At 39.6% G+C, this 55,039-nt stretch overlaps 2 protein-coding genes across 3 annotated transcripts; one reads left to right on the forward strand and one right to left on the reverse strand.

The window, feature by feature from the left end:
• Positions 1 to 6,410: 6,410 nt before the first annotated feature.
• On the forward strand, positions 6,411 to 18,580 carry mxra5a (matrix-remodelling associated 5a). The gene is made up of 9 exons (XM_062414898.1): positions 6,411 to 6,595; positions 6,784 to 6,913; positions 8,198 to 8,588; positions 8,726 to 10,233; positions 10,267 to 10,378; positions 11,321 to 12,802; positions 13,981 to 14,899; positions 15,014 to 15,340; positions 16,990 to 18,580. The coding sequence occupies exons 1-9, from the start codon at positions 6,411 to 6,413 to the stop codon at positions 18,578 to 18,580; spliced, it is 6,645 nt and encodes a 2,214-aa protein (XP_062270882.1).
• Positions 18,581 to 36,220: 17,640 nt separating this feature from the next.
• gyg2 (glycogenin 2) lies at positions 36,221 to 53,048 on the reverse strand. Of its 2 annotated transcripts, none has more exons than XM_062414659.1 (9): positions 52,787 to 53,048; positions 50,801 to 50,939; positions 50,439 to 50,613; positions 47,192 to 47,354; positions 44,331 to 44,457; positions 42,773 to 42,947; positions 41,193 to 41,294; positions 39,116 to 39,211; positions 36,221 to 37,376 (listed from the first exon to the last, which is right to left on the reverse strand). In XM_062414659.1, the coding sequence occupies exons 1-9, from the start codon at positions 52,791 to 52,793 to the stop codon at positions 37,269 to 37,271; spliced, it is 1,092 nt and encodes a 363-aa protein (XP_062270643.1). In that variant the 5' UTR covers positions 52,794 to 53,048; the 3' UTR covers positions 36,221 to 37,268. The 2 variants fall into 2 exon arrangements, with proteins under 2 accessions (XP_062270643.1, XP_062270642.1); XM_062414658.1 differs by having other exon boundaries at positions 36,221 to 37,379.
• Between the last annotated feature and the right edge of the window lie 1,991 nt (positions 53,049 to 55,039).

Raw genomic sequence — 55,039 nt, forward strand, 5'->3', positions numbered from 1 at the left:
ATAAACCAAGATAGAGCTTAAAGATCGTTAGGTTATTTGTCCTCAAAGAGGAATTCTACATCCAAACACAAACAAGTAAGACATACAGATTTATACGGAGCTCTACAAAATACAGGATTATAGGATTACACAACAGAGACAAAGACATGGATTGACACTATAAACTACAGACTGGATTTCTTGTAACTTAAGAGGAGTTTACTTATTTAAAGCTTGTATGGCTACAGGAACAAAGCTCTTGCTTAAAATGGAGCGTTCTGTACATAGGTACAGAAGGAAGTGGGTTAAAGTACTGGTGGAGTGGGTGGTCTGTGTCATGTGTGATTGTGAGTGCTTTGAGGATCAGGAATGAGGTGAAGCAAGCAGATAAGTTGAGGATGTGAATATCAATGAGTGTGCTTGCTAAATGAGTTTATTCTTATTGATAACTAAACATATGGAAAAAAAACAGATGGCACCATATAGAAGAATTGGCTCAATAACGCTACAGCACGAGAGAAGAAGACGCAGTTGGCAACACTTGTAAATGTCCATGATGTGCTGATTGAAGCTGAGTTTATTGCCCAGTGTGCCATGGTACCTGAAATCTCCACCACCTCTACCTTCTCTCCACTGATGGTGAGAGTAGGGGGATGGCCCAGTGTTTTGGGCAGGCTAAAGAGCAGTAGGTTTTGAGATGTTAAGATGGAAAAAGTTTGTCAAACAATGTGGCAAAATGGGATAGGGAAGCCACTGAAAACATACAACATAACAGAAGAAAAATATGGGTTAACAGTCAGAGGAAAGAGCACCACCTAAAGAAACTCAAGCTTCATCAACAGAGCATCCAGGGGAAGAAGACAAAGTGTCAGGTGTATGTAGAGCTTAACCAATGATTCACAATAAATACCACGGCCACACTGTTACATAAAACCATTAAATGTGTGAAATCAGTCTATCACTGCTGAGGGTCTGGCAACTATGAGACACACTATAGTCCCCAGTCGCTGACATTGAAATTCAATCAGATATCCTGGAAACAGACAGCCTCATCAATCTATCAAGCTGCTTGGTTGCCATTCATTTTCTGATGAATGGCCTCCTTCTTTTCAGGCAATAACTCTGAAGAGTGACGATGAGATCCAAGAACTGAACTGCTGGAAAATAAAGAATAATGTTGTTTGTATAGCCGCTGATGGCTGTAAACTGTTTTACTGTTATTTTATTGGCTCCTAATTTGGAAATTGGCTCTTTTGTGCATTGAGCAGCACGGTTATGCTCAGGATCCACTGAGGATGTCACACCCTCTGAAATGTGTTTCCACACCTATTTGTTCCCTTTGCCTCCACTTAGCAAGCAATGAGGATCAGTCCACTGAAACTCAGCTGTAAAATGCTGAGGTAGACTGAGTCTGCCAATCAGTTTACACTCATGATCGCCCACAGCTGACAAGAAATGGACTTCTTTCCAACAAAGTGATGTAATAAACAAATTAACCTTAAAACATGAGTTTTATTTTGTAGCTTCAGCCATTGGTTACAACAGTTGTTGATTCTATTATACTCAACGAAGTACAGAGATCTGAGAATACAATGAGATCCCTACATCCAACAAGACAAGACCCTCAAGCAGGCACAAAGGTTTACACTCAAATTATTGTGGAAAATATCTGTTGTTAACGTCCATCACAGTTTATAATTCAACTTAACACTTCAACACTGACCTAAATGTTGATTTTTAGAAGGCTTTAGATAATCTGGATGAACTGATTATCTGACTGCTCAAGCCTCTTACCTTGTCTAACTTCTTTTTAGTGATGATGTTCCCAAATCTCATAAATCTCTGAAAGCCCACTGTAGCAGTAGGTAATGTAGAGCAGACAGACCAAGTTAGCAACTAGCAGGTGAACAGTGGAGCATTTAGCACCTAAAGAGCCAGATCTGTAGGAGTTATTGGAGACCAAAACAGAGCTAAAAGAAGAGTGAATATTGGACTTACATTGATCAGGTGGACAGAAACACGACTAAATGCATGCTAGTGTATGCTCTGTAATTGCTGGATGTGTAAATAGGCAACTGTTTCTGATAAAATAACTTTTTATAGGTAATTATATGTCAGTGTTGTGTTTACAACTTGTTCTGCTGCCCCCAAGCGGCCAAAAATTATTATTGCATATAGATGTTTTAACAGCGGACATATGGATGTTAAAAACTCCTTGCCCAAAAGAAAAGAAGTGTAACCATCTAGCCAAGCTAGCACTGGCCTGACTAAACCCCTGCTCTGGCTCTGATTACCCTCAGCCTAGTCAGGTAATCGAAAAATAGTCTTTGGATACATTGCAACCCATATTGGTCCCTCAAGTGTATCCAGCTTCACGTTACTTCTCTTGACAAGTCAACCAGTTCCGTACAACTAGAAGGTGTAAATACCAGGTGTAAATGCAAAGCCTGTGATCAATTTGTTCAGATACTCATCTAAGGTTCCAGGAGGAAATGGGTTCACGACTTCATAAAGAAGCTGCAGCTAAACCCTGAAATGAAAAATCACTTGGGGATAATGTAAAATAGAGGTACACCCAAGGAGAGAAAATCACCTGTATTCGTGAATGAACTATGAACTTAACGTCTACATGTGGATTGTTTTAGGGGCTTTATGAAATATTCATTCTTGACATAAAGTAATCTGCTCTGCTCTGATGATGCATTGAGGCTCGCCTCAGGAGCTCCTGCCGACTACATATCTTCACTGACCTTACTTCCATGTGCTTTTGGTGCAGGTGTGCTACAGGCCCACAGTGACACGGTGATGGATGGAGGCTCTCGGTCCAGTGGCGGGAATGGGAGGCCCCTCCGCTCACCGTCCCTCAGTCACCTTTGACCTCAACTTTGCTTCTACTTAAACACTGTCACAAAGCCGGGACTCAGCAGCAGCGGGGGCCTCTGGTCTGCAGCACTTAGGTGATGGAGAGTTCCAGAGCAGAGGAGGGAAGATCAGGGGCCAAAGCTAATACCGCACATAGTGTTTCACTACACCAAGCAGAAATTCAACATCAACACAAACCAGCCTAAATTTCTAGCACATGATATCATGGAAGGATAGCAAGCAATTAAATCAGCTCTGGAATCAGTTTTGATCTGATATTAGACAGATATTAAGAGTCCAGTTACACAAAATGACACAGTTGTCCTCAATTTACCCTCCAGCTGTCCTATTAACTTATGTGTTTTATGTGTGGCCCATTGTTGTTATGCCCAGTGTGTGTCTGTGCATGCTCTTTTCCAGTGGGTGTGTGTCTAGACTGCACGCTGTGCATGTGTGAGTCAGTGTTAATGAAAGGGTTTGAAGATTACCTTCAACACCCTGCTCTCCTCTCTTCACAGGCTGAGATGTAGAAGGGTATAGCCAGCATCTTTAAAGGTTAAAGAGTAAATTCAGTGTATATCGTAACTAGATGCATCTTCAATTGTTAAGAATCTCATATATACTCAGTTTGACACATATATCAATATAGTCTTCTTTTTTGCTCTCTTGTCTGTGTAAGCTGTGTCTTACAGAAAGACTGGAACCCAACAGAACTCATTTTGATCTAATATCTCACACACTTGTTCATTTAATGTAATTCAACTTTGTTTGGCTATATGTGTAACTAAAGCAAAATATCAAAATGTTGCAACACCAACAATTTCAGGTGGCACAGTGCCAGAAAAGATAAAGATACATTTGATACTGTTAAATCAAGATATGTAATTACTTAAAATTAAAGGCTTGTGCATGAATCAGTTAAGATTGATATTCCTAAACTGTGACTTCCCCTTTGTTGCCTCAAGGCTATGTTGTGCAGTTATGCTACTTGTTGAGAGTACATTATACTCAATGATGGAGATATATTGAAATGTAAAATGATGACCAAGGGCAATGATGTTGCTGAAATACATACTGACAATAATAGATACAAGGAGATCTTATAGTATAATGGGGACAATGGTCAGTTGATAGAGAGGTGGGCTGGTCAATTGTTTGTTTGATACATTACCCCATTCTTTCCTCCTAGAGTGTTAAGGTGGGCTCTGCTTTTTTGAGGCTCTGTCTTGAAGAGACACTATGCCAATTTCAATTTTGTGCCCATATATTGTATATTCCTAAATGTGTCAAATAAAATAACCACAAAACAAACCTGAAGCCAGCACATTCAAACTCCACACACTGAATGGAGCTGGGGGAATAGGAGGTTAATTAGAGACCATGCTGCTCATTTTTGCCTCCGGGCCCCAAAACAGGTTGATCTGGCCATTCTTATTGGTGCATGTGGGCCTGAAACCAGCACAAAGGGGTCCATTCATTTATTCTGGGGCCAAATTGATTCAGGTTAGAGAAGATGTGAACATAAAAGAGACAGGTAAACACATAGCTTCCTAGACATTTCATTGTATTATGTGTTTTGCTGCCTTTCTATGGGTGGTTACTTGCCTGTAATGAATGTACTGTAATAGCACAGAGTCAAATTTGTAGACTATTCATGTAACTGAAGCTCTATACTGTGATTGCATCTTGACAGCTGAGCAAACTCCATCAGTTGATGAAACCTAATAATTTTGTCAAAAATAACCTTTATTGGACCATATAAGATCTGCTATAATCAAGAAGTAGCAGCAGATATCAGTTATAACTGAAATTAACTGCCACAGGAAGTGAGTCAGAGTCAGTCTGTGTTGGATTGGCCACCAAAGAGAACAGAAGCAGGCTATGCTGGAGAGTAAGGACTGCAGATCATTGGTGCTAAACTGCCCACTGTTCAAGACTTGTAAACCATCCATGCAGGAAAATCCCTGCAGACGCCTCACACTCTGAGAGGTGAAACAGCTTGTTTCAGCTACTGTGTTCTGTAGCTCAAAACTACCACATGCACATACTGTACATAAACCACTGCTGCATTTATATTACAATACAAAGGAGTAACCGTACACTAGAATGAGATACACAATCCTAGTCTAAAGCACTTACCTTTTATATAATTTATGACTGACTGATTGGAAGTGTGTCCAAGACTTAATTGAATCTGTTACAATGTATTGGTTTTCGTATCCAGCACCTGTCCCACTGAGGTTTTGTGGATGTAAACATGGCTACTCAGACTAAATTATTGCCCATACAATATTTATTCAAGCATTCTTTGTACTATTTGTACATCTGTGTATTCACTTCATAATAAACATGTGACCTGTATACAGACACAATATTTGTTCCGTTGTTTTTCGGACAAATGTTTTCTGTAAAGTGAAGAGTGATGGTGTTAGTGTAGCTTGAGCTACCATCACTCCTCAGGGTTCTTAGTACAGCTCTGGGCCCCAAACACTTTGGTTCCAGCCCTGTCTGCAGCAGCTCTGATCCCACAGTTTACTATTCAGTTTGTTTGGCTTTAGATTTCCCTGTATCTCCCATCCAGCTGGTCGTGAAACAAACGGCCAGCTTTCGAGGGTTAATTACTTTCTCATAGTTTCAATATGACTCACCACTAACCAAGACTTCTTATACTCAGAAGCTTAAAGCATAAAGTTTGGCTGTATGGCAGCATTGTATTCTTAGTCAGACCCACCACAAAACCTCTCTTGAACCTCTTCTGTCCTCTAGAAAAACTCTGGCTCCTCCTGTTGCGTCTCCGCTGCGCGCCGGAGAAGCTGCTTCACTCATTCCTCACTGGAGGTCCACAGCGCACACTGGCACTTAGGAGTTAGATCAAAACTTGTTCCCCTCGGGATTTAACATCAAAATCTCTTTCAACCGTTTGCTCTATGTATGCTTTACACTTTGTTGCACCAACTTTGTGTCTTTCTTCTCAAAGAAAGCGGGATTTTTTTCTTCTATTTGTACTATTAAAACTTCTACTGTGCGTTTCTTCATTTCATCTATATTAAAATGGAATATGAGGAGTTCCCTGGAAACAGACTACCAAAGTTTTGAGGTAAGCACAATCTTTATTTCATTACAATGATTTGAGCTGACGTTATCAAATATTTAGTAAGCACTTTGCCCGAAACCTCCTCTGCAGCGCAGTGTGCGTAATTTACCGAAGTTCATCCATTCATGCGGTGATGGAGGCGGAGGCAACGATGAAACTCGAGCTCGGATTGTTTTATTGCACCTTAAATGTTAATATAATTTTCACATGGATGTCAAATAGTGGTATGTTTTTGATTGTCTGTCACTTTTTGTTCCGGTATCTTTAACGTATCTATAATAATAAAAATGCTTCTAAAAATAGGCCTAATGATGACTCTATTGGTCGAGGCAGCAACAGTATTAACAGCATCAAAAGTAAAAGTAATAGTTTAGTATAAGTTACACAGTGGTAACATAACACTACCAGTGTTGGTAACATTACTGTTATTGTAGTAAACGAACAGCTGCTGTGACTGTAAACCCTCTGGATGAAGATGGACCTCCCCGCCGTGTGCGTCCTCCAGACCCTGCTGGTGCTGATGATTTTGCCCCATGTTGCTTCTGCTCCTTGCCCCCGACCGTGCTCCTGCCCCCAGCCCACTGAGCTCCACTGCACATTCCGCTCCCTCTTCACCATCCCAGCTGCTGTACCTAAACACATGGAACGGATGAATCTGGGGTCAGTCTTGGCATCCTCAACAGTGACTTGGCATGCCTGTTATTTTGCTCCCGCCACTGGTGGGATTATACTCTTAATTCAGTATAACAAAGGGATTTTATATTCTGACAAGACAATTCCCAGGCTACTGTATTGTCTCTCATGAATGAGTTTAATGTTTATTTACCTCCCACGGTTTGTTGTTTCAGGTTCAACAGCATAAATAAGATCACAGACAAATCACTTGCTGGCTTGAGGAAGCTGGAGCTTCTGATGGTTCATGGGAACGACATCCACAGTCTGCCTGATGGAGTTTTCAGAGACCTCATGGCACTGCAGGTACACTTAATACATTATGGAAATGAATGAATCCCCATATATATTAATGAGAGGCTGCTTACACGTCTTGTGTAAGGCATATTTTATCCATCATGTCATGTGACTAAAGTTTTTCTCTGTGAAAACAAACAAAATGACTGCCATCCCTTTTATTCTCTGTGTGAAATATAATATTTTGAGATATATTTGGCATTATAGACGCTGCTGTCACTGAAACCACATAGTTGCATGTTATTGGAATCATTGTCTTTGTGCAGTGTAGTTATCTGAGCTGTTCTGTTATTTGTGTTATTTTATGTAACTGATGTTTTCAATAAAAAAAAAAACGTAGCTTTTAAAGTACCACAGGGATGACTCCAATTTGCAATCCAGACTTTGAAGCTTTGCGATTGGCTAACAAGAGGACCTGCCAATGTATTTTCCTCACAGTCCCCATGTTAAGGATTTCTTTTACCATATCTAATATATATTTAACAATTCTTAACAAATAAATGTGACAGTGTTCTTGATAACTCAACAATACAATAGGTTAACATTAATGCCATCAGTTTGAATTAATTAATTGGTTTTGTGCCATGGACCAACATAGCTATTACACATTTTGAAACTGGACTGTAAGGGATAGACAACCAACTTCAATCATCACTGCATTTGGAACTGGATGTGTCAAGCCTTATAACAATGACTATATTGTGTTTCTAGCGTGACCAGGTATAACTATGATATATATTTCCAGGAAGAGAAAAAAAAGACTTCTAAAAATGTCTTTGATCCATTCAGAAGAGACTGAATACAAAAGGGTTAAGGAACAGCAAATGTGTTATTTTTTCACTCCTGTCCCTCTCTCTTTTACTTTTATTGTTTAAATTGGCAAATTAAACATGAAAAATGATTTTTAAAAAGTGAGTCTAAAGGAGCATTTTAAAAAAGTATCAGTCACATGACTGACTGTAGCAGAGAAATAGTGCAACACATATCTAAGGTTTTTTTACACACTTTTTTATGTCATGTGAACCCTAATTTTCCTCTTAAATCACATACATATATGTTCTGTAAGTTCTTGTTCCAAATCTTTACTATTGAAATGAAGCTTATATTAACTGATATATCTCTGCATCATTACATTACATAAAGGTGTGCTACATATGCTGTTCAGTATGTGTCTCATTTAGGCTCTAAGATTTGAGATGAATGCCTCTGGGTATTTGTGACAGCGTTCAAGAGAATCATAATTTCGTGATTAGTAATGATGACTTTCTCTCTTTTTGTTGCTTATTGGTGTAGATGTTGAAGATTAGCTACAATAAACTGAGGGAGATCAACAGACACACTCTTCAGGGTCTGTGGTCTTTGGCCAGGTTACACCTGGATCATAACAGACTGGAGTTCATCCACCCAGATGCCTTCCAGGGCCTAACCTCCTTGCGACTGCTGCAGCTGGAAGGCAACCGTCTTCAGCAGCTCCACCCAGCCACCTTCACTACCTTCACCCTGATGGGCCACTTCCATGTCTCCACTCTGAGGCACCTCTACCTTTCTGACAACGGGCTAACATCACTGCCGTCCAGGCTGGTGGTGACCATGCCTCAGCTGGAGAATCTGTTCCTCCATGGAAACCCATGGACCTGTGACTGCAACATGAGATGGCTCCATGACTGGGATAAAAGCTTACCAGGTCAGATTTTGAAATTCAGCACCTAACAGTAAAGAAGGAAACTGAGATGTTATAATTAGCTATAAAACAGAACATTCATAGACAACACTGGGTCACTGACTAATTGACAGTGTTGTTTTTCTTTTTTTTTGCTCCAGGTGTCTTGAAATGTAAAAAGGACAGGGCACTCCCTGGTGGCCAGCTGTGTCCTGTATGCTCCTCTCCCAGGCACTTACAGAGTAAAGAGCTCCAGGCTCTGGAGAACCTGGTCTGTAGCCATCCCATCATCAGCTCTCCTCAAAGGACTACCCCACCTGAGGACATTGAGAGTGAGGTAATGACCACAGAGGATTTCAGAGAACCATTTGGCAACGTCTCCTTGGGCCTGTCAGACGAACATGGGAATGAGGTGGATCTGGAATGTAGCATTGGTGAGCCTAGACAGCTTAACAAGATCAACTGGGAGCACGCGAACCAGCTCCAGCTGGCATCCAACGTCACGTTGTCAGTGGATCTTGAATGTCCTGTTGATAGAGAAAAGTATGAAAGACTGTGGAGGTTAATTGCATACTACAGCAATGTGCCAGCCCACTTACAAAGAGAGATTATGCTCAGTAAAGATCCTCATCCAACCTATGTGTATAGACAAGATTCTGAGAAAGATGCTCAGTACTACACAGGTGTCAAGGTTAACATCATGGCCCAGGCAGCATGGCTGATGCAGACATCTGTGGACCTTCAGCTGAACAGACTTCAGTCATCAGGCAAGATGGTAAAGTTGATCCTGAGCACCCATCTCTCTGAGACACTGGAGGTGGAGCTGGTGCGGAGACAGAGGAGGACATGGGTCATGATCGAGTCAACAAACACGACACGTGAAGTGTATAGTGCTATCCTGGGCAGCCCAAGTCAAATGTACTGTAAAGTGCACAGTTCTGGCCAGCCAGTTATCCACTGGATGCTGCCAGACGGCTCCAAGTTGGAGGCACCGTATAGCAGCCCAGACAACAGGGTGTCTGTGTCTACTGATGGACGACTGGTCATTAAATCTGTCAGCCATGCAGATACAGGAATTTACTACTGCATTGCCAAGGTTCATGGAGATCTTGCTGTCCTGCCATTCCAGCTGACAGTGCAGGAATCCTCTAGCCCTCCTCCAGGGGAAGATGCTTCACTTACACCTACTGAAGGATTTGCAGGGAACCCCATTTCTCTACCTTGCACTGCGTCTGGCTCCCCAGATGCTGAAATTAACTGGATTCTACCAAGCAACAACATAGTTAGTTACCAAACCAACTCCTCCAGAGCATTTGTCTATTCAAATGGCACTTTGCATATCCCACAGACTCAGTTACTGGACAGTGGCTACTATAAATGCATTGCCATGAATCAACATGGTGTGGATACACTGGCTGCAAAAATCACAGTTGTAAGGCGCAAAGGATTGATAAGGCCTTTGAGGAAGTTCCCAGCACGACCTCAGTCAGCTTCAGGGGTCAACACTAAGATTAAAGTCCCAACAGAGGATGCAGAGGAGGCATCAGGGGACATTGAGGTTACTGGGGAGGGTGCGCCAAGGGGCCGCCTGGATGCTTTGAGAAGGAGATTTCCAGGAGGTGTGGCTCCAGGCAGGAGGGGTGTACATCCATCGAGGCAGAGACCACCAGTGCTTCGAAAACCAACATTATCACGTGTTGAGGATAATAAGAATATTGTTGAAAACAGGAGGAGGATTAATGTGTCAAAAAGTAAAATAGACCCAGAGAAGTGGGCAGATATTTTGGCTAAAATTAGGGACAAAAATGCTCAGAGTACTGTGACAGCAATCCCAGAACAGCACACAACAAAAAGGAAAGAGACAGAGCAGACAACACAGTCACAGGAAAATACTGAAGGATCATCAAATGGCGTGACTATGCAAGAGAAAGAGGGCCAAGATTACTCCACAACACAGCACACTCCAATTCAACATACAGAAATGAAAACTAGTAAACACATTACACAAGGTCAAATCACACATGTGACTTCTAAGGACTATACTACACATTATACACATGATATGACATCAAACAGCAGTTACACACGTGGCTTGCATGCTACAGCAAAGCCACACACAACACAGAGTACATACAATATGCAGCACCCAACTGGTGATACAAACTTAGAGCTACAGACTACTTCAAGCAGTGTATCTTTCCTCCCACAGACCACATCTGTTACCCTACATGCTGTCACTTTTTGGCAAGCTAACACAAACACTGCAAGTAGCAGCAGTACATTTTCTCTACAAGAAAACCATAGCACAAATACAGATGTTGATGGAGTCAAAACAGACGATTGGTTCAAGGCATCCGAGAGGAGCAAGAATACCGATAGACCAAATGTTGTTTCCAGCTCTAATAATGACAGAGAACTCATTTTGAGTGGAAGTCAAATTATCCCTTCAGTCAACCCAAATGAACCAGAACCAAGCCAAGGAGAAAATGGAAAATATCAGACTGCAACATCACAGCCGCATACTCAGTCAAAGGCCACAACACTCAATGATTTTCAATCTCAAGCAATGATCACAACAGCATCTCCGACAACTAATATTGCACCCACTAATACTAGAAGGAAGGAGTTTGAAGAACAATCAACCCCACGCCCTCAACAACATGATACCAGAAGAAGGAATGGGAGTCGAAAGAGAAGACCAAACAGAAGGAAACAAAAGCTGAATAAACCCCCCCAGTTTATTACCACCACACCAGCAAATTCTCCCCTAGCAACAGTCAGGACCACTGCCGCTACAAAGCTAAAAATAGACCTATTAGAAATTACAACAGCCAATTTCAATACCGCTGTTCCATTCACCGACAGCCAAGCAGCGTCATCAGGCAGACTGAGTCATAAAGAAAGCACAGTCTCCAGGCATGGCGACGAAGCAGCCACCAAACCCTCCTCACTACCAGCTTCTCCCCCGGAAACAAAGGACAGCCTTCAACCTTCGGCCAAACCACTATTCAAAAGCACATCAGTGGCACCATCATTTCCTACAGCCTCTCCAGAAGCAGGTCACAGAAAGACAAGTTCTCAAACAGCTTTGGGAATCTCAGAGAGCGTGTCTACTTTAGAGCATTTGGATGTGCTCACATCAGCCGGTCAGCAAAAGTTTACAGGCAGACCTCTTCTACCTGTGAAACCCTCAGAGGTGACGCAAAGGGAAGACATGGCAGGAGAGCTTGAACCTGTGCCACGGTCTGATAGTTCCTCTGGGAGTTTTCACACTGCAACTCAAGTACAAACAGACTTAAAGGAAAATCAATCGGGCTATCAGTACACACCCACCAAAAACCCTGAAGAGATCGGAAAGCATTTTTCACCGCTGCCATTTCAATCCACCTCAGCGGATTCCTTGGTCACACATGAAATCATGGCAACTTCTGGCACATATAGTCCAAGTAGCTCGATCACAACACCAAGCATGCTTTTTGAGGGTGTTCTGAAGACTTTACAGGTTACCACAATAACACCTACAGTACCTGAGAGATCTTATCATAGTTCTAGTCAAAATAAGACCACAAGCAGTGAGTCAGGGGAAGATCAGCATCTTAAGGAAAATGGAGAGATGCTGACTAGTAAGATGGATGCTCCTATCATAAGTGCGATCATGACAACACCTCCCTTTGCAACTTCATCAAGTCCTGATCCTTTAATCCTATCTAGTGTAGGGCCACATGTGACACTGCCTAAAACATCTGACAGAGGTGCTGAAACAGGCCATTATCTGCTGACCAACACCCAGGAAGCTCCAGGGATCAACAGCCTCCCAGACAACCACACTCGAGACCAACAAATCCAACCCATCACCACATCAGAGCCTAAGACAACATCAAATTCACATCCTGCAACCCAATCACCTGACCACAAACTGGTTCTATTTATTAGTAGAAATCCAACTTCCCCAGCTCTAAAACTGATCAATGGGAAGACAATTAGGCAGACAACCCCCCCAACCCCAACAATTACTGCAACCCAGCCTGAATTATCCAAAGAGGGATTACTAACAAGCACTCAGGATGTGTCCAGACAGCCCCAGCTACCTGGACGAGGATCTATTCCAAGAAGGAAGCCAAGGATAACCAATAGCAATTTCCAGACTTTTACTGTGAAAGCTGAAACAGATGCTCAGCTTCCATGTGAGGCTGTAGGCGAGCCAATGCCCTTCCTGTCATGGACTAAAGTCGCTAGTGGTATGTATGACTCAACCTCATAACTCAGCTTTACATGCATTTTCAGGGCAGCCTTGGCACTTCCTTCTTTACAATTACAATGGAAAATGGAAATATTTTTTAAATCAGTATATCACATAGTGTGTACAGTAAGAGCCCAGAAAACACTTGCTCATACAACACTATCCATTGACTGTATGAACATATTTTAGCTAAAAAATAAAGCGCAGACCCAAAGATTTATAAATTGACATTTTTACATATCTATCACATTATGGAATGTGTGCCAAACTTGCAAGGAAGGTTTGCATTATTTTTATTGGGGATCCATTGTGGTTAGATTTATTGTCAGTGAGGATATGTTTTCAGAGTACAGAGTATATAATAAGGATAAAAATAAGAAAATATGGATCAGATTAATCACAGGAAACTATGCTATTTTATGTAGATATTGTTATGATTATTATGTTCACAGTTAAATTTATTAAAATATACGTCAACAGCTAAATATATTATTACTTTGGATGTACTGTACAATTAGGAGATGTTGTTCTTGCTTATTACATGGCAACTTGGTAGCAATCGAGATCAACAGCATCACAAGACACAATGTTGGTAGTGATAGTGTTTTTGATACTGCTAATACAAAATAAATAATGAATACAACTACACTACAAGTGACATCACTTGAAGCTCTCTCTGGAGCCACAAAAGGATTTATACAATTTTTTCACATATGAAATAGTGCTCCTCAACACCTGTAAACATAATTTGATGTGTAAAACCAATAGATATCTATTTAAGGTTAGGAAAAGATCATAGTTATGGTGGTGGAAAAGAAAAGAACTGATGATGATACTTGTCATAAATATTACAATATTTGGATTGTTTCATCAAATTAAATTTGTGTTGCCACTGTTTTTACCCTTGAAAAATGTTGTTATACCAGTAAAAGCTGAGTCAAGGGTGAGGTCTCTGGGGAAAAAAATGTCATTAAAACAAAGGAAGTTGATCTATGTGTATTAGTTGAATATTAGGAGAATGACTGTATGTCAAAGTCTTCCAGCCAATCAGAATTGGGTTTTTTCCCTGCATGTTTTACACATTTCTTTGTAAGATCTGGCACCTTTGTTATGTTTGTTCTCATTCTATAATCTTATAGTTGGATATTTTACATGTCTATCTTTCCACTCATACAGGGGCAAGTATTGCTCAGAACACCAAGGTCCAGAGGTTTGAGGTCCATCTGAATGGTACATTAATCATCAGGAGCACACAGCCCATGGACGGGGGCCAGTACCTGTGCATGGTCCAGAACCAGTACGGTACAGACAAAATGGTGGCCAACCTTGTGGTCCTGTCTCAACATCCACGGGTTCTTCATCCTCGGCACAGAGACATTACTGTGCATCTAGGTGGCAACACTGAATTGGAGTGTAAAGTGGAGGGGCACCCTACCCCCCGAGTCACATGGGTACTCCCTAACCATGTCCACATGGCTGCTGCTCCACTAGGTATTGCCTCCCAGCAGCATGTGGCCGTCCTGAGTAATGGAACCCTCTGGATCAGCCAGACAAGTTACACAGACAGAGGAATTTATAAGTGCATTGGTAGCAGTGCAGCAGGAGCAGACACAGTATCAGTCCGCCTTTACGTCTCAGCATTACCACCTGTGATTCAACAGACACAATATGAGAACAAAACACTCACAGAGGGAAGCACTGCCTATATTCACTGTACTGCAACAGGCACTCCCCAACCTGTCATACAGTGGCTCACACCTGATGGCGTTCAGCTCACTGCTTCACAGTTTGTAACTGGACGCAATCTTGTCGTATTCCCCAATGGGACCCTCTACATGCGTGGACTGGGCCCTGGTAATGCTGGAAGATATGAGTGCATAGCCAGTAATGCAGTGGCATCCAGCAGAAGAGCAGTGATCTTGAGTATAAGAAGGAATCCATTCTCTGCCAAGGCCAGCATCTCCTCCTCATCTCCCCAGAGAACAGATGTGATCTATGGGGAGAAGCTGCTGCTCAACTGTGTGGCAACTGGTCAGCCAGAGCCCCGAATCATCTGGAGGACACCCTCGAAGAAGCTAGTAGATGCTCAGTACAGGTATGGTAAGAAATGCAAGCATTAACAAAAGCACACAATTTTTAATCCTTATTGAAATACATAAACACTTCAATTCAAATCCTCGGAATGTCATTATCGCTACTGTTTTTGCAGTTTCGACCCCAGGATCAAGGTGTTTTCCAATGGCACCATAACTGTCCATTCTGTGACTGACAAGGACAGTGGTGACTACCTGTGTGTGGCACGTAGCAAGATGGGTGATGACTACGTTCTATTGCGGGTCAATGTACTGACCAGGCCAGCCAAGATCGAGCAAAAGCAGCAGCGATCCAGTCAGGAGGTGGTGTACGGTGGAGACCTCAAGGTGGACTGTGTGGCATCTGGGCTCCCCAACCCTGAGATCAGCTGGGCACTGCCGGACGGCACCATGGTCAACCCAGTCAAACAGAGAGATATTGTCGGTGTAGTGCGCAGTCGCAGGTATGAGCTGCTTCATATTAGTGAATCTTAGACTAAACTTTCACTTCTAGAAGGCATTTCTATTGGCTTGTATCACATAGAAAGAAACTTAATCTGCCTACTTTCTGTTGTATAGTTATAATTAGTATTCAACGTTATGGTCATTGTGGAGGCTGTAGTGCTTTGGTGCTTTAGTGTTACGGTATACTAAGGAGGGTTTCTAATATCTTATCCAACTCATCCAAACTATTATTCTGCTTCCATTAAACTGACACCTTGTTGTCCTAAACCATAAAAATACTGGTGTAAAACTCATTTTAATGTCTTGTTAAACAACGTTATTCAATTATCTTAAGATAAAAAAGCTAAAAAATGTCAGTAACCAACCTTTTACCTTTGATGCTTTTTGTCACTTTTTAACTACCTAAAGGCATGGGTACTAATTCTTAATTCTTACACACCACTGATACACAAATGAAGAAGATTGGGGTATGTAGCTCATGATTGATGCCCCTAGTTTACCTCAAAGATCTAAAGCACCTTAAGATCCTTATGTGAATCTGAAATGTTGCATTTTATTAAATCCTAGCTCAGCCAGAATTAATGAAAGAACTGAACAGACAATATAGTTGTTTTTGCAGCATGGATCATTTTTATCTGTTTTGGGGGGTAATAATGAATGAATGAACAAGGATGTGTGAGAATTTCTGAATGTGTTGTAAATATGGTTAACTACTTGGATTTTGGAGAGCAGCCAGCCAAAAGTGAAGTCACTGCAAAGGTAGTAACATTTCAAATGTCTTTAGCACTTGCATTGTGTTTAAGAGCACATCTCTTCATTCAGTGTGTTTCTGAGTTACGTCCAGCTGTAAGGCTGCACTGATTTGACATGTACATTAATTTCTGTTGGTGAACCAGTCTGACCTATATTCAACTGAATAATGAATTCTTGAACTGACCTACCAATATTGGCTGGTTGATCCCACAATATCCAAATCTTTTGCTTTGCTAGTTTGTCTTACTTAACAATAAACCTGCCATTAATCAATTAAGGCATTTTAAGATTCATTAGAAACAGCCAAATGCCATTACCTCATCAAATTAGAACTGGGCTCACTTATTGGAAACTACTCCCTGAGTCTGTGCTACAGTGGCAGCTCCCCACCTTAAGATTAATGACTTGTCACTTCCACAGAAAATTACTTCAAGAACCAATCTTGGCATGTGCTGCTACAGTACAAAAACTCCCTCATACTTCAACTGTATTTTTTTTGTCTTCCAGTATGACACAAGGAACATACTGTAAATACATGTCAGCTTATTAGGGTTGGGTAACCAAACGTGTTTCTTTTAGACACAGTATAGCTGATTTCAAACTATAAACACCCTTCCCTGAACATAAATACAGAACCTACATTATTGGTATGAAGAGATGTAAGTTACAGCTATCCGTTATACACAGTACTGTTTTATCAGTTGTTTTGTATGTCTAGTTAAAGACAATACTTCTTCACTAAGGAAAGAACTATGTATTAAGAAAGTAAGGCATAACTGAGGCTATATCTCATCCCAATAATGCACATAATTCTTAACTGATAGCTTTACTACAGTCATCAAAGTGTAATTATCTGTATTCCTCTCTTCCCCCTCTCTGCCCAAACTTTATACAGGTATGTAGTATTTGACAACGGGACGCTGTACTTCAATGATGTTGACATGCGAGAGGAGGGTGACTACACCTGCTATGCTGAGAACCAGTTAGGCAAAGATGAGATGAAGGTCAAAGTCAAGATCAAGGTTTCAACTGCTCTGCCAAAAATCCAGGATAAAGACCAAAACAGCATCAAGGTTTTCTATGGTGAGACAGTGTCACTGAGGTGTAACGCCAAAGGGGAACCAATGCCAGTCATAACATGGATATCCCCAACAAATAGAGTAATCTCCCCTACCTTAGACAAATACCTGGTTCTAAATGATGGAACATTGGTGGTGCAGAAAGTGCAACGTTTCGATGGAGGTAACTACACCTGCACGGCCAGAAACAGTGCAGGACAAGACCATAAAGTCACCATGCTGGAGGTCATGGTAACACCTCCAATGATCAATGGCTTGAGAGGCACTGAAAATGTCATTAGGGTGGCCGCATTCCAGGATCAGCAGAAGTTGGTGGATTGTGTGGCAAAGGGAACTCCTACCCCTCGCATCATGTGGGTCCTACCAGGAAATATAATCCTCCCTGCACCGTACCTCAGCAAAAGAATGTCAGTTCACCAGAATGGTACCTTGGAAATCCGGTCACCTAAGAAGACAGACTCAGGGCAGCTGACTTGTATCGCTCGTAATGAAGGAGGGGAGGTCAGGCTGCTGGTTAACTTGGATGTAAAGGAGCTTTTTGAGAGGCCACAAATTAGAGGCCCCAAAACAGATAGCCTATCACTGACTGTTGGGAATGCCATGACTTTGAACTGCTCCTTTGAGGGAACAATGTTACCATACGTAACTTGGATTCTACCCAATGGTACACCTTTGCTGAGTGGTGCTCAGTCCTCTAAGTTTTTCCACCGGCCAGATGGCTCTTTGATCATCAGTAACCCGTCTGTTGCTGAAGCTGGTATGTACCGCTGCCTTGGACGTAATTCTGTAGGACTTGTGGAGCGTATCATCACTTTGTCCCCAGGGAGAAAGCCGGAGATTAACAACAAATACAACACCCCTGTCAGCATCATGAATGGGGAGAGTCTTTTGCTTCACTGTCTAGCCAGTGGCGAACCCCTCAGACTAACATGGACATTACCCAGTGGGGTCGTCCTCAACAGGCCGCAGAGAGCCGGACGATACACTGTACTGTCCAATGGAACACTTGCTATCCAGCAAGTATCAGTTTATGACCGGGGGTCCTATGTTTGCCGAGCTGCAAATGAGTATGGCAGCTCTATGCTTTCCATGTCAGTAATTGTGATTGCATACCCACCTCGTATTACCACTGGCCCTTCTGCTGTAACTTATGCCAAGCGTGGAGTCGCTGTTCAGTTGAACTGCATAGCAACTGGGATCCCTAGAGCAGAGGTAGCATGGGAAACACCTGATAAAACACGCTTGGCTTTCACGGCACAGCAACGTGTTTTTGGAAACAAGTACCTCCATCCACAAGGCTCCCTCATTATCCAGAACCCTACAAAAAGAGACGCTGGCGTCTACCGATGCACAGCCAGGAATGCAATTGGCATTGACTCTAAAGCTACACTTCTCAATGTCTTCTGAAGAATATCACTGTTCATCATGGTCCATCATCATACTGTATGCCCAAGCAACTGCCCAGTTAAAAGCAGCTAATGTTTTTAATTAATAGATGTATAAACTGCTGTCACACTGATAAAATAATGACTGGATTGAAACCTGCAGTACTATAGAGGTCATAAATTGATGATATTCTGTATGCTGTAGTTGATCATTTCCACTATTTTGTGTGTAATCCAAATCACTTGAGAAATACCAATGAACCTCCCATGTAAGAGCATTGGTTACTTTTAATAGTAATGTTTGTTACCGAAATGTTAACCATGGGGGACAACAGACTAAATTAATAATATGCTTTGACATACATAATTGTTCCTTTTCACCTATTGCAATTTTTCAGTGTAGCATTATTATCAGAATTTTTGCATGTAGTTGCCATGTTCCTGTAAGATTTTAGATACAATGTAATTATTGGTTTTTAAAGCTTATGATCAGCTTTTAGCTAATGACTTAAGCACAGTGGTGACCTATACCAAGTGATAGCGTTACAAACATTAAAATGATTACATGTGATTGCACTACTGAATGGTCAGAGTTGTGTGATTAGCTCTATGCTCTGCAACCACCATAGAGAAGCCAAGATTAGATAAAATGTTTAGGCATGTCTCTCAACTCATCTTTATTTCAAATCACTCAGGAAAGTTGGCAATATAAAAAAAAAAACTTCTCAATACTCCTACCATGCTTGGAGCAACCAGTCAGGTAACAACTATGATCTACTATGCCATCACCTCATGTAATCTAGTGAACACTCTAAAAAGTGTACTTGAAAGGCATGAACTCTCAAAGGTGATGTTGACTTCATTCCAATGAAGTAGAAAACACCCAGAGTGCTCTCCTTTGCCAGCACTGCAGAGCATTCAATTCTTTATTTTAAAAAACAAAGTTCAGGGTCTGCATCTTGGTTCAGATATCATCAAAATACAGATAGTTTTTATGTTGCTGGAGCACCACCTATAGGCATAATGATATCATTCTGAGTTCATGTTGAATGTATCATCTAGATTTGGTTGTGCATTGTGTTCAAAAGTCATGGCAATTTGTCAAATGTTCAAAATGTTTTTCAGTAGTTTTTGACATCCCTTGCTCACTAACAGACATATAGGACCAGAAACATATCTTGGATGAGATTACAAACCATAAATTATAAGTAAAGTGTGGAATCTGGGTAACATGACGTTAAAATGGAATGTTTCTCCTTTATATTGTCCTCAGCTTTTTGGGGACTGCACAGCAAGTGGAAATGTAACAGCCTACAAAATGACATCAGATTTTGCTTCTACAGGCTACACTCAAGGTGTTATACATTAAAGCAATTGATCCTTTGGCTGATTCTGTTTTGATCAGTGAGCAGACTCTTTGTAGCAAACTCCAGCTGTACACGCAGACACCTTTGCTTTGATGACTCAGCACAGTTGATTCTGACAAGGACAGATTATGTCAAGCTGTAAAGAAATGCATAACTTCTCTTTGTTTAACTAGGAAATATTGTTTAACTTAATTACAGATATGTATAATGTTGCTGAGACAGATGTTTTTTAATGCAGGTGATTTCTATTTTGTTATTTTGACCTAACCAAATATTTTACACCCATTTGTCCATATCCTGTGCCTTTCATAAACGTCCGTCTTAAGGGATTTTTCATGTGTTTCCATAACTGGAGTCAGATGTTTCAAATACTGATTGTTTTCTGCTCTCAGCACTGTGCACCATCTTTAAATCTGCTTCTGAAAAGTGCTGACGCAGCTTCTATGTCCTCATTTGTAAATTATTTATCTTTGACAGACTGTGATGCATAGCAATTTCCCCGCATTTTAATAAAAAGATTTTCAGCTGTTTCTACTAAGCTCAGAGTCAAAAAACAAAAAACTTTTTTTATTGCTGAGGCAGGGAAAGCAAAAGATTGGAAAAATGATGAATCAAGATTGTTTGCCACTGCACTATAAATGACATCCATACATGAGAATAATGTTTCTATGAGAACTTATAGGAGCATTTAAGAAAAAAAAGCTTCAGGAAACACACACAGGGACTTACTGACTGGATACTTTTTCTAAGTGAAATGATTCAAAAGTTGAATATAGTTTTTCAGCTGGCCCTAGAGAGCATAGCACAGATAAAAATCTGAGATGATTTTCAACTTAGCATTTTGGATGAAGGAAGTAGGTCACCATTACTCTTGAAGAGTAAAACCTTGCAATCATCACTCTGGGAATACAGTCTCCTCTTCCATAAAGAAGAAACATCTGGAGACATGAGGAAATCCCCCATTAGTTCAGCAGATTCAGCCTGAAAGAGTTACACTTTGTGAAATGTCAGTATCTTTGAGTCTGTTAAACCTGGCACTCATCATGACAGTCAGGGCACTCGGGTTATCCTACGTTGACTCATCCAACTTCCACCCAAATACTCTTTAGCTAAGATGAAATCAACATTTTCCACACTGAAAACTGATTAGGCTGCAGTGATGCATGTTTTTCCCCCATGTGGATAAAGAGGCCTGACAGCTAAACCGGATTGCTCACAGCGCTCCACTTTGCCATGACCTCTTTGTGTTATAAAGCTGTCTGTGTGCGACCCAGGACATGATCGAATACAATTCGGAAAAGCTTACATCTTGTGCCCACCTGTTTTGCCCCACGTGTGGCTGTAGTTTGCTCCCATTACTGACAAAGACACTCAACAGCATTAAGTAATGCCACACTCTCAGATGTTTATGCTGTTCAGATGAACAGTTACTTTCCCCTACTTAACTGCTCTGACTTACGATGGTGCATTAAAGAAACAGGCATCTGACATCATAGGAAATTGAAAAAGAAGTCACGATTTAAGGGATTATTTCTAATCAAGGCACATCCTCTTCCACTCAGATGCAACAAAATGAAGAGAAGCTTTAGTGAGAGATCCTACTATGATCTATGAATGACTTGAAACTTTCATATAGTGCACTAGTTGATTGACGAATCAAAGATAGTACGAGGGAGCTCTAGCTGTGGAGAATTTGTGTCCTACAGCAACACGATCAATACATCTGAACATCAAGGCACTTCATGTCTGAGCAACAGAAACTGAATTTAAAGAACAGTTGAAAGGATCGCTCCATCAGAAGACGTTGGCTTCTTTCTTCGTCACATGAGAACACAGTGCAGATGTGGAGATTCCATGGTAATGAAAGCAGCGTTGAACTAACCCCTTTCTTCCTGTGGCTGCTCTGATGTTGACAACATTTTCATAAGGCTCTGATTTAGCGCTCTGAGCTAAGTCTAAGTGTGCATGTGTGATATATTGCTTGTTTTTGACAGCGCTTTCACATGAGTGGCGCGCTATCCTCATGAATGCTTGTGAATCATATGATGAGCGGTCTTATTAAATACACAGCTAAATTGAAAAGAGGTGACACGAAACTTTGTGGCTTGATGGTATTTTGGCTCCGTAAACTTGCCTTTTAGCCTTCAAGGCTGACTGGATGCTAAGAGTGTAATGTGCCAATATTCTGTCATTCTTATATTGAACATGTAACAAATGAGTAAAAAACAAAGTAAGATGAACAGCAAACATATACTGCAAACTCAATAAACAAATTCTCATAAACAACACAAATACATTTCTGAAAAGGAGTAGGAATAATGAAATATTCATATGGCACCTCTTCATAACTCATTTAACTCTATATTTATCATGTATATATATACATATATATAACTACTCTAATACTGTTATGTAAAAACCCAAATATCCACCCAATGTCAGTCAGATTTAGATAATAACCTCAATGGTCATCCAAGTACTTCCTCATCACTATATATCTATATAGTTATTTTTTGTACATATTCTAGAATTTATTTATATTTGGTATTTGCTTGAGTTCTGTTTCCAGAGATGCACACACTCTTCAGAGTGGTATGGACATGTTTTTTTAAATTAAACTTTCTTTTTATATTATAACCCTCCTCAGTGTCTAAGCACATTTTTTTGTATGTTACCCAGAAGTAAATTGTTTCTTCCTTCATACATTATTTGTGCAGTTTTATATTCTACCAGATCCATGAACCTCCAAACATGTGACTTTAAAAACAGCATGACTGTTCATGATGTCCTACATTATTAACTATCTTCATGGATGGCTCTTATTTTGTAGTCTGCATAATGAGTTTAAGTTGTTTTGAATGTCTAACGCCACATTTCCACACAGTAATTCAGATACAGTAATACAAGTTAATACAATACAGAATGTACAATGCTTCGTGATCCAGAATGCACCTTGTGTTTCGCAGAACTGCAACGCTCTTCACCAGCTTTGCTCAAACATAGCAGATTTTGTGGTCTAATGTAACACTCATCACTTGTGTATAAGTGTAATAATCTGTTTATGTCAATCCACCGTTTTAATGTACTCTTATTTGTTGTGATCGTCACCAAAAGTTGCTGTAAATTCTCCCCAGAACAAAAAATATTAGTGTCATCCACAAATAATACCAATTTAGATCATTTATATACACAATGGAAATGTTTGGGCCTAAAACTGACCCCTGAGGAACTCCACAAGTAATATTCATGCATCTTCTCAACCAATTCATCCCATCCACTCTGATACCATACTTTTTCAAGTTATCCATTATTTTTGGTCTTTACAATTAGTAATTTCTTCTGTTAATTCAATCAGCGCCAAAGATGTTAACCTGTTTCTTCTCAATCCAAACTGGCTGTCAGTCAGCAAATTGTGCTTTTTCCATTATCTTAGAGAACTGGGACTTTTTTTCATTTCAACTGGAAATTTACCAGTTTGGAAGGACAAGTTACAGATGTGAGTAAGTGGTTTTCCAATACCATCAATTACCTTCTTGACTATTGTTGTATTAGTTACATTCCAGTATGTAGACACTTATTCTTACACTTGCTGTCAACATCGATGATTTCTGCTTTAAGAAAAATTGAACTTGGATGTCTATCCTCATAATCACCAACCATCATAGTCATACTTTCTACAACTTTAAATTTAAGCTTTTATCCACATGCAGAGCAACAGCTTCACCCTTTTTTGTTCTTCCTATAATAACCCATATACATCTATTTGTGTCCATTCAACTCAAAATCCACCCCATTCTCAGATCTGAGCCAAGTCTCAGATATAGCTTTTACATTGAATAGTTTCTTAAATATTCTCTTTTCCTAGTCTGGTGCTCATTGACATACATGTTGCTTCCTCTCAGTTTTTGTCCATGCCATGCTTGTTTGTTTCCTGTTCACAAAATGACTTATTATGGCCAATTTCTCACTTCTGTTTTTTTTGTGGGGCAGAGGATGACACGCCTCAATATTGCAGTCCACTGATATTGCCTTGCTGTTGAAGACGTGTTTCTCAAGGGAGTCCAGATCAGGCTTGGTGGGCTCTCCCTCCACCGGCGCCGCAGCCCTCACATATGACCGGGGCTTTGAATCCAATTTGCTGACAATAATGTCACTCATTCAGGTAAACTGCTCCAGGTCTGCCACTCAGCTCTCCGAGAAGGTAATCCTCTTATCCTTCTTGGCATTTTGTCTTTTAAGTTCCTTGATTTCATCCATTAAATCCATCTTGGCTCATTTTTTGCTTCTTAGATATAGTTGCAATCTCTTCTGACAGAAAGAGACAGAAGTGACAGAAAGAGCTTTCTTTATCTCCTCTATTTGCTCATCTGTAATTGTACAGTTCTTCTTTGGTGGCCTTTTTTTCTGTGCAATGTTGACCTAGAGGACCAATCATAGCAGATATAACATTAGTTGCAGCAATCACCACAGGCTGAAAAACAGCCAAGCTAAGTCGCCAATCTGGCTCGCTAGCTCACCGTCATCACTCTTTAAAGTCTTCAAGTGTGTTGCAGAATGGGCGTCACAGTCAGGGTGATGGTCAATGCCAAATATATCTCAGGGGTATATAGTCTGAGGTCCCAAAAAAAATAGTGTAACAGATGATACCCACTGGTCCACAGTCCACTTTCCTCTTATCACATTATATCTTAGAGCTAAATCGATCTTTTGTTAAGAATCTTGGTGTGATTTCTGACAGCCCCTTTAAATTTGATAAACAAGGTGGTTCAGTTCTCAAAATGAAAAGCAAAGGTAAAGACCGATCTCTCACCCAAAGTTATCAAGAGAGTCATTCTAGCTTTTATTACCTCTTGGTTAAACTATTGTAATGCTTTGTATATAGGTGTAAAACAGTCGTGTCTTTGTCGTCTCGGTTAGTACAAAATGCAGCCACTCATTTTCTAACTGGTAAAAGAAAGTGTGATCAGGTAACACTAGTATTGGTCTCTCTCACTGGCTTCCTGTCCGTTTCAGGATTTATTTTAAGATTGTATTGCTCGTTTTTAAGGTTTTAAATGGGCTCCATTTTATCTAGCAGAACTCTTGGGTCATCATACTCCACTTTACAGCACTGAGGTAAACCAATCAGATGCTCTTGGATGTTTTGTTGTTCCAAGCACAAAAACATTCTTTGCAGTGGCTGCTCCATATCACAGGAACAGCTTACCTTTTCATATAAGCACCACTCAGACCCAAGAAACGTTTAATTCACTGCTGAAGGCCCACCTCTTCTCGTTGGCATTCAATTTGAGTAGAGCTTAACACCTTAACTTCTCCTATTGTGCCTCAATTCTTATATTATTATCGTGTTTGTTGTCTTTCTTTTATTCCTATTTGCTATTTTCTTTTATATCTATTTATTTGGGTATTTTAAGCCACTTCAGCACTTTGTCAACTGTGGTTGTTTTAGATGTGCTCTACAAATACATTTTGACTTGACACTAGCATCTCACACACATGTATTTTCAAGGCACCAAATACAATATTATCCTGATAGTTACTTTAAGGGTGAGTATCACACCTCAGTACTTTCTGGGTATGAACCAAAATGAATCTGTAGCACTGAGAACTGAAGTCTGTCATGGTCAGATTTTTAGTATTGATCAGATATTTCCTGATCTAAATTGGGCAATCCTTGACGCACAGTAATTAAGGAAGTAGAGGTCAAAGTATGGTAGCCAGAATGTGCCATTCCAGGGATTTCATATTATAAAATAGCTGTACTAAAATGCTACCATAGAAATCTAAAACATTGGTATTTTGAAGTATGTCAGATGTGTTGCTAAGTGAAAACTATGGTTGATTACAACTCTGTTCGTTGGTTCTATCAGTTATGATCTCTGTATGAACATTGTACTGACCTGAGATCTTACAACAGGAGTCAGCAATTAAGTTAAACCATGGGCCAGTTTTTTCATTGCAGGGCCACTAACTGGAACAGTGGGAAAACAGGCATATATGTCTTGTTAATGTCTTTTAAATACTTTAAGAATATAATTGACTGAATGACTGATCTGAGGGGTAAAATTCAATTGCCAACCAGTGGAATACAAATATGTTACGGTCGCATAGGCTAAAGTTGTGATTAAAATCTTTGATAGGTTTATTAGACTTCATTTCAGCACCATTGACAATTCGAATAATTTACTGCATCCATTGTTTTAAAATCTCTCCAACTATGATAGCAGTATGTAACATAGTAACAAGTAATGTAACAAGGCAACGTATCCTCATCTTCTGTTCGTATGATATCGTACGAAAAGTTCTAAATCTAAATACATGCAGTGACACAAGTGATCAGTGCGCCTGCGCAACCAAGTCTCACGGCAGTGCTTAAAATAGCCCCGAAATGTAATCTATTGATTAAAATCCAGTAATCCACGAATATTATATATTACTTTAAAAATATAAACGCTATATTATTAAACATTTAACCAAGAGATTGTACCCCTTTTGTGTCTTTATACGTCCCAGAAAGACTGGATAATTCACTGACGATTTTATTTATATCCTCAACACAAAAACAAGAAAGTGTCCTGGATAACTCAACGAAATGTTGGGTGAATGTTATGACCATTACTTTTAATTATTTCATCTTCGATTGTGAGAAATACGTTTTGTTTCTGCCGCTTTGGACATTAGCGGAAGTGGCTACTTTAGCCTACCCATGATCCTCAGCTAACGTAACTTGTTGTGAGGAATAAAAAGATAAATAAACGTTCATGTCTCAAATCTTCTGCTCATAGTTGTCTACAGCCTCTGCAGCTCAGATAATAAGGCTGTGAAACAAGTGTTTACATCAGGGGGCATTCCCAGTGATGTCATGCGCTCCCAGAAAGGAACCCTCTTCGCCCCCTCCCACTTTTTTATATTTCATTGAGGAAAGGTCACAGCAGGTGGTGAGATGGTCAATAAAAAGTATTCTCATATTCGTTATACACAGCATGGAGCGGGTATGATTTTATAATTAGTCCCTACTGATTTTTTCACATCTCACTACGTTGCTATGGTGGTTGCTAAGGACTCAACCCGGTATCGTTATGGCCGGTAACGTGCGTCTCTTCTTTTGGCTGTATTATCTGGAATAAAGCAACATCTTTACTTTTTCTTAACACAGATCATCTATATGCAATGCATATAATAGAAACATTGAGCAAATATAATTACATAACTTATTTCAAACAAAATGTTTGTGTTCAGGTTTTTGTGTGGTTCATCAGTGCGCCTGCGCAACCAAGTCTCACGGCAGTGCTTAAAATACCCCCCGAAATTTAATCTATTGATTAAAATCCAGTAATCCACGAATATTATATATTACTTTTAAAATATAAACGCTATATTATTAAACATTTAACCAAGAGATTTTACCCCTTTTGTGTCTTTATGTCCCGGAAAGACCGGGACATAAGACGATAGACGAAAGACCTGACGATTTTATTTATATCCTCAACATTTCTTAACACAAAAACAAGAAAGTGTCCTGGATAACTCAACGAAATGTTGGGTGAATGTTATGACCATTACTTTTAATTATTTCACCTTCGAGAAATACGTTTTGTTTCTGCCGCTTTGGACATAAGCGGAACTTTAGCTACTTTAGCCTACCCATGATCCTCAGCTAACGTAACTTGTTGTGAGGAATAAATGGTAAATGGACTGTACTTATATAGCGCCTTTCTAGTCTTTTCGACCACTCAAAGCGCTTTACACTACAACTCATCACCCCATTCACACACATTCATACACTGATGGCAGGCAGCTACCACGCAGGGTGCCAACCTGCACATCATGGAGGAAGCTAACCATTCACTCGTATTCATACATCGTTGGCACAGCAACGGGAGCAATTAGGGGTTAAGTGTCTTGCCCAAGGACACATCGACATGTAGACCGGAGGAGCCGGGAATCGAACCCCCAATCTTCCAATTGGAGGACGACCGCTCTACCTCCTGAACCACAGCCGCCCCAGAAAAGATAAATAAACGTTCATGTCTCAAATCTTCTGCTCATAGTTGTCTACAGCCTCTGCAACTCAGATACACACTATGAGGATAATAATAAGGCTGTGAAACAAGTGTTTACATCAGGGGGCATTCCCAGTGATGTCATGCACTCCCAGAAGGGAACCCCCTCCGCCCCCTCCCACTTTTTTATATTTCATTGAGAAAAGGTCACAGCAGATGGTGAGATGGTCAATAAAAAGTATTCTCATATTCGTTATACACAGCATGGAGCGGGTATGATTTTATAATTAGTCCCTACTGATTTTTTCACATCTCACTACGTTGCTATGGTGGTTGCTAAGGACTCAACTCGGTATCGTTATGGCCGGTAACGTGCGTCTCCTCTTTATCTGGAATAAAGCAACATCTTTACTTTTTCTTAACACAGATCATCTGTGAAATAAATAAATAATAAATGTAGCCCAGTCTAAATACTAATAAACTCACTGCTCATGGGTAATGTAGCAGCTCCCGCTATCAAAAACTGACGCCAAAAAAAAGAAATACTTTAGGCCTACTTCTCATGATCGAAGGGGAAATAATTGAAACTGATGGCCTTAACATGAGCCCATCGAATTGTTCAGTTATCAAGGACACTTAAGTGTTTAGTGTTGAGAAAATGTTGAAGATATTAAAAAAAAACGTTAACACAGTGAGGAAAATACTTCCTGGTTGGTCCTCCAGTCAGCCAGTCGCAAAGCTTCAAATTTTGTGACAATCACGAATCCAAACGCCACTGTCCCTGTCAAAAAAAGCCATTTAAATGTGAAGTTGCTAATGTAGTTTTATATTAAATATATTATATAAGAATATATAGGATATTGAATATGAACTCATCATTCTTAAAATAGTCTTACTTAATCAATAATAAGCCACACGCTCTAATGTTGTGACTGTGTGTGTGAATTGGGGCAGACTATGACCCACACAAAAACCTGAACACAAACATTTTGTTTGAAATAAGTTATGTAATTATATTTGCTCAATGTTTCTATTATATGCATTGCATATAGATGATCTGTGTTAAGAAAAAGTAAAGATGTTGCTTTATTCCAGATAATACAGCCAAAAGAAGAGACGCACGTTACCGGCCATAACGATACCGGGTTGAGTCCTTAGCAACCACCATAGCAACGTAGTGAGATGTGAAAAAATCAGTAGGGACTAATTATAAAATCATACCCGCTCCATGCTGTGTATAACGAATATGAGAATACGTTTTATTGACCATCTCACCACCTGCTGTGACCTTTTCTCAATGAAATATAAAAAAGTGGGAGGGGGCGGAGGGGGTTCCCCTCTGGGAGTGCATGACATCACTGGGAATGCCCCCTGATGTAAACACTTGTTTCACAGCCTTATTATCTGAGCTGCAGAGGTTGTAGACAACTATGAGCAGAAGATTTGAGACATGAATCTTTTTATTCCTCACAACAAGTTACGTTAGCTGAGGATCATGGGTAGGCTAAAGTAGCCACTTCCGCTAATGTCCAAAGCGGCAGAAACAAAACATATTTCTCACAATCAAAGATGAAATAATTAAAAGTAATGGTCATAACATCCACCCAACATTTCGTTGAGTTATCCAGGACACTTTCTTGTTTTTGTGTTAAGAAATGTTGAGGATATAAATAAAATCGTCAGTGAATTATCCGGTCTTTCTGGGACGTATAAAGACACAAAAGGGGTCAAATCTCTTGGTTAAATGTTTAATAATATAGCGTTTATATTTTTAAAGTAATATATAATATTCGTGGATTACTGGATTTTAATCAATAGATCACATTTCAGGGCTATTTTAAGCACTGCTGTGAGACTTGGTTGCGCAGGCGCACTGATCACTTGTGTAGTAGTAGTGTAGTTGTGTAGTAGTAGTGCACAACTTTTCGTACGATATCATACGAACAGAAGATGAGAACGGCCTGAACAAGGTTATATTACAATTATTGAGATTTACAGGAATCTTGTGTAATTTTTTTTAATCTACAATAGATTTGTGACACATTATGTAAAAGTTTTGATGTAAACCATGAAAGTCAAAATTTTCAGGGGACCAAATATTTTTGCTGGAGGGTCAGATTTGCCTACCGCTGTCTTAGAATGTACCAACATTGCTAAAAGTGATTTGAATGTTGAATGAAACCAGAGCAGTCAGATTATCACACATTAAACCAATCAATTTGAATGCTGTTTTTTTTGCTGTCATGATGGTGATCAAGAAATGTTTCTGTGCTCATTCATTTCAAAAGGTAACTGATTGAAGCAGTTTTGAGCAGTATTGTCTGTGGAGAAACGTTCGCTCTTTTGTTGTAATTGCAATGAAAGGAATACAATCTGGTTTTGTTGTGATTTTAAGAACCTTTTGTGGTCACATTTTTAAAACCAAATCCAAAGAAATCTATTAAGGTTTAGAACTTTTCTTCTAAGGTGCTTTTGGGTATGTTGTGAATTCATGTTGACTATCTCACACTCTGCTTTCTGTCAGACATATGGGTCAATGACGTATAAGGATTTTCAACAACTCAATTTTAAATAATAAAAACAAGCATATCTAATGCAGTAGTTCAAACATTCAGAATGTTGTGTACCTGACAATTCATTTTACAATTTGAAAGTGATTTTAGTGGGTTTTTCAAGATTAATTGGCACTGGCCTGAAAAAAAAGTCATTTGGTGCGACCATGATTCATCTTGAAATATCTTATATAAATAAAAGACCATCATTTACAAAGATTTTTAAAAAAATTGCAAATACTTTGTTTCCAAACACTTTATATTACTGAAAACTTGTAAAAAAAAAAGATGTGAAGCATGTTAAGTAAATTAATTTATTTCAAGATGAATCGTGGTCGCACCACATGACTTTTTTTTAAGGCCAGTGCCAATTAATCTTGAAAAACCCACTAAAATCACTTAATTTCAAATGTATAATATGGAGCTTCAGGTACACAACATTATTAATGTTTGAACTACTGCATTAGATATGCTTGTTTTTATTATTCTACAATTGAGTTGTTCTAAATCCTTATACGTCATTGACCCATATAACAGATACAGGACCTTCACAAAGGAGCTCTTAGGTTCCAGCAGCTGCGTGGTAAACTTTGGACCTTTGGATCATCTCCCACGCTGGGAATTAGTGTAATTCTAGAGGCAGATGTAAACATGCTTGTCGGCCATCATTATGCTGATGTTTTTTTTTATTTATTCTTCCTGGCTAAGATTGAACAGACAGAATTGATCTGAGCAGCACCAAAAGTGAAATTCTCCAGTCCTCTTTTATGGGCTCTCTGACAAATATATCTCAACAAGTCATGAGGTAACCACTTGACCTCAAATGTTACTGAAGGCGCATCTGTCCATTGAAATAGACGAGAGCTTACTCGTCTAATTGTGGTAATCGGAGTTGGTTTGTAGCCCAGTTTTCAGTCGGCAGCCAACCACTGTGAGGAGCAACTCCACCCAGCTGCTCCACCCCATCAGAAACCTCGAAACATTTCCTCTCCACAGCTGACTGTCATTACTCTCACAATCGTCAATTAGCCTGGTCGCAGAAATTGTGGGTCATTAGAATCTGAAGCCGTTGGTCGAGCCGCTGATCAAATTAACTGCACAGCTTTGAGCATGAATCAAAATACAGCCATGCGACGGCTACCACACATGATGAGCGGAGAAAGAAGTTCAAAGCATTTAACACAAAACACATGGAGGGGCTCAGAATTCTTTGACAGTTATCATATTTCCTTCTTGTCCACAGTGTGTGTATCTGAAGGCAATCACTTCAGGACTTAAATAACAGCTAGGGCTGACTGGCATGGGTGTAGTGTATACACACCTGTACACACATATTCACCATTTCTCTCTTTCCTTTTCCTCTGCTCTCTCTCTCTCTCTCTCTCTCTCTCTCGCTCACACACACACACACACACACACATATCCACAGTCATCCCTGAATCACAATTACTCAGTCAAGCAGAATGCTAGCGTACTCATCAAGCCACAGAAGCGTTCCAGATGGGAACATTACCAGGACTATTTGTTCATCTAAACAGACTAAAAGAAGTGGAAGAGGGGGAAACACTTTTGTTGAAAATACAGAATAAACAAGTGAAGGGGGTTGGAGGAAGGGACCCAGGTGCTTCACCAATTTAGACAGCACAGCCCCTGGAGATCCAAGTTATTTGACCAAGCGTGGCGTTCACCTTCATCTTCCTTAAGGTTTGCGCTGATGTGCCTGACAAAGGTGGAATTCCTTAGGAGCACATATGGGTGTCATTCCCACACTGTCTAAACAAATAGACGGGGTCAGTATGGCGAAATTCTTTGTGGGGTCAGTGTGGTGTTAGTGCCAGTTACGTAAATGAAGCTAACGTCACAATGACTCTCAGTGAGATTTTATTCAAACTGCAGATTTTCTGTTCATGTTTCTTCTGGGTTGAGTTGCTCTGAAAATACAATTGTCATCAGCTGATGTGTTCAACTTGAAGAATCAAAGAAATAGTTCATTAGCATGCTACTGGGGAGATGGTAAGTCTACCATGTATTCAAAATGTTGGAAGCAAACTAGCAGGCCTGTCCATAATGCTTCTTTTCTCTCAATAGCGAAAGCTTCACAATATAATTTCCTCCTTGCCTTTATTTACTGTGACTCATGGCGCAATTCAACACTTCAACAATCATTGAACGTGCCCTCCTTTACGTCTACTCAGCGCTTCATAAATCTTAGCCTTGTACATCAACAACAAATGCAGGAGAGAGACATAACATGGTCTTTTTTGTGCAGAGGAAATGATGCATGTGTATATCAGACACTCTGTCCTCAGCTTTTGAGAGGTCGATCTTACAAATTAGATTTTTTTTTTTTTTTATAGTAATGGAACACCACTTAAGAAAGCAGCGGGGAGTGCAGAGTCAGACAGTGTGTTAAAGGGTCAGTCTTTCTTTTTCTTTTTTAATCTGTCTCTTGTGATTCGTTTAACTTTATGGAAGTGCAATATTACAGCACCCCTTTGAACCTCCAGAATTTTAACTAATAAGACTATTGCTGCCTCCAGAGCAGCTGTTTCTCTAAAACCACTGAACAAACTACATCCATGTCTTAACATCACTGGGCATATGAGGTCGCTGGACCTACATTTTATTCATATCAAATTGGTGTGTGCCATTTATATACATATAATCTAGGTGGATATATACCTCCATCAATTAAAGGACCAGCATGTAGGATTTAGTGGCATCTAGTGGTGAGGTTGCAACCAAATGAATACACCTACCCTCACCTACACCTTCCAAGCATGTAGGAGAACCTAAACCTCATGAAAGGTCCTCTCTACAGCCAGTGTTTGCTTTGTCCATTCTGTGCCAATGTAGCAACATGGTGGTTTAACATGTTGGGCTCTATAGAAGGGGACCCACTCTATATACACATTTAATTAGTGTATAATCCCATGAAAATAATAATTGTTGTGATTTAGCTTAGAATGAGCCCTTTATAATACATGTATGAATATTATATTCCATTTCTGCCAAATCCACTTAGATGCCACTAAATTCTGCACATTAGACATTTAACTTTGAATCCGCTGTATTGCATATGGCTAGATGTAACTGCCACGTGTTTAAAATGGACAATTCTAGCCCTTAATCATATGTTTCCAATAAACTATATGTGTTAATTATTGGCTGAGTGGATGAGGTGAAATTGGGGCTCAGTTAAACCCATGTAGCCCATATAGTCAGGCAATATTGTGAAAATCTGGGAATAAATTCCTTACCAAACAATTTCTTCACCAATGTGAATTTCATATATTTCAAATATTTTCACATTGATAATATATAAATCATATATAGGCAATGTACTATCATCAGAGTAGCTTATTTGCTAGACAGTTAGCTATCCTGGTAACCTAACCCTTTCCACTAAGGAATGGTTTTAGTGCAAAACAAATGCTTGCAATCAATTCAGGATCCTGAAAAACCCTTAGTTTGACCCCTCACAAACTACTTAAAGCAGAGATAAACATTTTCCACTTTTTTTTCCAATTTTCTCAATTTTTCACTGATAAGGTTCCAGGTACCCCAACTTTCAGGAGCTGTCACGGATTTTGCCACAGGAGTTGAATTTAAATCTTTTAATATGTGTTACTAGACACCTTTACAAACACATTGGTGAAGAAATTGTTTGGTATGGAATTTATTCCCAGATTGGCCACATATATGATAATATTCCCTGACTAATATTAACCCATGTGGGGTCCTTATGGACATGTATGTCCAAAAAATATTTATTTAAGAAATGTTATTTCATGAACCCTAAATGAACTGTAACAGACTCCGTATGTCTGTAACTTATCATTTAGACTTTGATTATTCTGGACTGTCACATTGGTTAATTTAAAACTGTTTTTTTCCACGTGTTGACACACTTTGTCAATCCCTGCTTGTAATTACCACCAGGTGGCTGACATGAGTGACAGGACATATTTACGCTAAACCACATGCTACATGAATTCAGGGTTACACTCCAGCCTGCCAGCTAATCATTACAGGAGCTGATTTCAAAGATTCAACCTGAGAGGAGAGCTTAACAGTCGACTCAGCTACTTTTTTGCTGGAATTGAAACTCTCTGCAGACTCTAGCACACAATAGAACCCCAAATAAAGATATCAGTGTTCCTTCTGTTGGCACTTGGCAGTTACCCTGGGCTAGAGGCTGTATTTAACAGTGTTATTTCAAAAATGTCAGCGGCTGCAGGAACTGATCTCTGATTCCTTTTGCCTTTACAGAGCTTAATGAATGGGGCGGTCAAGGGGAACCTGCAACTTATCCCACATCGCTTCCCACGCTTTAATCTTGATGAATCGGAGTGAAGTGGGAGCTGCTCAGCCATGTGCCAACTTGTCTTTCAAAGCAATCATCATGAGGCCTTTTTACTGACAGCACTGTCTCAGCCCGAGCTCACCTCCTGCCATTTACTTTGTATTCAGTACACTATCTTCCATCGCTGTGTCATGACATTATGGGAGAAATGCCTATGAAAATGACATGCACCGTGTGCCCAGTGGATAAGGATCACACAGCATTACCGTTGACTGCAGTCAGGCATCTATTAATCTGTTTTCATGCTACCATGATGGGAAGAGCTGTGAAGAGCCACAGTGCCCCCTAGTGGAGAATGTAACATAAACCTAAAGAGAAGAAGTCTCAAGTCACATTTCCTTCCAGTAAGTAAATCAGTAAGTACATTTTTTCTCAAACAATCATGCTGGATTGGTGCCAAAGTGACAGTTTGTGCCTCATTCATCACACAACACAAGTGAGAGTACACACCTGCTACACCAGTGATGGGCATGTTGTGACTCAGTGCACGCTCTGTTTGGAGGCTGTTGGCATGTTGTGGGTTTAACTTTGCTGTTGTGTTGTTCACATTCAGTTTGTGATGAGATGAATTATTGGCGTTTATGTCTGTGAAAGAGGTTTTTCCTTGCTGTAATCTCATACTGACTATTAAAATAGCCACTTCAAATGTGCTTTCAATGGAAGTGATGGAGGACTGTATCCACAGTGTGTCCACACAGTCATTTAAAAGTAGATGATCAGCTTCTATTCAGCAGTCTGAGTTAGTCATATCAAGTGATATCTGACACATTTACAGTCTTTTTAGCATCAAATTCCCTCTTAGTGTTTCCCTGTTGAGCTGTGGTGGTAATAATAATAATAACAATAATAATAATAATGATGATGATGATGGAGGATTGCATGAATGAGAGTGAGGGAAACATTGAGCCACTTACACTGAGGGATGATCATATGGCCAGATGGAGAGAGTCAGGTTGACATTTTGCCAGCACACTGGGGAACCCCTACTCTGTGCAATAAGTGTCATGAGATCTTAAATGACCACAGTGAGTCAGGACATTAGTTTAAAGTCTCATCCAAAGGACGACATCTCCTACAGCACAGTGTCCCATCACTACACTGTAGCATTGGGATTTATTTATGTTTTATTTATTGAATTAGGACCAGAGGAAAGACTAGTCCAGGTCTCCCATCTCAGTCCTAGCCAATCCCACAGCTCATCTTTCATTCAGCAGAAACAATGTACATGTGCATTATAAAGGGATGTTCTAATGTTTAATATTTAAGAATGATTACAGCAAGAAAAACATGTTTCTTTGTCCTTACGGTGAACCTGATGAGCACCTGAATGTTGTCTTAAGACAGACTTGAAAAACTGTGAGATAGAGGGCCGAGTTAACTTGGGTTTCTCTACATATTACATATATTTTAGTTGTTGAATATTTCCTCTGTATAAAGATACTGTTAGTATCTTGTATGATGCTCATCTGAGATTACACAGTATTATTGACTGACAGTGTGAGTGTTATTGATAGTAACACACACAGGATCTGCTTCAAACCAAAGCTGGAGCCATCAGTCATTTGAGAGATGCTACAGTTCTACACAAAGTTAATGCAGCAGTGGATGTTAACTGGTCATTTCTGTTATAGCAACAACCTGCAGGTCTGTAGAAATTAAATTCATAGTTATATCCCACTCAATTCTCAGCAGGACCACTGCCTGATTTTGTTACAGTGCTCTCATATCTCCTTTCAGCTCACAGTTGATGTTTTGGGAATCTCAGCTGAGCACCACTTCTCCCCACTGCTTCTCTTAGTGAGTCCACTGATACATTTTCACATCAATTTCATCATTTAATGTTATTAGAGAGCAAATAAATTCCGCTTCCCTGTTTTATAAAGTCCCACATGCACGTTCATTTAGATAACAGAATATTCAGTTTGATTCCAGTTAGCTCAAATGCTGTATGTAAAGCATTTTGTTGGATATTCACTTATTCAACAGCTGACATGAATATAATTATATGAGCTGAACTGATACGAGAAGCTCAATCTCCTTAATGCCTTAAAATGGTCTCGTTCACGGCGTCGTAGTTTATTAAACCAACGTTGTGTATAAAAGATGACTGAAATATTACATTTATTACAGTGATGAAACAAGCTGCTGTGGTCTTTATGTATAACTGATGGCATTCACTTCAGACTTGTGTCATGTTGGTAAGTGATACAGAAAAGTTGAAATGACCTCATTTTTACATAACAGTGACTTTGGAGGTGCTTATGCATAGACTGACATGTTAATATGCCCCAGATAAATGGACATGTCTATGTGGTTAAAAACACTGCGCTCGAATATTGATATCGTTATTGATTATTGAATTCTAGTATCAGTAGATGCCAGTTACTAAAAGTGACAGGTCTGTTCAGGTTACAGATGTGTTTTAATCCAGGAAGCGGTCCAGCATCCTCTGAATGTTCTGGAAGGAGTCTCTGCCCAGGTACTCAGCCTGTCCCGCCTCCCACCGCTGCTGATGCTCTCTGTCTACAGCCTGCTGTGATGAAGAGGAAGAAAAAAAAAGTTTTATCAAGAAACATCACACTCTCATCTTTATGCACAAATACAGTGTGAGGATTGGTCGATTTTCTTTAAATTCCTTCTTGCTCATCTTCCTTTCATGAGTTTCAAAACAGCAGCATTGAACCTGGAAGAAAGGGTTTATCATTTTTAAGCGATGGTTTCTTAATGATTCTTAATGATTAAAACCGCTAAATAGATTAATAACGAGTTATTAATAAGAACAATTTTGTTCATTTCATTTACAACTAATAATATTAATATTACTCAATCTTTTTAGTTAGTGTACATTAAGTCATTAGTTTCAGCCTATTAATCATCTGTAAAAAGAGTTACTGGAAATGTTTGGGGATTTGGGTGCACTATTGAACACTAACTAAATATAGTGCTCCAGATGATAGCTTGTAATAGAAGTCCAGTCTGCAGTGTGTAAAAAGGCAGTTCTGCCGAGCTGGGAGTTCACCCTGAGTGAACATAACTTTTAATAGATCCCCAAATCCCAGTTTCCCAGTTCACCTCTGATGTTGTCAAACCAACAGTACAAGCATTCATGGCCACTGATTATGTAGTTTGGTGCTGAGTAATCCCCATTCATCCTGGTATAATGTTCACACTGATGCACAGAGCTGTCAACTTTCCATTTAAATTAATGTTAATATGGTGCAAATTTTAACTGAGTTCTGAGAAAATTGGCAAAAGAGAGGATAAAAGAACAGGCAGGAGAAACACTGAAACATGTTGTAATCATTCCTCCTGTTCATACTGACCATTAGAAGATCCCTTCATAATGCTCTTACAATGGAAGTTATGGAGGACAAAATCCACAGTCCTCCTTCTGTGTAAACATGTATTTAAAAGTTAATATGAAGTTAATATGAAGCTTCAGTCGTCCAAATGAGTCAAATCAAGTCTTATTATGTTTCAACGTTACAGTGTTTTTAGTAGCAAAGTCTTTTTATTACTATACTTCCACCACAGCTCAACAGGGAATCACTAAGAGGGAATTTGATGCTAAAAAACCAGTAAATATGTCAGATATCACTTGATATGACTAACTTCACATCTACTTTCAAATGACTGTGTGGACCCACTGTGGATTTTGTCCTCCATCACTTCCATTGAAAGCACATTTGAAGGAGATCTTTTAATAGTCAGTATGAACAGGAGGAATGATTGCAGAGAGGAGAATTGTCGTTTTAGAGTTGAGAGTTTTAGAGTTTAGAGCAGTTGGTGGTGCCAGTCCTCCAGTCAGTGCCATTAAACTATTGCAGAAAAGGAACAGAGCATCGGTCAAAGCTTAAATGATAGAAAACCGTGTGGAAAACATGATGGAAATATGACATTTCTGTTTGTTTCATGTGATCTGTTTGACATATATCTGATGTTTGCGACTCTTCAGTGGATGCTGAATAAAGTTTAGGTCACATGTTTCATGTACGTAATCATTTATTCACTAAGTCTGTGCACTTTGTCGCATTTTCAATATCAGTACACTGATTTTTCCTTCCACCTTAGAAAGGCGTAAAAATGTTTTTTTTGGGATATTTCAGATCAAGTTAAGTGCATGACTGCGTTTCATGTGGGCAGGGAGGGTTATGGGGACATTATCATACGCTTTAACAAAATCCAGTAGTGAGTCTTCAAACTACTGGACATTTTGACATCTCTGGGAATTAAAGTGGTACAGGAGTCAGAGAGGAAAGATTTACGTACATGTTGTAAATCAGTGTCGGCGTCGTCTTCGCCCTCTGCACCCATAGGTGAGTCCTGGACCCCCGCTTTCTCCTCTGTGTTACCTGCATGGGAAGACTACACACACCACACAGTCATGTTACACTTCATATACCACAGTACAACATGTAGCTGAAAGTAGATGTTAGTAGTATGTAGTTTGAATTCAGTCTGAGTGCAGCTTGATAACATTGTCATTGTCTGTTCACGCTAATCTTACAAGCTTGTATAAACACAATGCATCAAGTTGAAATGAATTTAACAAATGACAGAAATGCAATGAGAAGCTCAGAGGCCTGTGGCAGATAATAGATTCTGTGTCCCTGTCCCTTTTCTTTTTTTCTTCTTCTTCTTTCTGCTGGAGTCAAATGCAGTCAAGCAGAAATACTCATAAATTAACAAGTCTCATCTACTGGAACTAACAAGAGCCACTTGAGCTGCCTAATAACCCACCATAATAATCACCATGATATATTATAAACACAACCGGCTATACTAATAGGGCCATTCATTAGGCCATTGATTAGCAAATATTTCTAATGACTACTTACTTGGCTTCACATAAAATGTATGACTTTTTTTTTTTTTTTTTTTAATGGAGCCTTTTTTTTTTATTTCTAGCAATAGCCATTCATTGCTAAAGCAGCAGAGTTGACTGCAGCACATTCCAGTGAAAACTAATAAAAAAAGATGCGATGCCTAACACCAGGGATTTAACTTTAAGCATATTATTAATATTTACATGACTTGTTCAGTGAAAAATATTATATCAAATAAAGAACTTGACATTTACACAAAGGGAAGCCTCAGGGTTGCTTCAGGCACAGCCGCACCAAGCAAAGTATGTCATTTAGATGCATTTATTGGTTAGAACTTTACATATTCTGTTATGATAAAGGCAGTATTTGGGGGTGGGGTGGGGGGGAGAGGTGGTTTATGGGAACACTGACTGATTGCTAGCCTCAAATCATTTAAAACAACACAGTTAGCCTACAAGCTTGTATAGTTTCAGGGAAATATCTCAATAGCTATTGGATGGATAGCCTGTGAATTTGGCGGCTGCATTAATAGTCCCCAGTCAAAGAATCATAATAACTTTGGTGAACTTCTGACTTTACCCTCCAGCTCCAACAACAGGTCAAAGCTATCACTCAGTTATCTAGTGAAATATCTCTACATCTGACTGAATGGACTGTAGATGATAACAGATAATAAATCCTACTGAATTTGGTGGCATTTGTGGTTTTGAGTGGTCTCATCCAAATGTTGGATTAAATTTCACTGAATTTGGTTCAAACATTCACAGAGCTGCTAGCATCATGTTCCTCTGTCCCAGGTAGCCATTGTGTGCCATGAATAGAAAAAAGAAGGAACACCTGCAAGTAATTGTGCAGGCATTTTCATAAACGCTGCTTTTTATTAGCCTTGCACTTGTGATATGAATGTGAATCAGTGGTAGCATGGGATAGTTGGAAAAAACACATCCAGAATCTCAAACACAGCAGTGCGATTTGCAAAAAGTGTGATTTACAGTGAATGGGCAACAACTTGACAAACCACCAGTATGGTTCTTGAAGTATGAACATTAGAGGGCTGAGGAATTATAATAGTGCCTATTGTTATTTACATATACACACATCTGTATCTCTTAGTAGGCTGACATTTCCATCATGTATTAGTCGTGTTTCCATAACGTACATTCATTTTCTGGAGACTAACCACAACTGTCCTTGGCTAACGCTAACCTTGTCTTGCTAACGCTAACCTTGTCTTGCTAACGCTAACCTTGTCTTGCTTTCTGTCCCCAAAAGGGAGGTCCCCACAAAAAGTCCCCACATGTGACTAAATACACTTATGTCCCCACAACATCAGGAATACATGGTACACACACACACACACAGATAGCACACACACACACACACACACACACAGATAGCACAGCCATATCAAAACATTGTCCAACAGTGACACAAAGGATGAGGGAGGGGAGAGGGGGAGGGAAGGTTCAGTGAAAAGGGATGAAATGTTAAACTGATCAGTATTTGGTATCTCAGCTCACTGTCTGTGGTTCAGCAGCAGGCTGAAGTGAAACATTTGCGAGCAGTGAATTGGTGCTGTCCAGGTTTTCTCTAAGCTGCATGTCGGTCTCTTGATTTTGGATCTGTAAAAAAAAAAACGAGAGGATGTTAAGTGTGGGGGACTACAACCAGGACCAGGCCTGGACCAGGTTTATGTTGCAGCCAATGTGACTTATTAACAAACGTTCAGCTAGTGGAACAGTTGGACGACGTCATCAGTGAAAAGTGTTTAAGGTTTGGAGTAAATACATGGTTGACTTCCTGCTCTGTGCATTACATTACATTTACAATCAGGTTGGTTACACAAACACTTTGGTGATAGTCACATTTCTCCTTCTTTACTAAAGCACAGCACTGAGGTTTGGTGCTGGTTAATAGAAGAAAAGCACAACTTAATATTCTGTTTTTGGCTCATTCAATATGCATTTCCTGTTTTGCAGCATCAAATATGGGATGAGGGAATGGAAATTCATACAAATCGCTGCTGGACCTGATTAATTCATTTCAATCACTGATGTTTTTTATTGAGCTGACATCAGGCTGTTTAATAATTCTCATAATACTTCTTATGGGATGACCCACAGTTCCATTAAGTGTCTTCTTTTCAACTGGTGATGCAACACTTTCTTTTACACTTCATTACTTTACAGAAATGTGCAACACTTGTCAAAACAGTCATGTTTTATTCAGGACTTATTTTTAGCAGCACGTTATTCAGTCTCAGTAAACAGCAGGCCAAATTGAACAATTCTGGTGATTCAAAATTTTGAACCCCTGAGTGTAATTTGTGACTGGCTCAGTAAATATCCCCCTTTGTGATAAAGTGTTGTTATAAAAAAAATAAAAAATAAAAAAAATAAAAAGATTACTGGGAATGATGTTGTGAAATACTAACAAATTTAATAGCAAAAGACTTTTAAAAAAATAAATGCTGTAATAGAAAAACACTCAGTATTATCTGTTATTATTTATTATATTTAACAATTTTTTTAACCCTTTAATGGACTGGCGACCTGTCCAGGGTGTACCCCGCCTCTCACCCAATGACGGCTGGGATTGGTTCCACCTGACTGATATAGCCATTAGTTACTGTTGTGGGTTCAGCTACTGCAAGAACTGATGTAATTTAAAGAAGTTGTAATGCATAATTAATGAATCAATAATCCAAAACCATCTGCAGTGTGAGGTATACTGTATGTCTGGTTGCACATGGTATAATTATTATATCATAATTATTCTAGCACAAAGCTTCAACTGTTAGTTTGTGTATAAGAATGCTGCTACATGTCATCTTTAACTCAATGTTCAGAATATGAAAATCATAAACATATTAACAATCAGTCCCATAAGTAAAATGAGCTTTACTGTTCCATGGTAAGTTCTCATTCATATCATTAGCAAAGTGCAGAAAATAAACAGAGGCCTTCTTAAATCATTTTCTCTGCCTGACAGGTGTAACAGATTACAGTGTGATGTTTTCTCTAAAGTAACTCTGCAACCAATCACAGAGAGAGAGAGAGAGAGAATGCATTAAGCTGTCAGATCACATGGGTGCTCATACTTGTGTTTTCTCCCCGTCCTGACTGGGCTGAGTCACTGGGAAAGATGATGTTTGACTGAGGTATTCCTTCCACCACAGGGAGACAAAACCTTCCATAGTGTGTGAATGGCTGGTGCTGGAGCTCCAGGGTTTAGCTGGTCCCAGGAAGTGGACGATCTTTGCATTATGGCCAAACCTGCAGGAAAAAAGAAAAGAAATCATTTCTGCTGTACTGTACTGTACACTACTCTATGGAGGGAGAAATGTTGAAGGACAGCTAAGCCATTTTATTTTAATTTAGAGGACTTGTTGTTTGTGTGCTGTATTGATGAACAGCTCAGTGGGTACAAAATACCACAGTGTGCAGGGTATACATATATACTGAGCTTTACGGACTATTTCGGTTCAGAACTGTTATCCAATGTTAGAAATGACTGGCAGATGCTTATTGAACATTGCATATTAGGAAATGTCCTGTAATCTACATTAATATAATGATATAATATTAAAAGTACTCCATCATTTTTCACCGTTTTTGTTTTAGTGTCAGTGTCAGTGTTAATGTTAATGTTAATGTTAGGGTTAGTGTTAGTCTTACAGTCATTGTTTATTCAGTCTGAAATCAGTTGTGTAATGTCTTCTATGGGTCTGGAGGAGTTTTGTCAAGCCTCATGATGTCATAGAGAGTTATCTCAGCTTAGGTTTGGAATACAGAAATATTGGGTTTCAAAAACTTGGAGTGTGGAATCTGAAATGATTTTATTTTATGGTCATGGATTTATTTCAACGACATTATTGACTGATTTTATTTGGCAGTAATGTTGAGCAGAAGTTTTCTTAACAAGGCTTATAAATGGAACTCAAGTACAGTATTTTCTTATGTCATTTAACTCTCACATAAAACACATTTCAAGGAATGCCTTTTTTCATCTACGTAACATTGCAAATATCAATGCATCCTGTCTCAAAATGATGCAGAAAAACTAGTCCACACATTTGTCCTGATGGACGTCCAGGTCCCAACATCTGGGTCCTGAAAGACGGGGGCCGTGCTGCTGTCACAATATTATTCATGCTCCTATTATTTTAATTGTTGTTTGTCATTGTGCTTCTGTCTCCTCTCTCCATCTACTCTTTCTCTCTCCTTTCTTTCTCTTCTCCCTCTTTTCCTCTCCCCCCACCTAGAGTCTGGTTCTTCTTGAGGTTTTTCTTGCTGTGTGTGGTTCAGCAGTGGAAAAGTTGGGTCTCTTTAAATTCATTTAAAGAGTACAGTCTAGACCTGCTCTATGCGAAAAGTGCCTTGAGATGACTTTTGTAGTGATTTGGTGCTTCATAAATAAAGATTGATTGATTTTTATTGAAGAAAGTGATTACATATAGTAGTAGTAGTTTGTTTTAAATCACATTATTTACCTTTGCTTGCCATTTTTTCCCCAACATAAAACATTACAATTGATGCTGCAAATTCATTTTTGGCTGAAATAATCCCAAAAATAAAACATTATATAAATAATGGTAAATAAAATGAGTAAAAGCTTTCAACCCTGACTAAGAAAAGATGTATTTATGACACACTCACTGGTGGAAAGCAGGGAGGTAGCTGTAGACTGAGGTGGCACTGAGGTTGTAGATGAATGGCAGGTGTTTATGGATGTCCTCCACTGACCAGCTGCTGAAGAAAGAGTTTAGCAGACCCTGGTCTCCTCCTGACAGAAAGTAATACACAACATTCATGATTATTCATTATTATGAGTATTGATGTTTTTAAAAAAACTTGCCTCTACTGTTAAAGCTTAAAGAAATGCAGTCCATAAAAGCCAACAGAAAGTTTGGGTGGAATTCCTGTGTAGTACTCTTTGACATTTTGTTAACATATTGTTTTATTGACATGAATTTCAGTTAACAAATGTGTATTGGCTGTTTCAATATTCTCTGGTGTTTAATTCATGTCTTGTCTTGACATGTTTTTCAATCATTGACTTTCTTTAACTTTCAGATACAGAAACCATTCAAATATCAAAATGTTGATCTCTTTAAGGACATTTATGCTCTTACTTTTCTCTGTTGTAGCATATTCCTCAGATTTTATGTTTTTTTTTTTAAATATTAAAATATGTAATGGAAAGTCAATGGGAGGAATGTTTGAAAGTTGATAAGTGCTGATAAGTATTCATACCTTATGGACAGGTGTCTCATGTGGAGGCACTTAATATATTAAACAATGGGATCAATAGTGCTACCTTGTGGTCACTTACTGCATGTTTTACATGTTGGTTGATAACTCAGGAACCACAAGGCCCAATCAATGGACAGTGACACATGTTTTGCTTCTGTTGGCACATCTTTAATCTAATCTTCAGAATCAGAATCAACTTTATTGTCATTAAAACAGCACAACAAGATTTGCTTGTGCAGCCTCTATAAAACAATGCCCACACTCGCACACACACTCACACACTCACACACACAGTAATTAAGTGCATCAGAACACTTGGTACATACCATATTCAGATGACACCAAACAAAACTTAGTTTGTTTAGGGTCAGTATGATATCTCTACAGTTTTGTTCTTGTCTTATTAAAATAAGATGAAACTTGGTAGTAGGAGTCCAGTTACTGCAGTAAAAGTTTCTCAGTAGTTGAGATATTGGTCAGGTTGTAATATAGATAGATAGATAGATCAGGGACGCCCTGTCCATGGTAAGTGGATCCAGTGTCCAAGTCCAACCTGTGTCCAACTCAGAGTGTGTTTGTGTGTGTGTGGCAGAATGTCAATATTTAGAGCTGTAACCCTGCTCTCTCTCTCTCTCTCTCTCTCTCTCTCTCTCTCTCTCTCTCTCTCTCTCTCTCTCTCTCTCTCTCTCTCTCTCTCTGTGTGTGTTAGTGTGTTTCACAGAGAATTAATTAACTGGAAATGTGTATATGTCCTCTTTAAAACTAAATACATTGATTAGTGCAACTTGTAAACAGTTGTGAAGAAACATGACTTGTAAACAAATAACTGACTCATGCTCCTTGTGAAATCATGTTTTTACATAATAAGAGGTTTTACAAGTAATGTACCAGTATATCTAACATAAAAGCCACATGTTGTGCAGCTGCAGGTTCAAAGAACTTCCTACATTTCCACTTAAAGCACACAAAACATCCTAAAAGCAATGATTCAGATTTGTTGAGCCCTGAAAAGTAGTGTTACATAAGACACATCTGAAAGACATCCATTAACCCTCCTGTTGTCCTCGAGTCAAGGAAGGAAGGGAGGAAGAAGGAAGGAAAGGAGGGAGGGAGGAAGGTAGGAGGGAGCGAGGAAAGAAGGAAGGAAGGAAAGGAGGGAGGGAGGAAGGAAGGAAGGACAGAGGAAAGAAGGAAGGGAGGAAGGAAGGAAAGAAGGACAGAGGATAGAAGGAAGGGAGGAATGTAGAGGGGAGGAAAGAAAGAGAGAAGGAGGGAGGGAGGGAGGAAGGGAGGAGGGAAAGGAGGGAAGGAAAGAAGGAGGGAGGGAGGAAGGAAGGACGGAAGGAAGGAAAGCAGGAAGGGCGGAAGGAAGGAAGGAAGGAAAGGATGAAGGAAGGAAGGAACCAACGAAGGAAGGAAAGGAGGAAGGGAGGGAGAGAGGGAGGAAAGGAGGAAGGAAGGAAGGAAGGAAGGAGGGAGGGAGGAAGGAAGGACAGAAGGAAGGACGGAAGGAAGGAAAGCAGGAAGGGAGGAAGGAAGGAAGGAAGGAAGGAAGGAAAGGATGAAGGAAGGAAGGAACCAACGAAGGAAGGAAAGGAGGAAGGGAGGGAGAGAGGGAGGAAAGGAGGAAGGAAGGAAGGAAGGAAGGAAAGGAGGGAGGAAGGAAGGAAGGATGGAAGGAAGGAAGTTAGGAAAGAAGTATGGAAGGAGGAGGGAGCAAAGAAAGAGGGAAGGAGGAGAAGAACGAAGGAACAGTCAAAAGAGATGGGGTCAATTTGACCCGGGAGGACGACAGGAGGGTTAAGAAGTGATTGTGCTTGACCACAGACCTTCTGTGCCAATGAAATGACCCTTTACACCTACTGTAGTGTCACAGTTACATATGAAGAAACATGTCTAAAGAAAGAGTTTGATGTTTCCGGCCTCATCTGTGCTTCTGTCACTGCACAAAGGAAAGGTTTATATTGCAGACCACAAAAGCAGGCGAAATTACAGAAATAATGGTGAATCAATACTAACATGTTCTACTCACAGGTGTTATTGCTTAAACATGTGTCTACAGTGAACAAATTGATCATTTTATTCATTTTAATAGAGGTAGACAGACTGGTAGACACACAGAGACTACTTAGCTATGAACAAACACATTCTCTTGCCTCTTCTTTAAATTTTGCATGAATGCATCCATGTCTAGTTGTCAGTATTCGGCTCACGCAGCATTGTCTGCTTGTTAGCCTGAACACAAACATGTAGTCATGTCTCACCATCAAAGCTGCCGTGCTGCAGGGCGTGATCCAGGAGCCTGTCGTGGGTTTGCAGGGACGGTCTGAAGACAAACACGCCAGAGTTAAAGCAGTCGGGCCAGCCGGGATCAGGAGCGGCCGACAGCTCGTCCCTGTCAAACAGCTCATCCACGTTACACAGTACCTGAGAGGGAAGAGGTCACAGGTTCATTTGATGTGCAGGTGTGTGGATATATAGCCATGATTGGGATGAGACAGTGCCAGATCATTCCCACAGGAAAGCTTAGGGAAGCCACCGCCACCTCTGAATAATGCATCAATCTCCTCTTTGTGTTGCTGGTTCAGGTTTGTTTTTCAGTGTGTGCATCTCTCACATACCACTACTCATTATTTTATGCCATAAACTTCCAAAATATAACAGGTTTTTTAATATTTTACCCATTATTTTGCTGATGTTAGGGTTTATAATGCCTCCATAAAGACATATAGACCTGACACAATTCACATTACAGCTTATTATGTTTGCACAGTTCAATACTGATACCAGTGTCCAAACCTCTTCACACAGTCAGCACAGCAGCACCACTTATGGACCAAACTGTGGCACATTTACACTGTTTTCACACAAAAAGGCATTCAGTGACTACAGCCTTCGATTTTCAAAGACGGCATTTTTGTTTTGTTTTCTTTTCTTTACAGCATTATTCTAATGTATTGTATTGGTACTGAATTACAGTACTAACAGTACAGGTTCTGTCCAGATGTCAGATGTAATCAGAAACCTGTCACATGTTTATGTATCAGCCCAAGCCAGCATGTTACATGCAGGCTACCTGGGTACTGAGTGGGCATGGGCTTGAACTGGACACATTTTGCGGGTCCCACATGGTTTCAGTAACATGGGCCCCACATATGAACATGTGACTGTATGAGCATCATAAGGGATGTAAGTGGGCTAAGTGGGCATCTGTATAAACAGGGCAAATTGTATGGGTCCCATATTGTTTCAGTACCATGGGCCCCACTTAAGGTCCATTCTGATCCCACTTAGACCCCATATGGGCCCTACCTGAAACCCAGTCAGAACCCACTTGAAACCCATATGGGCAAACACAGGTGGGGCCACCATGGAAACTGTGGACAAACCCACTTGGGACCCATATTTGCAGCTCTTTCTTTTTTTGGAAGTATTGTTTCTGCACTTTTAAGGACTGCATCTCAATTTCGTTGTGCTTTGTACAATGACAATAAAGACATTCTATTCTATTCTATTTATAAATGTAACCGTTATGTGACCCACATGGACATGCTGGCTGGGAGTGTTCTGGTTTCTGTTGAGGTAAGGAACAAGCGCTTATCCAGGATGTCATGATCCTCCAACAACAGACTGATCAATAATCAATATATGTGTAGACAAGTCAGAGCGGCACGACCTTGCTCTGTTGACTCAGCTCGGTCTTCAAACGTGTGTGTCCCAACTAACATGAGAACATGTTTGAACTGACCACTGACCAAACAGACAATGAACATGTTCGAAAAACATGCCTGTAACATCATGATGGCTCTGATAACATCGCTGACCTGCACACACACATTAGCTAACAGGTCAGAGGTTCAAAGAGACTGACATGATACTGTAGGTTGACTCTGTGATAGTGACAGTGAACTACAGTTTGACCAGCATGTTCATGTACTGTACAGATGTTTCTATTAAAGAGTGTTCCAAAGCTTGGCTGAATAATCTCTTAAGAAAGTAGATTATGTGTAGCTTGTTTTTGTTCTTGGTTGTTAGAAGCATGAGACCTTTCAGACACTGACAATGACATCACACTTTGAGTTCCATTTCTCCTCTAATAAAGCAAGAGAAGGCACCACTACCAAGACATTCTGAGTAACTGCTCAGGAGTGAAGACACAAGGCAGAAGACATGTCATTGATCGTTCTCGAAAAAGATGGAGCCAAATTAAACTTGACCAATAACAAAAAATACAAAGAGTATAGCTCCATGCTGAGAAAAACATGACTGACAGAACAGCTGGAAGACATTTTGGAAAGTTCTTGAACCTATCAGATCACATTAGAAGTGGGAGGTGTTGGATGTGCACGATGCTGAGACTGTCCTCTTCACAAAACTACAGCATTGGTCATTTGTTTGCCAAAATACAAAGGACGAAATGTGACAACACTGATACCTGCTACACAGCCTCACCTGCTTGTCTACAGCTCAGATAGACAATCACTGTGCCTCTGTTTGTTCTCTGTTTAGAAGAATTGGAATTTGCCTGCAGCTCACATGGGTGGCTAATGGTATGAACCAAGCATGCAGTGCATTGATGGAGTGGCGGGGAAGTCAAATAACTAAATTCAAATATGCATCACGTGCCCAACTGTGAACTCATTATATTGTAAAAGTGTCAAATGAGGAAAATTTAGAGAAATGCCGCCAGGAGACGCAAAGTAGACATCATCAATGTATCCAGTGAGTCAATAGTGACTTTTAAACCTGTTTACTCAGAAACTATCAATCACAAATGTCCCGAGTTCATCCAAAGTCATTATTGGCTAAAACTTTTGAAAAAGTTTGAAACACAGATGTGTTTAGAAAGCATCAATAATCGATCTGACTGATAAATGAATGTGTGATTTAACCTTGATTCATGTTTCAGAGAGCAGAGAGAGTGTATTTTTTCATCTTTCAGCTTTTACACCACTAAACAGCTCCTATCACACAATATCATGTCCTATTTTACCTAAGACATGAAAATATAACATAGCAATAATGATGTAAATGTATTTTATGTAAAGTGAAAATAACAAGAACTTTAAGGAACTGTGGGGTTTATTGTATAACCATTAGAGCCATCAGTCTTCACTGCTACATCATAAAAAGAAATCCTCATAACTACTATCTTATTAAAACTATTAACTATTCATTTCACTAAAACACATGGCAATAGATACGAGTCAAATTTGACCCAGAACAGCTTCAATGGACAAACATTTGTAGCATCTATACAAAAGTATAACATTTAAAATATTTTCATTTTTGTGCCTTTTGGGCCACTTTAGGAAAAGTCATCAAATTTCAAGGTAAAAGACATTTGAGGTGTTTTTACAGGCTGTCAAATGTCAAAATGGGTCAAATATGAACTCCAGTTTTATTTCCTTTTGTTTGTTTTTTAAAATAATGAATGGAACACTACATTGTGAATCTGAACGTTACCAGCTTGTGTCAGACAGCAGTCCCCCCCCCCCCACACACACTCACCAGCGTGTCCGCATCCAGGAAGACACATTTACTATACTGGGTCAGGGTCCAGCAGTGGATCTTTGTAAAGGTGATGCCTAGCTCAGGACGTCCCAGCCAGGACAGACGGAGGTGGTCCTCACTGTCCATCTCATCCACCACGATGACCTCATCAAACACCTCCTCGAGGGTGTGCCTGGTTTAATTAGGATGAAATGAGCATGGTTTTTTTTCAGATTCAGTGATGAGGAGCTAGAAGGACATGAGATCTGATTCATTACAGAATTTATTTGCCAGTTTTTAATTAATTAATTAAAAACTTAAAAAATAAGAGACCAAAATTATTTTTGCTCGAGAAACAAATTAAAGAAAAAAAGATTTACCTCCACTCCTCTGAAATATTTGTCGTAACCATGACGACGATGCTGCGAGTTGTCCCATGCCGCCGTAAACTGCTGGCCACCACTGTGGCTCCCATGCAGTAGGGGTCTGTGGTGGCCAGGGTGACGAAGGCCTCAGCAGCTGGTGACAGAACAGAGGATCAGACTGAAATTAAAATGATATTATTGATACTGTCATTAAAAAGAAAACTACTGGATGTATGTTTCTGGGTTTTTCCTAAATCTCAGGTTCTTTTTCTTTATTTTTTATGATTTCATTGTTTAATTGATAAGAACTTTCATTTGATCATCATATTGTAAACATGCTGTGAGCAGGTCAGTGAGTACATCTGACTGAAAAAATCAATGTCTGAATAAATGTAAACTCATAGTATATAAATATCATAAAAGCCTAATAAGCTGTCAGTCAGCTCCATAATACTTATTAACTCACAAAGACACAACATATCTCTAAAATATGAGAAACTAACAACAACCAAAACAGCCACAGTCAAGCTACTGAAAGGTTTCTGCTTTCCATCTGATCCACAGAGGAAGGCTGAGCTGTATCATGACATAATGTTATCTATCATGTATCAGTTACAGTCTCTGGTTGTGACCACAGCACAAGTGGATGCACATACACAAGTTATTAAGAGGAAAAGCAAAAGAGCTTCAGAAAAGCAAAAAAAAATCCTGACCGTGACCTTTCAGGGACTCAAGTACACCTCAGAGTCTTCATTAGTGTTTGGAGTTTACTCATTTAAGCAATAAGACATTAAGTAAACCTTGAGTTAAAGGACAGGTTCATCATTTATCAAGTGTGTCTTAAAACAACAGTCAGGAGCCCAAATGAATATTGGAACATGTGTTCCTCGCTGTTATCATTATTCCTGTTCATACTGACCATTAGAAGATCCCTTGCCAAGTTTTCTAGGAATCGAACCAGTGACCTTCCAGTCACAACCTTTAGGCCCTAATTAATCTCATGTCATTAGTTACACCTGTGTCTGAGCCTCATGTACACTCATCAGTTCAGAACCACTGGTTTATTGTATCAGAGCCTCCAGGCTGTGATGTCTGCTCTATCTCCTTCTTAAAGCTATTTAAAGCCATGATGCTGAAGGTGTGTGTGTGTGTGTGTGCTTGCATGTGTGTGAGCGTGTGTGTGTGTGTGTGTGTGTGTTTGTGTGTGTGTGTGTGTGAAACATGAAACCACTGATTGAAACTAATTCTTAAAGCATCGTAACTTTACAGCATCTTAATCAGGCACAGTGGGAAACAAGTGTGCTTATTTATGCTGGACAATGGGATGACTGGTGCTTTATATGGTTGAATATATTTACAACATTTTATCCAGTGATGACATAAATATTGTTTCTGAAATTTTGGGCCAATAAGGAACATTTTAACCATGTTTTTGCAATTAATTTAGAAAAAAAGTTTGACTTTTTTCTAAATAAAACACTTTTGTCCAAAACATTTGTCCAACATTTAACATGAACCTCAGTGTCTTCAACTGTGTAGATCATTTTAAAATTCTTGATCCATAATGATATTTAACACAAAGGCCTCTAAGGGTTCGTGACTTTTATATCACACTCTGACTTTCCTGGCCTGCCGTCAGATGCAGAACTATGTAACCTTTTGTCTGCAGTCATCTCTGGGCTGCTGCATGTAGTGTTCTATTTCAATTGGCACCAGTGTGTAGGAGCAGGAGTCTATTCTGATTACAAGTCAAACTGGGTCACTGCAGTGTGTTCTATATAATTTAACAACTTCGAGGGGGAACACCTCCCCTGAAGACAATAGTGTTCCCTAAGTCCAGAGCTGTGTTTGAGGTTGGCTTGTGTTTTTTTTTTATTGAAGTTACTTAGCCATTGTAGAGAAAGTCAACTAGCAGTGTGGAGCTCTTCTACTACTCAATAGTGAATTTTGATCTTATAACATTTCTAATTTTGATATTTTGTATTAAATAAACGTACCTACCTGACATTTTTGATGTCTTTGATATCAAGAAAACTTCCCTAGTCCACAAAGAAGGTTATCAAAAAATCTGCCCCAACTTTTCTTCAAAAGGCTTCTCATAAAGTCTTCTGGAAACAGTCAATCATGAGGGCCCAGAGGAATCACATCTTTACACCAGCTGACACTGGAAGCTCTCCTGAGAGCTGACAGGATGAATTTGTATTTGACTCTGCAGCATGAAGTCACATCCCAGTCTGTTTTTAATGTGAGAGTGAGGAGCAGAGCAGAAGCACTCCGCTCTGTTTGCTCAACTGGTCATTCAACTAGTAGAAAGTGAGCTTTGCCAGGTGTTGTGTAATACGCTCGACCTTCACAAGCTGCTCTGTGTTCACCTACTGTGTTCACTTTCACTTCCTGCATATTAATGAGGGCCACGGAAATCTAATTTAACCAATCGCATTGCACGTATTCACTAAACAATCCCAACTCTTTTCTTTTCAGAGATTTCAAATGTCTAGCATGGTCATCAGTGGATGTTTGATCAGCTGTCATGTTACATCTGTCATGTGAGCTCTTATTAGCTGTGAGTTCATTCATTTCACTTTTAGGACTTGTCATTCATGTTGGCTTACAGTTAAGCATGAGAAATATGGATAAAAGCTCCAGAAAACAGTCAGTAAGCTTCCCTTGAGATGGGATTGTATTGTTTATTTTCAGGGTCAAGAATGAACTTGAGCTTGTTTTTTTTTACTATGATAATCCAGTATTGACTGTGTGGCTGATTTACATGTCGCTCTCTCAGTCATTGAACGTTATTCAGTCTCAAAACTGGGAAATTGGTTGAAAAAAAGATTTGAACAAATAACATGAATGTAGTTTCTGTCTGACCTCCACAGTCTGGTTGAAGTACTTTCAATCATCAGACTCCTGATTTCTGTCATTACAATCAGAAGAAATGTCTCATTTCATACAAATCAAACACATCACTCTGAAAAAGTGAGAAACTCTAGCACCAAGCTAACAGCTGAGATGAGCACTCACCATCAGCCCCATGTTGTTCCTGGTTGACATGCAGCTCAGGATGTGATAGAAACAGCACAGAATAGAAAGGATGTCTGTTAACACTGAATTAACTTCAGTTGATAAAGTTCTGGGTTTTCCTGAACAGATTTTGTGGCAGAACATTACAGGGTTATTTTTGAGTTAACAGGTGAGGGGTCACCACAGCTGTGAAGGCTTATCTAACATAGCACAAAAAGTAAGGACATTTGTGTTTGGTAGATTATTTCTGCTCAACCCAGTCTCACGGAAATACGTGACACTTTTAATCTATTGATTCGTTATCTGGGACACGAAATTTCCACTTTTTTCGTGTCACCAAGAACGATTTCAAAACTCATGTATTTCAATTGGAAGTATTTTTCGTGCCATTAAGCACGACTTTCAAACTAATGTTCTGTCCGGAAGCTTTCTCCCTACTGTCCCTTAAGGTGCTCCGTACAGATAATTTATTGTTTATTTTTCTCATTTGTGTCAGCATTTTTCAAGACATAAAATTTCCGTGAGACTGGGTTGCAATGCTTCTTGGCAATACATCTTATACCGTTGGAAAGCCTGTTTATTTCCCTTTTAAATGGAGCCTCATTTGTAAGGAACATGCTGAGTCAACGTGGTTGTGTTGGTCTCTCTGGCACGAACAGCGCGCCGAGGCTGATCCCACAAGATTTGACCATTTTTTCATGGGCCCACATACTCAGCTCTGCTGCTCCTCTACACAAATGCATGTGGAACCATACATAATTAACATTGTGAGTGAAAGTTATTGACCGTGGGCCATGATAACTGTCACTGGCCTGTAGCTACTTAGCACTGAGTCTGTGAGAGGACACTCAACTTGAGCTATATATCTCCCTTTATTTATAACATTCTATCACCTTAAGATCTGAACTGGGACCTCCATAAGGGGTCGTCAGTCTAAATCAAATATAGTCAGACATGACTCATGAACCAACACACTACTAAAACAGCTAGCTGTCATAATGACCATGATTGGCCAATTATGTAGCTGTTATCAATAAGAAACCATCTTTATATCTAAATATGAGTTAATATAACATTAATGTAATATCTAGATACTTCATTAGTTGAGTTTCTCTTACAGGTTTGTGAGAAAGGACCATGAGACGACCTTCGACAACAAGCAACCGCTTTATTTGTTTATTCATTTAACTTATTTATTCATTGCTTTATTCATCAGGGACACTGCACATTAAT

Source organism: Scomber scombrus, chromosome 24 (assembly GCF_963691925.1).
Source record: "Scomber scombrus chromosome 24, fScoSco1.1, whole genome shotgun sequence".
Taxonomy (NCBI): Eukaryota; Metazoa; Chordata; class Actinopteri; order Scombriformes; family Scombridae; genus Scomber; species Scomber scombrus.

Excerpts from the sequence above, each read along its gene's own strand:
- mxra5a (XM_062414898.1), top strand. The coding sequence starts at position 6,411 with ATGGACCTCCCCGCCGTGTGCGTCCTCCAGACCCTGCTGGTGCTGATG. Across the intron at positions 8,589-8,725 it reads CTGGGATAAAAGCTTACCAG|GTGTCTTGAAATGTAAAAAG; the intron begins GTCAGATTTTGA and ends TTTTTGCTCCAG. Across the intron at positions 10,379-11,320 it reads TAGGGACAAAAATGCTCAGA|CAAATTCTCCCCTAGCAACA; the intron begins GTACTGTGACAG and ends CCACCACACCAG.
- gyg2 (XM_062414658.1), bottom strand. Across the intron at positions 39,212-41,192 it reads CTGCTGCTGAACCACAGACA|TCTTCCCATGCAGGTAACAC; the intron begins GTGAGCTGAGAT and ends TGGTGTGTGTAG. Across the intron at positions 37,380-39,115 it reads CCGACACTGATTTACAACAT|CAGGCTGTAGACAGAGAGCA; the intron begins GTACGTAAATCT and ends TCTTCATCACAG.